General features: G+C 32.8%; 4 protein-coding genes and 1 long non-coding RNA gene across 10 annotated transcripts in view; 2 read left to right on the top strand and 3 right to left on the bottom strand.

Moving 5' to 3' along the window:
• Window positions 1–13,345: 13,345 nt before the first annotated feature.
• On the top strand, window positions 13,346–14,237 carry LOC145813692 (uncharacterized). The gene is made up of 2 exons (XM_082909494.1): window positions 13,346–13,477; window positions 13,565–14,237. Exons 1-2 carry the CDS (start codon window positions 13,376–13,378, stop codon window positions 14,153–14,155), a joined length of 693 nt encoding a protein of 230 aa, XP_082765620.1. The 5' UTR covers window positions 13,346–13,375; the 3' UTR covers window positions 14,156–14,237.
• Window positions 14,238–22,009: 7,772 nt separating this feature from the next.
• Window positions 22,010–23,324, bottom strand: LOC114291820 (uncharacterized). The gene is made up of 3 exons (XR_014356913.1): window positions 23,266–23,324; window positions 22,388–22,465; window positions 22,010–22,118 (listed from the first exon to the last, which is right to left on the bottom strand). It is a non-coding gene; the product is annotated as an uncharacterized LOC114291820 (long non-coding RNA).
• Window positions 23,325–33,597: 10,273 nt separating this feature from the next.
• On the top strand, window positions 33,598–50,277 carry LOC114320559 (transcription factor BIM2). 6 transcript variants are annotated; one of them, XM_082909493.1, is made up of 12 exons: window positions 33,598–33,836; window positions 34,133–34,591; window positions 34,722–34,787; window positions 38,040–38,444; window positions 46,570–46,702; window positions 46,774–46,892; window positions 46,995–47,112; window positions 47,968–48,037; window positions 48,141–48,236; window positions 48,846–49,306; window positions 49,604–49,733; window positions 49,845–50,277. In XM_082909493.1, the coding sequence occupies exons 2-12, from the start codon at window positions 34,555–34,557 to the stop codon at window positions 49,944–49,946; spliced, it is 1,737 nt and encodes a 578-aa protein (XP_082765619.1). In that variant the 5' UTR covers window positions 33,598–33,836; window positions 34,133–34,554; the 3' UTR covers window positions 49,947–50,277. The 6 variants fall into 6 exon arrangements, with proteins under 6 accessions (XP_082765619.1, XP_082765616.1, XP_028123434.2 ...); XM_082909490.1 differs by having other exon boundaries at window positions 48,843–49,306; XM_028267633.2 differs by having other exon boundaries at window positions 33,598–33,945.
• A 13,822-nt stretch (window positions 50,278–64,099) lies between these two features.
• Window positions 64,100–64,594, bottom strand: LOC114320589 (putative mitochondrial protein AtMg00300). The gene is made up of 2 exons (XM_028267667.2): window positions 64,503–64,594; window positions 64,100–64,439 (listed from the first exon to the last, which is right to left on the bottom strand). The coding sequence occupies exons 1-2, from the start codon at window positions 64,592–64,594 to the stop codon at window positions 64,100–64,102; spliced, it is 432 nt and encodes a 143-aa protein (XP_028123468.2).
• Window positions 64,595–68,137: 3,543 nt separating this feature from the next.
• Window positions 68,138–72,089, bottom strand: part of LOC114320560 (rhamnogalacturonan I rhamnosyltransferase 1) — a 6,543-nt gene continuing 2,591 nt past the window's right edge. The window contains exons 1-8 of the mRNA XM_028267634.2: window positions 71,929–72,089; window positions 71,158–71,225; window positions 70,947–71,035; window positions 70,682–70,847; window positions 70,304–70,593; window positions 70,014–70,218; window positions 69,761–69,918; window positions 68,138–68,821 (exon numbers count right to left, since the gene is read on the bottom strand). The exon at window positions 71,929–72,089 is cut by the window's right edge and continues 2,591 nt beyond it. Coding sequence (XP_028123435.2) covers window positions 68,575–68,821; window positions 69,761–69,918; window positions 70,014–70,218; window positions 70,304–70,593; window positions 70,682–70,847; window positions 70,947–71,035; window positions 71,158–71,225; window positions 71,929–72,089 — 1,384 coding nt within the window. The 3' untranslated portion in view covers window positions 68,138–68,574. The remainder of the gene's footprint in view (window positions 68,822–69,760; window positions 69,919–70,013; window positions 70,219–70,303; window positions 70,594–70,681; window positions 70,848–70,946; window positions 71,036–71,157; window positions 71,226–71,928) is intronic.

Here is a 72,089-nt window from a genome sequence, read left to right as displayed (position 1 = left end):
GGCTTAAGACCAAATTTTTGTAACCCCTCAAAATGCAGTTGAGGGGCTGGTTATATAAGCAAAGGAAGGGAGGGAAAATGGGGGAAAATGAATTCAAATTTCCCCCCAAAAGGGCACCCCCCCGGATATAGGATCTGGGGGGAAAAAGAGGTCACAGCTGGAAGGAACAAGGAGTGGGGGTCATGGCCGGCTAGGTTTTGGGGGTTCAGGTGGTCGGCCGACCACCTCCCATGGCCGGCCAACCAAGGGTCAAAGGAGTCAAGCAAAATTACTGGTCGGCCACCTCAAAAAGGTGGCCTCCCATGTGTGCACAACACAACTATGTGGTTGAAACCCAAAAAAAGTGAACCAGGAGAGAGAAAAGACCATTTTTTAGAGGGGGTCAAAAGGGTCAGGAACAATTACTAGTCGGCCACCAAATATTGGTGGCCTCCCAGGTGTGTACAACGCAAATATGGGGTTTAGGGTTCAAGAAAGTGGCTCCATGGTGGTTAACATTGGCTTTCAAGTGAGGAAAACGGGCGTCGGAGAGCGATGAAGAAGTAAAACTGGTTTTTTGGAACAATTTCTGGCCTCCCACTCTTCTACAAGCTTCCTAACTATGAAAATAATGTCTCCACCAAAAATGAAACAAAACGGATGCAAAACGGAGGTTCGGGGACCGAAACGCGCAGCCTGAGGCCCCGAAAATGGGCTGTTAAGCACCGGAGGTGGCGTTTGACCACGAAGTTGGTCTCTCGGACTCTAGTGTCCCTCAAAAGAGAGGAAATAAGGTGTATACCAAAAACTGGAGCAAACGGAGGTGGATAAGTGGTCCCGAACCGAGGCATACGGCCGACGGCTCCGAAAAATTAGAAACCGGGCTCCAAACGGAAAAAATGGCCTACGACCGCGAAACGTAGCCTAGGGCCACTGAGAGATGGTCTACGAGACCTCTCCCTCCCTTCGGGAAGAGAAAACAGAGAAAATAGAGCCTGGTTCGCAAACCGAGGCAAGGCACGAAAGAGTCCGGAAGTCCGGAGGCAAGGCTTGCAACCGGGACTCTGAAACTTCTGAACGAGCGCAATATGCAATATCACCGAGCGTTCAATCAGTGACGTCTGAGTCTTAAGGTCGGTCAAAAATAGGGTGTCTACAATGACAGTCGAAGAGCTCGTTGTTAGGCTCCGGATTAAAGAGGACAACAAGAAAAAAGGAAGGAGTACCTCCACTGTCAAAGCCAACATGGTTGAGCATGGCGAGTCCTCGGGGGCGAGAAAAAAACCACCGACAGGCAAAAGCTCAAAGTTGGGGGCTAGAGGAGGAATCTCCAAAAGGCCAGCCTACAAGCCAAAGGAGCCTACTTTTAGGTTCAATGGCAAATGCTTCAACTGTGGAAGTGACGGGTATCGGGCAGTTGATTGTCTGAAGAAGAAGCCCTACAGGAAAAACCCTCCACAACACAAAAACCGAGCACATATGGCTGAAATGGAGGAATTGTCACACGATGTGGACGATATGTATCTGTCTGCCGTCGTGTCAGAAGTAAACATGGTGGGGTCAACCCCGAGGGAGTGGTGGGTGGACACTAGGGCCACTCGCCATATTTGTGCAGAGAAGAGAATGTTCACAACTTTCGAACCGGTTTCAAACGGGGAGAAGTTGTTTATGGGAAACTCTGCAACCTCAGCTATTGAGGGTAAAGGCAAGGTGATCTTGAAGATGACTTCAGGAAAAGAACTGACTTTGAACGATGTCCTTTATGTGCCGGACATTCGTAGGAACCTTGTCTTGGGGTCTCTCCTAAGCAAGCATGGCTTCCGCATGGTGTTTGAATCAGACAAGGTCGTGTTAACCAAGGGCGGGGGCTATATGGGGAAGGGATATATGTCAGGTGGTATGCTTAAATTGAATGTAATGACACTTATCCTTAAGATTAATGAGAAAGCTTCTTCTTCTGCTTATATGCTTGAGTCCCCTAATTTATGGCATCGTAGATTGGGTCATGTAAATTTTGACTCTTTACGTAGATTAATCAAATTAGATCACATACCATCTTTCAAGATTAATCCACAACACAAGTGTGAAACTTGTGTAGAAGCAAAATTGACAAGGTCTTATTTTCATTCTATTGAAAGAAGTACCCAGCCTTTGGGTTTAGTGCATAGTGATGTGTGTGACTTGAAAGTTGTACAATCACGTGGTGGCAACAAGTACTTCATCACTTTTGTTGATGATTGCATTAAATACTGTTATGTGTATTTGCTTAAAAGCAAAGATGAGGCTATTAATAAATTTATTCTTTTTAAGAATGAAGTTGAGAATCAATTAAGCCAGAAAATCAAGGCATTGAGAAGTGATCGTGGTGGTGAGTATGAATCCCCGTCTGCCGAGACTTGTGCTCAATTTGGGATTATTCACCAAACCACAACGCCTTATTCGCCTCAGTCAAATGGTGTTGCTGAGCGGAAGAATAGGACGCTGAAAGAGATGATGAATGCAATGTTGATAAGTTCTAGGTTGCCACAGAACTTATGGGGGGAAGCAATTCTCTCCGCGAATTATATTCTTAATAGAATACCACGGAAGAAAGTGGATAAGACTCCATATGAGTTGTGGAAAGGTCACAAGCCTTCATATAAATACCTACGAATGTGGGGGTGTCTTGCAAAAGTGGCAGTACCTACACCAAAACGGGTTAGGATAGGTCCGAAAATCGTGGACTGTATATTCATTGGTTATGCACAAGATAGTAGTGCATATAGATTTCTTGTGCACAAGTTTGATATTTCAGATATACACAAGAATACTATCATGGAATCAAGAAGTACATCTTTCTTTGAAGATGTATTTCCGTATCGTCCCCAAGACAGGGTTCCGAGTTCCATGAAAGAAATAGTAGATGATCACGAAGACGATCACATAGATGATCACATGGATGATCAAACAGCTGATCAAATAACTGATCATGTAGATGATCAAGCTGATGAAGTAGATGAGCCAAGAAGGAGTAAAAGGGCTAGAACCACAAAGTCCTTTGGTCCAGACTTCTTGACTTATATGTTAGAGGGAGAACCTCGAACGTTCCATGAAGCTGTGACTTCACCTGAAAGTCTTTTATGAAAAGAAGCAATTAAGAGTGAGATTGACTCCATCTTACAGAACCATACTTGGGAGTTGGTTGATCTACCCCCAGGTAGTAAGGCCTTGGGAAGTAAGTGGATCTTTCGAAGAAAGATGAAAGCGGATGGGTCAATTGACAAATATAAAGCTCAGCTAGTTATCAAAGGATACAGACAGCGAGACGGCCTGAATTACTTTGATACGTATTCACCTGTGACAAGGATTACATCCATGCGCATGGTGATTGCAATAGCAGCTTTACCTGGTTTAGAAATACATCAAATGGATGTAAAGGCAACTTTCTTAAATGGAGATTTAGATGAAGAAATCTACATAGAGCAACCCGAGGGGTTTTCAGCTCCAGGACAAAGTAAGAAAGTCTGTAAGCTTGTCAAGTCATTGTATGGTTTGAAGCAAGCTCCCAAACAATGGCATGAGAAGTTTGACAATGCTATGTTGTCAAATGGGTTTCGAATCAATGAGTGTGATAAGTGCGTATATGTTAAAGACACTGACAAAGGTTATGTCATTTTGTGTCTATACGTTGATGACAAACTCATTGTAAAGCTACCAAAAGATTGTTAAACTCTAAGTTTGACATGAAGGATATGGGCCTTGCAGATGTCATTCTGGGTGTTAAGATCACCAGAACATCTGGAAGTATTGTACTTTCTCAAGCTCATTATGTTAATAAGATACTTGAGAAATTTGGAAAGTCAGATACAAGTATGTTTAGGACACCGGTAGACTTAAGTCTATATTTAACCAAGAATAATGGTGAGAGTGTCTCTCAACTAGAATATTCTCGGGTCATTGGGAGTTTGATGTATCTGATGAGTTGTACAAAGCCGGATATCGCCTACGCTGTTAGTAGGTTGAGTAGATACACGAGTAATCCTAATACTACTCATTGGAAGGGCATTATGCGGGTGTTGGGGTATATCCGTTACACCCTGGATTATGGGCTGCATTATACCAGATACCCAGCGGTACTAGAAGGGTATAGTGACGCAAATTGGATATCTGATATAAAAGATTCCATATCCACTAGTGGTTATGTGTTTACCTTCGGAGGGGTAGCCGTGTCTTGAAAATCTGCCAAGCAAACGTGTATCTCGAGATCAACGATGGAATCTGAGTTTATTGCTTCAGATAAAGCAACTGAAGAAGCTGAATGGCTTCGCCAATTTGTTGAGGATATTCTACGTTGGCCGAAACCTGTGCCAGTTATCAGTATTCATTACGATAGCCAATCAGCGATTGGTCGGGCACAGAGTAATATGTATAATGGAAAGTCTAGACATAATTCCATACGACAACTACTCTCAAATGGAGTTATCTCTCTAGACTATGTCAAGTCTAAGGACAATGTTACGGATCCGCTAACCAAAGGGTTAACTCGAGAGTTAGTAGAAAAGTCGTCAAGAGGAATGGGGTTAAGGTCTTTAGTAAAGGTTACCGGAACGGAAAACCCAACCTAGTTGACTGGAGATTCCAAGATCTAAGTTCAAAGGGACAACCTAACTTCGTGTAACGGGTGAGTCACTGAAGAGGTAAATCCTCTTGCCCATTCCTTTATACAGTGATGCCCTGTGAGGGTGGAAGGTTAAGCTAATACTTTTAATGACCTTAGTGATGTGGTATAATGAAATACCGTATCTAGGTCACATATGTGAGTGCGAAGTGGGGCCGCTTCTTTAAGAATTGCCAAGGTCGAATTCTTTAAAAACACTCACAGAACCAGGCTAGTGTTCCAGGGCCATACCGGACACACCAGTGAGAACAAGAACAATGGTTGGACTAACTCTTGTGTGAGGTTTATTGTCTCGGTTTACATAAACGGCAGAACAGTTCAAGACATCACGTTCATTGGTCAGCCAGTCAATCCGATAGGCTTTCACTACGAAAGGTTCAAGGCCAACAGCTACCTTTTCTGATGCAGGGTTACTCTGTGTGCTCTCTCTCTTTCCGAGTCTTTGTTGATAAATGTTGAGCGCTTGCTGTATTCGGTCAATTTTTATTCATGTAGGGGATTGTTGGAGAAAAATGTTTGAATGAGAAATTGCCTCATAAATGTGTATATAACTCACACATTTAAGGCTCATCAGTTTTACAAAATTGATTGGGCTGTTTTGCTAGCATTAGTTGCCAGCCTTGATGGCTAGAGGCTCCTCCCCTCTCCCCCATGGTGTATAAAAGGAGGCCCTATTCCTTGAAAAAAAAAAATAGATAGAATTTTTTCTTGGCATCCATACCCTGTCAGTCTACTTCTCTTATAATTTTCTTCCTGAGAGAGAGTGCTACCGTTGTCAGTTCGCTAAGCTAATCCGAAGGTGCTTCTGTTGTAGCTGGTAAAAACCGTTGTATCCTGGGAAGTAAACGCCGGCGTACCTCCAGCATCCAACGGTAAGGCGGCAAATCTATTTTAGGGAGACTGTGGTATCACACAGGCTTCGGTTTGCTTCCTTTAACCATTTTATATTTTATCTGTATTTTATTCAGCATGTTATATTTTCTGGGATTGAAGGTTTGTTTTGTTCATTTCATAATTTTGCGATATGCAATGTGAAATTATGTAATATGAGTAGTTTTTTCCAACAAACAATGGATGGAGAAATGGTAGTGAAGAACCATCAAAAAAGTGAAATTGTGAGTTTTTTTTTATTTGTTTTGCAAGTTTTCATTTTGTTTTTTTGAGAGAGTTCTTTGACTTTTGTTTGGTATGTCAAAATCGAACAAAATGAAATAGTCCAGAATCACATTGCCAAATAAAAAATATATGCCCGGTAACTCAATGTCAAATAAAAGATACATTTTCAGTAACCCAAAGTCAAACGTTTTTAATTTGTTCGACTGTACATTTCCAATTTTTTATTTTTTATTTTTATTTTGAAGGATTATGCTTCTACTTATTGCAGAAATGTAAGTTGACATGTCAAAGAGTATAGTGCGGCCAAAAGAGATATTGATTACATTGAAACGAATAGATGCCTTTAATGCAACAACAATGAAAATAATTTACAACGCACGTAAAGCGACAAGTGGCTGGACAAATTTATTTTAGTTTGGCAATATGACACTAGAGTAATCTATTTTGTATAGCATTATATCACCAAACAGACACTTCACAAATGGGCTCCAACTAATTTCTTTGTTAAAGTAAAGTAAAAATCATCCAATCGAATGAAAACAAATGGCTGAAAAAATTAGTTTGTCTAGTAACACGGCACTAGAGCAATTTAAATTCTTTAACATTGTATTACCAAAAACTATTGGTGTAAAGAGACAAAACTAAAAGGGCATTGAAGACTTTTTAGTTTATGGTTAGTTTTGGTACTATAATGGGTTTAATGAAAATCACATTTTTTTTAGTGGTGTAATAAGATGGAGGGTATAAAGAGATAAACTAATGATATAAGTAGAATCACTCATTTTGAAACAATTCCATGGGATGGTATTGGAGGTTTATATCCTCAGTTTACAAAAATAACAAAGTTACATTTTGTATATTAAGAAGTTTTATATTAATTCATTAATTTTATTCGAACAAACTAATACAACCATACTATTACACAAATAAATACAATTTATTTTATATTTCTAATATAATACTATTACACTAATAATTCCATTAAACTTAATCCAAACCTCAGTTGTTGTTTTGTTTTTATTTTTTTGTTTTTTTCAACTCTAGCTAATATCTAGGGCTGCAAACGAGCCGAACCGAGCCGAGCTTTAGTGTGTTTGAGCTTATTTATTAAGATTTTAACGAGTTCAAGCTGAATAAAAATTTAACGAACCAAGCTCGAGCCGAGTTGGCTTAGGCTCGACTCGAGCTCGAGCCTGTTCACGAACCTTAACGAGCCAAAAAATTTATAAATTCATACTTGCATGTAAGACTAAAGTTACAATTAAAACTTTGATTATACAATTATATATACAATATATATAAACATACTAAAAAAAAGTTCATATTTTACTAAAATAATAATATCTACTACCACTATTATATAAATATACTATCTATAGTTAAGTATTATTTGCATTTATATTTTTTAAATATATAAATAGCATATTTCTCTTATTTTTTATACATAATTTTATATTATTTAATATATAAATAATAAATATTAAATGAGCCAGCTAACGAGCCAAGTTTTAGACTGTTTGGGTTTGTTTATTAAAAATTTAATGAGCTCGAGCTCGAACGACAAAAAAAATTAACAAATCAAATTCGAACAAGCTCTTACCGAGCCGAGCTTAAGCTTGTTCATGAACGGTTTTGTTCATTTGCAACCCTACTAATATTTAAAAAAAAAAATCACTCCAATAACTTGCATGGGTCTCAACTCGCAACTTTTATTGTGAGAGTAGGTAAATATACTCACTAGTTGTGTAGTTTCTAATATGACCTTAACATGGCAAACAGAATAACTCCAATGGTCATGTGACAACATTTGTGAAATCAAATCTGGCTTAGGTTTCACAAAAATCACTTTTTAATGGCGAGCCAATACATTGTCAAAAACTGACAAAACAAAATCTTATGTTAGATTTACCTCAAAATTTGGTAAAAATATTTTTTACCACATCAAATTTTCTATCAAAAAAGTTCAACTATTTATTCTTACAAGAATTTAAAACTTACTTAAACCAAAATTCACAATAAAAAATTACAAATATCTATATAAAGTACAAAAGCTCAACAATACCAAAAATCTATTTTTTAAAATTGTATTTGTATTTTAAATTTGTAAAGTGATTTGTAAAGAGGAAAAAGTGAAAAAAATTATTTCTAATTCTTTTTGAATTCGAGATACATACAAATTTATCTATATTATTATATTAAGTGAAGTTAGACTTAAGATGGTGAAAGAGGCTCGAACCTAAGGCTATGGTTTTGTAAATAACACTTTTACTATTTGAGCAATAGACACTACGTGTATATATTATTATTAATATTATTATATTAAGTAAAGGCTGTATTTTGTGTTTAAATCTCTCCTTGCGAAATTAGAATGATGGAATAAGTGAGACTCGAATCTTAAATTACTTTGTGTTTATTGAAAAAGACTTTTATTATTTGAGTGACATATAATATATAATAAATATTTTATTTTATTTTTATTTATTTGCAAAAAAAGAGAGATAATATTGAAGGAAAATGTTATGGATCCCAAATGATTTATCAAATTTTCTACCAAACCTCTCACATAAGTGTGAGACCTATACAAATTCACATAAGTGTGAGACTCACACAAACTCACAAGCGTATGAGTCTCACACCTATATAAAAAAATTTGATAAAAATTTTAATAAATTATTTGACATCTCTAATATAAACCAACATTGAATTCCATTACAAAAAAATGGGTCGTTTGGTGCATTGGTTAGTTGAACCGTCCAAACAAACTAAGGAGGACTGGGGTCTATGTATGCATGCATGTATATATATGCATGCATGTATGGAAGCTGTAGGTGTCGTTTTTCTTTTTTCTTTTTTGGTTGTTGTTGTTGTTTTGCACGTGAGTTGCGGGGTCAAAAACTGCCCACCGTTTTAATCTGTTGTGTTGTGACCATACCCAACCACCACTAAAAACCATGTACCTGACCGACCTGACCGACCACTTGTCCTCTCTTCACTAGCCTCACCCTTTCTTTTTTTTTTTTTTTTGTTTAAGAACAAAAAATCAATTTATAAAAAAATTAATATTTAGAAAAGAAGAAGAAGTTTATTTTTGGCATTTAGCCTAATTTGATGCAGCCTAATAAATTTGCCAAATGAGTTTTGATTTTTTTTTTAATAGAATAAAATTTTTAACTAATAAATTGACTTGTAAATCACAAACAAACAAAACCAAATTATATATGAGTATATAAATACATTAATACAATGTACTATAAAAAATTAAAATGGGTAAATCAAATTTATTTTAAAGTGATTTATATTATATTAAATTTAAATTTACATTATATATTCAAATTTTTTCAAAACATATAGCATTTCTAATTAGTTGTAAATGACTAACTCAAGGGCGACTCATTTAAATTTTTTTTAAAGTCAACTCATTTGTTAAATAGTTAAACTTGAACCAAATTTTAAAACTTGATTAATATATATATATATATACATATTACAAGATTTTGTATATTTTTTGTATACTCTTATTTAAAATACATACTTGTATGAAATTAACTCAATGTATTTTATTTTTTTTATTGTTAATTTGAAGTTTTTCCTCAATATAAGATTATTTAAGTTACTGGGGGACTTTTTTAACGGGACATTTGGTTGTGTACCATCATTTTATGGTGTAAATTCACAAATTCAACACTTATTGACAGTTTAATATTTGTCTTTATTTCTCCTCATTATAAGAGTTATATGTGCTAGCTGTTTATTTCTTCCTTAGTTTGGACTTAGTGATTATTAACCTAACCTTCTAATTATGTAATACTTTTTATATTTATAATTACTCTTTTACGATTTTTTTTTTTTAAAAAAAAAGAGTAAGTCCTACCAAATATATGAAGGGTCTACTAGTACTAATGACGACATTTTTTGTTTTCAAATATGAAGGGTGAGATTGGATTGGTAGTGTGGTGAGACCTACAAAAATTATGTTAAACTATCATGGGATTAAGAGCAACTCCAAGGGAAGAGGCATATTAATCCTGTTAGCTATTTTAGCTAATATTACCCTAAATTCTCACTCCAATCGGCTGGCTAAACGGCTTCCTATTTTCCCTCATCCTTTCCCCGCTGGCTTCAATTGGAGAGTGATTGAAGGCTCTCCAAACTCGTCTCTCCCGCGAAAGTATTCTGCTCCTTCTTCAAACACGTCTCTCCCGCGAAATCGATCTACTCCTTCAGCGCGAAGTCAATCTGCTCCTTCAGCGCGAAATCGACCTTCCCCTTCAGCGTTGTCTGCAACTCCCTCTATCTGACCTCTTCCTCAAGGTATGGATCCTTCTGTCTCTCTGTCTTCCCCTTCTATGCAACTGATAAACCTTCTCTCTCTGAGAAAAGCAATCTGCAACCCTAGAGGCATCCAATCTTATTTAAAATTCCATATTTAATCTCATATTTATGTCGTATGGAGTATAGACAACTTGAATGCAATGCACATCTTCCTGTATATAATGTAAAACATCAAAGTCTAGACCAAAATTATGCATCCGAATTTAAAATTGTGTCAATATACTGTTTACACTTGTCTGAAAGACCAACTTATCAAAGGCATCTGATTTAATGAAAGTAAAAAAACTCCTCACAATGGGGACTGAATGCCTTTCCTTGAATATAGATGATGTTTAGTTTATGAATTTTAGTTTATCAATTTTACTTTCAATGATCAGCAATCAGGACATAGGGATAAAATTAGTTTATGAATTAGGACCTGCAAATCATTGGTTGGTTTGGACCTTTGGAAAGTCTTGATGAAAGAAGATATCTTTACAGCTACTGATTTGAAAGCAAAATGGAATGCCCTCAACAAATACAAATTGATTGATTGATTAATTGATATAAGGAAGGAAGGAGGGGAGGGAGAGTGAGTGAGAAAACGAAAACAGTTATTATTGTTATAAGGGAAGGGTGTTTGGTGATAAACAAACATGGAAAGGTATGAGATTCTGAGAGACATATGATCAGGTAACTTTCTTCACACAGGGCACCCTGTCAAGACCACTACACAACCATATTCATTAGTTTATTTAAAGAAGGGAGAAACTACTGACAGTAAGACTCGATCCGAGTATCACACTCGATAAGACATCACAAACTCATTGGTCTTTATTCGATAGTCAAATTAACTAGCACAGATTAAGCAAATTGCTTTGACTAATTTTTTAGTTAATTTGTTTGACTTTTAGGAATGTTGAGGGTATATGTACATAATACTAGTTGCAGAAAAATAAATATAAAAAGTTCTACATGACATGAGAGACATAGAGAGTGGTGTTGGGTCCACACCCTTATCTGTGTTCAGTGCAACTAGCAAAGTTGTGAGGGTAATTAGAGAGCAACCCTTACCTTTGAAAAGAGACTGGAACAATTCCAGCTCTGTATTGAGCAATTTGCAAGAAAGTAGGCTCTGCCAGATCAAAGTGTTGGAGGGGAGGGTTGCACCACCCACCATTGTCATTAGATTGGGAAGGGTTAGGTGGACAGAAGTTTGTAGCAGTCACAATGATGGTCCCAGGGAGGCACAATTGTGGGTCACTATTGCATTTGATCTAATAGCATGCCCCATAGCTCAAGCCATTGTTGAACAGAGCAGTGCTTAGGTCTGGGTCTTAGTCTTTCCTCAGATTGGTGGTTCTTTGTTTCCCTATCTATCTGTGCTGATTCTGATAATTCTGTGCTGATTCTGATAATTCTCTGCTTCTGAGGTGGGGATCTATTAGTCTGCTAAGCTCTGCTACTGTGACAAGCTTGGCCTTAGTCTCAAGTTGGATTCATGTGTGGCTGGAGTTATGATATTAAATGGAGTTGGTTACTAAAGTTATGTAGCAGCTACTCGAGTGACTGTAGTGAAAGTGGAAGTGATTTTGCTTGCTTTGCTAATGTCATCAGGAAGTGTGATATTTGATTTGGTTATTCAACCTGCAAACCATAAGCTCAGGTGGAATAATTAAATTTTATATCATATTTATGCGAGTTAATTGTACAATGTCAGCAGAAAAGACAATTTAAATTCTTTTGGTTTAATTCTAGTGATAGTTATTGAATGGAATTTTTTTTAGTAGTCATTTTTCAGGAAAAAAATGTTAAAATTGGTCAAGTGATAGTGAATGATATATATTTGGTTTTGCTAAGGTGACCCAGAAATACAAATACGGAATGATGGTTGAAGGAATTACATTTTTACAATGTGAGATAACTACTCTAACCTTGTTAAACTATCTCCTTAGAAATAAAAGCTCAAAACTCTTAAGGCAACCATCTCCATTTGAGAATAGACAGTATCTTTTTTATGACTAGTTGGTCTCAGTAAAATAGATAAAAATAAATAATAAAAAATTAAAATTTCCAGTTTTTCCGCCTCACACAGGCATTGTGCATGTCATGTAACTTGTACAGATGCATGAGTTTCATTTTTGTTTCGTATTTGAATGGCTTTGCCAAAGATGGATGATTTTAATCTCATTATCTGTCATATTAATACATCTGTTATGCTTTTCATCTTCGATTCAGTAAACATAATAGTGCTCTAGTGGCTGCTCTAGATGGAACAATTTATTTAATGGAGACCAATTCAAGAAAAATCCTGTGGTCATTCACATCAGGCCCATCAATTTATTCTTCATATCAGGCTCTTCCTCCAACCCATGACAGTGATAATTGTAATGACTCTGAACTCCAAGACTTTTTTTATAGATTGTGGAGATGATTGGGAACTCTATGTGCATGGTCCTGGCTATAAAAAATCAGTATGTGAGAATGTGTTTAGTTTAGTTGTAGCTATTCTGATGTCCTTGTTGGAACCTGGACATTTCCTCCTCTTCAAACTTTTAAAGATTTGTCTATAAAATCTGTTCTCACTGTTCATATAATCTGAATTGTTACGAGAATAATGTGGATATACACTGATGTGATGTTCTCATTGATAAGGACGAGTCCTTCCTAGAGACTTGCTTATGTGCATATACTGTTGTTGCAGAAAGTGTGTCCATTTGAAAATGCAATCCTCCCAAGAAAAGATGTAGAAGGATGGGTAGAGTCCGAAGTTGAACAGCCCCTTTATGTTATTGAATATCCAAACACATGCAAGCACAGCTGCATGAATGACATATATTAGCTTCATATGAAGTATAAATGGCCTGTACTTGCATGTCAACACAGACACAAGCATGCATGATCTCCATTTATTAATTAATTTGCTTCCAATTGCGAATCTTAGTCATTTCTCCAACCCAATATATGTTGCCATAATTTTATTTACCTTGTGTATAGATGAGTCAGCAACAAAATGATGCATATTTCACCAACTTGATGAATGATGGGACTGATTATGAATTTATGGATGAACCTCTTGACCAAGGGGATCAGTCTTCCCCAATCTCTCCTCAAATAGAAACCACCAAGAAACCACAACGAGGTGCCAACTTCACTACAGAAGAAGACAGTATGCTCATATCGGCGTGGCTTAACATTAGCTTAGATCCAGTGCAAGGGAATGAACAAAAATCAAAGGCTTATTGGCTAAGAGTATGGGAGTATTTCCACCAGTACAAAACTTTTTCATCTAATCGTAGTCAAACGTCTTTAATGAACCGTTGGTCAGCAATTCAACTTGCCACGAATAAGTTCAGTGGGTGCTTCGCCCAAATCCAAAGGTTGAATCAAAGTGGAAAGACTGACAAAGATAAGGTATTAATGCCATTGAGTTTTTTATACTTATTATCATTGGAATTGTCTAGTCTCATGATAATTAGTGTTGTTTTATCTATTATTCAGATTCTTGATGCGAAGAAATTATACAAAGAGTTGTACAAATCGTCATTTCCATTTGAACATTGTTGGCATGAGTTAAGAGATCAACCAAAATGGCGAGAGGAATATAGCATGAAGAAACAAAAACCAAAAAAAGTGGCAACTCCCGGCGTTTGTTCTCCTAGTGCACCGGATTCAATCAATTTAGAGGACAATGATGTTTCACATAATGACAATGTAGACTTGGAAAGACCACCGGGTAGGAAAGCTGAAAAGGAACGTTTGAATAAAAGAAAGAATAAAGACCGTGGAAATGAAGGAGGGTCACATATTTTAATATTATTAGAGGATTTAAAGGAAGATAGAAAGAAAATGAATGACAAGAAAATAGAGATGTATGAAAGGTCGTATCTTCAAGAGCAAGAAAAGATTGATAATGAGAAAAAGAGGACGCAAACGGAACAAGAAAAGGTTGATAATGAGAAAGAGAAGATACGAATGGAACAATTGAAGGAGGAAGAGCGAATAATGTCAATAGATACAAGTGGTCTGCCTTCATTGCAAGCAGAATACCTTCATCGCCGCCAAATGGAAATTCTCCAAAAAAAGATTTAGTTGTTGGAACTACCCAAAAAAAATTTAGTTGTTGGAACTATGTTTTTCACTTTATTTATTGTTGGATTTGATTCTCCATTGTAGGCAGAACTATGTTTTTATGCAGTTTATGTTGGAATTATTTATTATATGTTAAAAGTTTTTTGAAACTACCTATTGTTGAATGGTTAAACTAGTAGTAATTTAATTACTGAGTGGAATTCTCGTTGAATGCTTGCTGAAGTACTCCATGGCTAAATATAATTCTTATTGTATGTTGGATTGGAGTAATTTTTATTTACAGGACATTTCTATTTGTTGATCAATTAAATACAGATTATGTAAGTTGCTGGTGTTTTGATTTTGGAAGTTGTTTGATATGTTTTATAAATTTGACTTTGCAGAAAATTGAAGTTGTTAGGCAGAAACTTGCAAAGCTTAAGAAGCAAAACACAACCTAATATTTATTTTCAGTTGCTTATTACTCAGCTTCATTCTTCTTTTAATTTCCATGGCTCGCAATAGTGTAATGAAGATGATTATTGATGACTCTGATTCTGATAATGAATTGGAGATATTTGCAATAGCTGCTTTAGAAGAAGAGCGGCTAAATAATGAGAGGCAATTGGGATTACGTCGTGGTTCTATTCAAGGTCATTCAGTTATTTATCGTAATCGAATTCAAGGCCACAAGAGACTTTATCAAGATTACTTCTCTGAAACGCCTATATATCCGCCCAATTTATTTAGGAGGAGGTTTCGGATGAGTCGATATCTCTTTCTTCGTATTTTATCTATGGTGGAAGCATATGATCCTTATTTTGTCCAGAAGAAAGATGCTATTGGAGTTCTTGGTCTGTCTTCCCTTCAAAAAATGACAGCGGCTATAAGGATGCTCGCTTATGGAGTAGCGGCCGATTCTGTAGATGATTATGTGAGGATTGGAGAAAGCACTGCAATAGAAAGTCTACAAAGGTTTGTTCAGGCAGTGGTTGCAATTTTTTCAGATGTGTACTTGAGGGCACCAAACAAAGATGACATTGCTAAATTACTAGAGGTGGGAAAAAATCGTGGGTTTCCTGGAATGTTGGGGAGCATTGATTGTATGCATTGGAAGTGGAAGAATTGTCCTACTGCATGGAAAGGTATGTATTGTGGTCATATCCATGAACCAACTATTATTTTAGAAGCGGTGGCTTCCTATGATCTATGGATATGGCATGCATTTTTTGGATTACCGGGATCTCATAACGACATCAATGTGTTAGAACGTTCTTCTGTATTTTCTCTCCTTACTGAAGGGCGTGCTCCCCAAGTTGATTACTCAATCAATGGAAATGACTATACAATGGGATATTATCTCGCTGATGGTATATATCCTCAATGGTCAACATTCGTTAAAACAATTCCATCTCCACGAGGCAATAAGCAAATACATTTTGCTAAGGCTCAAGAGTCAGCAAGGAAGGATGTCGAACGAGCATTTGGAGTGCTCCAAGCACGTTTCTCAATTGTGCGAGGACCTGCACGTTTTTGGAAAGTTGAAACCCTTAAAGTTATTATGAAGGCATGTATAATATTGCATAACATGATTGTTGAGGATGAGCGAAATGAACAAAATATAGACTGTAATTATGATGCAATCGATGAAACTCTCCCTCCAGCAGTGTCACACGAGCGTACACCCGAACTTTATGACTTCATTCAAAATCATCATCGCATAAGAGATAGACAAACTCATTCTAAACTCCAAGCAGACCTAGTTGAGCATTTGTGGCATCTACATGGAGATTTGTAACAATTAGTGTTAGAAATAGTTTATTTATTTTGAATTTTATTCCTAACTTTGCTATTTATGATTTTTTTTCTTATTTATTCATTGACCTTTGTAAGGTTTTTAATTAGTTAATTTGTGTTCTTTCGGTTCTTAATTTTATAAATTATAATTATTGAAGAACTTCTTTTCTATTGTTATTTAAAAAAAAAAATTCTTTATTGTTTTTTTTTAATCTTCTCCTTCATTCCTTTCAAGATGGTTCCACCAAATTCATATGTTGAAATGTATTCACATACTATAAATTTTATAATAAAAAAATAAATATTACTTAAAATTATTTTTTATAATATTTTTAAAACTAATATTAAAAAATATTATTTTTAAAAATATTATTGCAAATGTCACATTGGCAACCATATTAGAGAGTAGGTGCATATGTAGCATTCTATGAAAAAGAGTAATATATATATATATATATATATATATATATATATATATATATATATATATATGTGGCATTTTTTGTTTTGAAAATTGGTTAAATTAGTTTGAATGACTAGCTAAAATAAAGAGTATGGTTGAAACACACAATAGCTAAACTAATTAGGTAAAATAAAGAGTGTCATTTTTTTATACTTTAGCTAGTGAAAAATAAAGAGTGTGGTTGGAGATGCTCTAAGAGTCTCATGAGACTATGAAACCCTTCCAAAGAAAAGACTAGCAAGTGCACAAACAAATATAATTTATCTTATATTTTCAATCTAATACCGGCGAACTAGTAATCCTCTTACTCAATCTCACCGTATAAATAATTTTATCTAATCTAGTGGAGAAAACAAATGGGACCTAAAAGTTGTCCTTAAGAAATACAAAATGTCAAAATATTTATAATTTTAATAAACTTTCCATATATTGCAAAACACTTCTATATATATATATATATAAATATTTTTCAACATTAACAACCATCCTAATAACTATTTTTATGAAACACACTTTGTATAGGAAATTGACAAACGCTAACAAGTGTTCCGTGAGTATTTTTTAATATTGGGAAGTGTGTACAAATTCTTTTGAAAATATATAAAAAAAATGTTTAATTTCAGTAAAAGTACATTAAAATTAATGAAAAATATATTATATTTTACAATATTTTATATTTTACTTGTATCTTAAGAACACTTGTTAGCATGACCCTAAGAAAATGTTAACAAGTGCCCCATGGGTATTTTTTAATGTTGAAAAGTGTGTAAAAATTATTTTGAAAATATGTTAAAATGTTAAAAAATGTTTAATTTGAGTAGAAGTACATTAAAGTTAATAAAAAATATATTATGTTCTACAAATATTTTATTTTTTACTTGTGTCATAAGAACACTTATTAGCAAGACCCTAAGGCTCTGTTTGTTTCACTGGATATAAAATGGAGGATATAATATGATGTGTGATTTAGTCAGGATATATAATGAATGAGATATAGGAATTGGATAATATATTTCCCAATTCATGTTTGTTGACTTGATATATAAGATTGGATATATATTATCCATGTTTGTTTTACAAAATATATTGTGGGATATAGGGGGTGTTTGTTTCAGCTTTTCAGAGCCAACTTATGACTTTTAGCTTTAAAAAAGTTATTTTGGACTGTTTGGTTAAACTTATTTCAAACAGCTTCTGATTCTAACAGCTTATTTTAACTCAAAAAGCTGATTTTGAGAAGCTGCTCACCCCTTGCTTCTGATTATCAGCTTCTGCTGTGGATATGTTAATTTATGGTTATACTCTTAAATTTTTTTATTTTTTATTTTTTTAAAAATAGAAAACGACTCAAATGGACTATAGATTATTATTATTATTATTATTTTTTATGAGAAATGTAGACAAACAAAAAATAAAAATTAATTGAAAAAGCTATTTCACAGTTTATTTAACAAACACTACTCAGCAACTTAAATCTATAATCCAACAGCTATACCAAACAGATTAACAACTTCTGATTAAAGTTATAATCTATAATCTGTTAAGCTATAATGTATAAGCTGTTTTAACAGCTACACCAAACGGGGCCATAAACAAGTAATTTCTAAGATAGCCCTCATAATATTATATTATATTAAATAAAATAAAATTATATTATATTATATTATATTAAATTAAATTCAATAATATTATATTATATTAAATTCAATTCAATAATATTATATTATATTGAATTCAAAATTTGTAGTAAATTATATTATATTAAATTATATTAAATTAAATAATATTAAATTAAATTAAATTAAATTCAAAAATATTTATATTATATTAAATTTAATAATTATATTATATTAAATTCAAAAAATATATTAAATTATATTATGTTAGATAGACAAAAGGGTAAATTGGACTTTTAAATCATATCCCAACCAAGGATATGATATAATGGGGGGTGGTATTGTATATCTTCCACTTTTGGGGGATATACAATCCCATGGGATATTATATCCTCTTTGAAAAAAAATTACAAACATGAGATATGTGGACCACACAAGATATAATATTCAATCCCATCCTTTATATCCTGGAATCAAACAGGGCCTAAGAAAATTATGCCTTATTCGAATTGCCTTTGGTAAAATATTTTATCTGGTAGAATAAAGAAAGCACAACATTTAACATTGTTTCGGAAATTATCTATTTTAGTATTTTTTTAACTTTTTACGAAAAGACATGTTAAAGAGTAGAGAAAAAAATTAATTTTTTTGATAGTGATTTCTTTCTTCTTCTTTTAGTTTTTATTTTTGTTTTGTTTTGTTTTGTTTTTTTTTTTTTTTTTTGTTTTTTTTTTTTTATAGTGGCTAAAATAATCTATTACCAAACTTACCCGACTTGGAGAAAATTCGTTTGTGGGGTTGACTACTAGAACTCAGATATTAGAGCTTCTTCGAAAATTTGGTTTCTTTAATATTTTTTATTTTTTATGAGATGAAAAAAAAGGTCAGTATTTGGGATTTTTTTTTTAATTGAATAGATGATTATGAGAAGAAAAAAAAAATTAATCGATGTATAAGATGTGACATTCTGAATTTTTAACCTTTTAGTTTTTTTGTTTTTCTGTTTAACTTTTTAATTTTTTGAATCAAAAAATTCACTCCAAATGAGGCCTTGTGTTTGGATGACATTAATGATAGTATTTCTAACAATATGATTACTATTATTGTAATTTTTTGAAATCCGAACCATGTTTAGACTGGATCATTTAAGCCAACTCTAAGAACATAAATTTGAGATTTTACTTACCACTCCCTAATCTCCATACAAACGGTAAAAATCTCAACATGAGTTGAGCATATAATTACTTGATAAAATATAATTGAGTTGTTTAGATAATTTATGAGTTTTGTTTAGAATATAACAAAAATAAATCAAACTCAATGCCATTTTTATTCGTGAATTAAGCAAAAAGCTAAAATTATTATGGAAGAGTGAAAATATCAGATTATTTCAATTGAATTAAGAAATCAAGAATCATATTTTCAAATTTCTATCACCAAACCTATCCTTACGGTTCACGACAAGTTATGTTCATCCCGTTTATAGTAATTTTTATTACCTGCTTTTCCAGTTGTACTTGTATCATGTGAATCAAAATATTATTATTTTTCATATCTAAAATATTAAAACCATTGCTTTGCTTTAAATTTTGAATAAGGCTTCGGACCCGCAGTGGGGGTGCTGGGTCCCTTCCCATTGGTCCAAAAAAACTGTTTTTCTTTTTTTTTTATTTTTTTTTATTTTCAACCAATAATAGGCCGACACGTACCACTAGGGGGTCACTGGGAGATGTAGCATTGCTGTTAAATTTTTTTAGACGAAACAATAGAGAGTTGACTCTTTCTCTGAAAATGTGCACACCTGTAAACTATTGCAATGGTTGAATTCTAAACATTATCCACAATAAATATATATATATAAAATAAGGTATAAAATTCTCCACAAACACTTAACGTAATCGTAATTAAATTATCATATATTTTTTTTGGTTTTAAATTATTTGATATAAGATATGAAATATAGAACATATTTTTTGAGCTGGTTTGGCATAGACTATATAATCCATCTTTTTATCTTTTTATCTTTTTTTCATCATATCACCTCTCTACTTTTCTGCACATCTTTTCTTAAAAAGATAAAAAGTGCACTTTTTTAGGACACCCTAAACCAAAGTATATTAGTGTCACATTAGATAATATCTAGAATTTAGTGTTCAAATTAATCGTTGTAACATTATTTAAACAAAAATGACATTTGACATCTGATAAATTTATCACATTCCATCTTCTACATACATTTACACAACAAATGTTATGTGTATATATAACTATTGGTTACATATTTTGTATAAGCCAGTTACAATTCAACACGTGGCAAGTTGAGGGTAATACGGGAAGACAACTCAAACTTTCGATCGTGATCGTACACGTGGCAGTTAATATTGGTTTTCATAAAATCTGCGGAGTACTGGATCAGTAAGGAGATGCAAAGTAATGTGGTTTCAACGGTTACTCACATTTAAATTCAAAAATTAGGAGGGAAGCCTAACTACAGGTATTGGCATAGTGGAGCTAACTATAAGGCAACATGATCAGCGATCATGGAGGAGCAGTTCGACGGTTAGAAGTGCAGCTCGATGGTTATCTTGAGAAGTATACATAGCAGAGAAAGCCCCAGAAAAACGCCCAGACTCAGATCTAGAAAACCAGTTTTATTATACTTCATTTCTTTTCTAATTTTTACATTTCTTGTTCTTTAAATTTCTGTACTTCAAATTACTGCACTGCATTTCGTTCATAGGAGTAGTTTTCAAGTAGCTCGTTGCTGTAAACCTCTACGAGGCTGATTTAGATCTTTGTAAGTCTTTCATTTTGCTTAATGAAATGCTACAACTGCTCTTCATTTAATCATTGTTTGCTTAATTCTCTTAAATAAAGCCACCAGTAAAAGTCATCTTAATTCTCTTAAATAAAGCCACCGGTAAAAGTCATCTTCATTGAGGCTGAAAGAACTAAAACACAGTCGTCTGATAATTGGTTGGCAATTAATATTCTGTAAGAACTGATTGATCCTTACTGACACGTTCACAATTATAAAAATAACATTCAAAAGCCAAAAAGCCAACAATAACACTCACCATATCTAAAAAAATAATAGGATCCATTCTTATTGTCTTACTAGAGTAGGTATATTTCCCCCAAATATTCAATAAAACTCTTTACATTCTATCATTTCTCTTGTGTTATTGTGGGTCTTATTATTTTGTAAATATATCAAATCTTACATATACGCATGGAGTTTATTGTGTAAATATACATTGGGGATTAATAAAACTATGTAATATATTCAGCCACAAATATCATTTTGCTTGTCTAAATTTAGTAACACTACTAAAAAAAATACTTTTTGCGACCGTCACATGCCGTCGCAAATAATAAAAATATAGTCGCAAAAGACTTTTTGCGACAGTCTATGCAACCGCAAATGGGGGATGCAAATGTGGGGGTGGCAAATACTTTTTGCGACGGCAAAACAACGGTCGCAAATTATTTGCGACCGCCTAAACTACTTTTTGCGACAGCTATTTTGCCGTCGCAAAAAAAATAAAAAAATAAAAAACACTTTTAGCGACCATTGTTTTACTGTCGCAAATAATTATTTATTAAAAAAAAATCATATATGAGTTTGCTACAACAAAAAAAAATCAATTATAAGCACCAAACAATTTTTTGTAAATGAAAAATAACAAAATTAACAAATTAATTAAATTTATAATAGACATTATCCATTAACCATCCTTAAATACACTGTACTAAAAAATTCAAATCTTCAAAAAAAAAAAAAAAAAAAAAACAACATAATCTTTGGCTCCCAACATCAACGGCTCGATCATATCAACTATTCCCTCAACAAAATCTGCAAAAACATATATCAAACTTGATCTGAAAATTTAATGCACTTCAATGTGTTAGTTTAGCTTGAAATAAGCAAAATAAAACTATGTCATAGTGACCTCTCTCTATAGCATATCAGTGATTTGCAACAAGAGTTTCAATTACCTTAAGAGTAACTTCAGGCTCCACCAGTGATCCCAGTTTACCATATCAGTTGATGATGCATGTTCTGCTAGAGCAAGACCAGCTCTCAAGATAGGAACAATCTGCAAAGCTAAATAAATAGTGCATCAGATGATGGCTACCGAAAAGCTATACTCTTCCAAGATTAAATAATTTCTAAAGCAGGTCACATTCATAATTTGTAACATTGTTATCATCAAATCTTAAAAAAGGGAACCCCAACTAGCTTGCAACAAATGTATTGTGGGGAACTTCCTATACTAAATACACAACAAGAAGATAAGAAATAAATTCAGATTATCCATTACATAGAAAGGAGAGACAAGAATAAAATTTTAAAAACGAGATTGATATACTAACCGCAACCGGTTCCCTTGGATCAATAAATTCTTCAGAGGCAACACCCATTGGTGACTGAATCTCCCCTGTTATAGTAGGCTGCTAGCAATAAAACCATAACAACATAAGTAAAAAATATTCATAAGCACATAAAAATGACATATTCATAAGCACATAAAAATGACATAAAAATGACATAGTCTCTTAAACTAACATAATTGCTTTAATTTCAATATGAGCAATTATGGGGCTTGGGTGGGAATGGGTTGATTGTTTGGATTTTCGATTCACTGTGTTTGAGTGTGTGTATGTAATTACACGATATATATATATATATATATATATATATATGTATAGATAGCCTAGGTGAGGCGGTGGCGGCATGGTAGTGGACATGAGGAGGTGCGTCTTGGATGTCTCAGTTGGCGCTGGTGGCTGTGAGTTAAGGCTTGAGTCTCTTGGTTGTATGGGTGCTCTAAATCTGCTTGTTAGATGTTTATGTGGGTGCTTTGATTATGCTGTGAAATAGTGTTGGGTTACACATAGTACTTTGATTTTTGATTTTTTGAAAACATCAGCAAAATTTGTTACTTCACTTATTGAATGACTGATGGAGTGGGGAATCGTAATGTGACTCAAACTTAGAAAAGGAAATGTAATTTCTAGAACTTCAAAGGTACTTATGTAATGAAAACAAACCTCAAGAGATGTCAGTGTAATTTACCTTATTTAGAACTTCAAAGAAAGAGTTTTTCACATAATGTTATTATCCCCTATAAATCAATGATTGTCCAATTTTCTAAGTTCTGTATTAGACTCGCATAATATACTATTTTTTAAAGTATCCATAGCATGAATATTGTTTGAAAATAAACAACAGGCATCAAATATTGGCTCACCAGCCAATCCCTTGATGATTCATACATAAGCAGCCTCCCTAACTCAGCCATGGCATTTTCTATAATGATTATAATCATACATTACATTAATGTATCAATAGAGAAAAAAAAAATTAAAATTTTGAAGTAATGGGAAAACAAATACAACATTTTTGAGCAACAAAAACCATAACGAACACATGAACATGAAAAATTTTGGAAACTGAATCTAAAGAAGGACATAAGGTTGTACTTCTTCAAATGGTTTGTCTAAATCCTCTACTCAACTCAACTAGCTTTCGTCCCAATTACTTGAGATCGGTTACATGGATCTATTTACTCCAATTTGGTTCTTTTTTGGTCATATCATTACTTAAATTTAAGATATTCATGTCCTTTCTTATCACATCAACTCAAGTTCTTCTTAGCATTCCTCTATTTCTTACATGCATGTTAACTAGTCACGTGGATCAAATCACTTCTCCTTACATGCACGTTATCTAGTCTATGATGCTCATGACCAAAGTAGGATCAAATCAATCATCCTTACAGTTGTGTTAATTAGTCTATGATGCACGTGACCAAACAATCTCAAACAATTGTTCATCATCTTATCTTCAATTGGTGCCACTTTTCATCGGACTTCCAATTCAATGACATTTTCTGTTGCAAGACTATTGATGCAACTACATGTGGTCATTATTGTAACAAAGTATTAAAACCTTTTTTAAAGGTAAGGTACTGCACTAAAAAGAACTAAAGAATATCAGAGATGCATTACAAACTTAAGATTTCAAGTTGAACTCAACTTCGAGGAGCAAAAACAGTTAGAAGAAACATACATCATTTCGAACAAGAGTTGTTGGCTTGAATTCTCCTGTGCCCTTGTTAACACCCTCTTTACATTTGATAGAAAGCTGACCAGTGCCTTTATCTTTCCATGCATCATTATATACTGGATCACTTGACTGATATAATAACCACAGAAGTTGTCCCATGTCCAACTTCTCGGTCTTGAACGTTCCTAATAGATTCATTTATAACTAATGCCAAAAGATAAGGACTTAGTATTGATTTTTTTTTTATGTAAACCTATTACCATTAGAAATTCACATGTTTCTCCTCTGTTTAAACAATAGTTACAACTCAGATATACATATATATCTTTAATTACATCAAAATATCTAACTAATGCTCCTTTATTTTCCAAAACTATCCACATTATATCTATCTAAGCAGCTCATAATGCTATCTAGGAAACCTATCATATATCTTATCTAAACCAATAATCATTATATAAGGTCCTGCAAATTCAAAAACTTTTGTATCTCATCAGAATTTGTCAACAACTTTGCTGCATATTTTTTTTTTCGGGCATTTTCTCAGCAACAAAACAGAGGCAAAAACTATAAATATTATCAGAAAAATGTACAGCATAAAATTCTCATCTTAATTTTCATTCTAAGGGACTAAAAACAGAGCTAAAGAAAAAAACTCAATTTCTTCAATTTTAGTTTCTGACAATTTCCAAGCAGATAAATAGAGGCAAAATGGAGAAACATGATCAGACAAAATAAAAACATGCTGAATTTTCAGGCTTGAGAAGTAACAAAAAAAAAATTGGAAATGAAAAAATAAAATTGAATTGCATTGCATTCATCAAATAATAGAAATCATCAAATTTGAATATTGCAACGGTCATCCGTCGATCCAAACCCTAGGAGCACTTTCAAATCGCAAAATGAGAAGAAATGAAGGAAAATAGAAACAAAGAGAAGAACTTCCGAGAGAGAGTACCTTGAACTCGATCAAAACCCTAGGTATCCAAAAACAAGAACAAACGGAGAAAGAAACTAGAGAGAGAGAGAGAGAGAGAGAGAGAGAGCGCGTACCTTCAATGATCGAGTTCAAAAGAATCAGGGAAAAGCTTACTGTGTCTTTAGAATATAAGAAACAGAAAGCACAAGATTGAGAAGAATATCAAGACAGTGAGATCGAAAGAAGAGAGAGAGTGAGAGATTCATACCAGTGTGAGACTGAGAGAGAGACAGCGAGAACGCGTGCGAGAAAGAGAACGATCATTGTGAGGGGCTAGGGCAAATATAAGGGAAAAGGGGAAAATAAATTGAAGAAAATAAGGAAGTTATTTGCGACTGGTAACCAAAGGGTCGCAAATTATATGGTAGCAAAAGGCTACTTTTCTAGTAGTGTAAGTGATATATATACATATATTTTTTGTGTGTGTGACTCCACACAGGAGAAAAAAGAAAAAGAAAACGAAAAGGGAAAGCCTTACATTTCAGCCTTATAAAAACAATAATACTATGATGATTCAAGTTATTTACCATATTTAATTAGTAACAGACATAAGTCATAAGATTCATTAAATGAGTATAATAGTGAAACATGCTATGGTACATGAATGTGGGCGTCATATTATTACTCACATACAGAAAAAGATTCATGCAAATGACATAGTTAAAACCTAATGCACTTTCCACATATTTACAATTACTTTTATATAGTTTTATAAAAATAAAGCTTCTATTAGACCGTCATTAGCATTAATTTTCTATAAAAAAATAATAAATGTTCTCAAAATATTGTTACTCTCACAATGAGTGGCAATAGAATACACAAAATCTCCATTCACATTTAGAAGCCATCACATGCAGCCCCATATCGCATACAAATAATAACATAAAGCCAACAATATTCAATAGGGTTTCACATGCATCTCCAAACCACATAAGCAGCGAGTTTTCAAGTGTAGGTCACATGATTCGACACATGACATAGTTTTCTCACATTATTATTGATAAAAAGGTCTCCAAATAATTCTTACAAGAATAATTCTAAATGTTTAAATTTGATCATAGAATAATATATAATCTTTTTACATGAGATGGGATTCATTAAAAGAATTGTATTCAGTTCTGTGATCGAATTTTGCACACATAGAATAATTGTTGTCATTGTTGGTGATAGAATGGATTAGGGTTAGCAAGAAGTAGCATAACCATGCTTAGTTTTTATGGGCAATATTAAATTTCAAATACATGTACTAATGCATGAGAATATTGAGAAAGAACCATATTGCATACAAATAATAACATAAAGCCAACAATATTCAATAGGGTTTCACATGCATCTCCAAACCACATAAGCAACAAGTTTTCAAGTGTAGGTCACATAGTTTTCTCACATTATTATTGATAAAAAGGTCTCCAAATAATTCTTACGAGAATAATTCTAAATGTTTAAATTTGATCATAGAATAATATATAATCTTTTTACATGAGGCGAGATTCATTAAAAGAATTATATTCAGTTCTGTGATCGAATTTTGCACACATAGAATAACTGTTGTCATTGTTGGTGATAGAATGGATTAGGGTTAGCAAGAAGTAGCATAAGCATGCTTAGTTTTTATGGGCAATATTAAATTTCAAGTACATGTACTAATGCATGAGAATATTGAGAAAGAACCATGTTTCGGACTTTGAGGTGTGTAGAAAAGTACTCTATAGTTTAATGAGATATTGTCATGCCAAGCTGTTCACTTGTAGCTTGTGAATGCTTGCCGTGATTGTTGGAAATAAACAAATCATTAATTATCACTATTTCTCATTGCTTAGTTATTAAGATTAATTAAATATCATTGTTCACATTTTTGTTGTCATAGAGCCATTGACACCTCAATGCTAACCTACCTTGTCAACCCACCTAGTTGTGATTATAAAAAAAACAATTATTAAATACTTTCAAAATTTATACGATATATATATATTAATAATGTAGGATATCATGGGCTAATTTGCATGCACCAGACTAATTTTTTACAACCCGATCAAGTCATTCGAAATAAATTGTCTCAGACTATGTGGTGCTCTAGAGAAAGTGAGGAATCACAAAATATATTAGTTGGATTAATTTTGTCTCAAAATCACCTAACAAAAGTGTATTAACTTTGTTCCACTTGTAAATTTTTCTACTGTCATTGATCGAAAGTACTACATAAATAATGTTGCATATTACTATGAGATTATTGAATAATTATCAATGATTAATAAATCTACATTAAATTAGATATTCAACTATGGAAATAAATGCAGCAACACAATAAAACAAGGATGACACAACCACAAAATCATTTACTTTGAGAGATGTCGACTTCTAGGTCTCAACAATCAAAGGTAGTAATTTTTAATTGGATGACCTTGAGCCACATTGTGTCTATAATAAATAGGAAAATGATTTACAAATAGAATTCATGTGTGCAAAAGTTAATGATGAGTATTCTGCTTTCAAATGAAATGGTCACATGAAGTCACATTATTTTGTATAAAATTTATATATAAAAATTTTATTCGTATGTTGCATTAATTAATTGTAGGGATGTCCTAAAAAATGGGACCTGTAGTAGTTTAGGTTACATAGTATTTTCAATAATACATGAAATTCCATTGACTTTGATTTTTTGGTAATTTCACAACTTTTCTATTCAAGAATTATGTGAAATTTGTGTGTTTAAGAAACTTTAAAATTTTACAATTTCTACATTTCTATAACAGAACTAAGAATTTTATGAAATTTAACAAAATTGTCAGTTTTTTTTCTAACTATAAAAATTTATAACTTCTCTGTAATAGGCAAATTATGAAATTTAAAAATATTACGATTATCAGATAGGCCTAATTTTTCATGAATGATATATACATAGGCCGTACAAAATTAATGGTTTAGATCATCAAAACAGGCCCATGGTTAGCCTTATGAGCCTGAATATGATAATCAAGTTCAAATTTAAATTTAAGAGAAATCCAACATAGGAGTTAATGAGTGTTCTATTAGGTCTCGTTTGGGAACATGTTATTTTGGTAATTTTTTGAATTTTTATTAAAAATGTACAGAAAAGTAGAAAGAGTGATGTTACAACTTATAATATTTTTTTGACTTTTTGATTAAAATGTATAATTGACAAACAAGGCTTTAGGTAAGACTTGGTTTATTATAAATTGGTCTCTCAACAATTTACAGGGTTGCAGTTTTTATTTTATGAGCAAGTATAAGAGTATTTAGTGCAGCTACTACTTATCGTCTGTAAGACAAAAACAATTTAAAAAAATTTATAACCTATGAATTTTTAATTTTGACTTTTTAATTATTAACTTTTAATTAACAAAAAAAATGTTAAAAAAAGTATCAAAAATTCCGCACAATAGCCAGTAATTTTTTTTTTTTTTTTTTTGATAGAGTGTTTAGCATTGTTCCCAAACAAATTCATTGAAGAGTCAGATTGCTTTGAAAAGTAGGTTAAAGGGTGATTTTTTGATATTTTTAACTTTTTTTTGAAAAAAAAATGTGTAAAAAAATAAAACGATAATATCATCCAAAAAAGTTAAAAACCCAACAAAATTATTTTTAATCAAGTTACCAAAACAAGCCATAATTTATTTAACTAGTCAATATATATATATATATATATATTTCTTTAGTAGTTTTTGTAATACTGAATTCCATTATTAACTGAGTAAAGTAAACTAAATCCAGTAACTCCATTAACAAATAATTTTCATCTTCACTTTACCCACTTTATTCCTAGTTAATATAAAATTGCAAATATGTTCATTCATTTCTACAGTATTTATGTATCTGTATATATTTATAGAGAGAGAAAGTAGGGGAGAGGGAATCAGGAGAGCACATGGGGAGCTTGGTGTTAGGAAGGCCCCGCGTTTCCCGGTACAGCCGAAAACCCTTTTTAACAAAAAAAACTACACCCAAACACGACACTGTTGTGCCCCAGCACGTGACTTTTCTTCCTATACCACTTACATCTTCTCTTCGCTCTTAAAAATATTAGAGATGATTATTTAGTACTCCCGGAATATAGATACGTAATGTTTTATAAGATTTTGAATGGTGAAGAGATATAAGGACTCACGATTTATGTTAGAGATGAGAGATAACATGAGACTAACTAATTAGTGATTGATTTGGAGTATGGACACGTAGTGTTTTGTATTGAATAATTTTTCAAATATTAGAGATCTTAAAAATTCTATTAAAAATTTTATCAAATATCTCGCCTGAATATGGGACTCACATGAGAATTACATTATGTAAGTCTCAAACTCATAAAATATTTAATAAAATTTTTAGCGTTTAACATGGGTAATGTTAGGGACACCAAATTTTCTACCAAATAAATGACCAAATGTCTCACATAGATGTGAGATCCGTAATTTTGTGAACCCTACACGCATGTGAGACATTACCAAATTTTCTACTAAACAAATGACCAAATATCTCACATAGATGTGGGGTCCGTAATTTTATAAACCCTACATACATGTGAAACATTTAATCATTTATTTAGTAAAAAATTTAATTCCTCCAACATTTTCCGTTTAACATTACTCCTGCTATCTCTCTCTCTCCTCTTTTTTTAATCTCTCTCTTGTGTTCTGTGCTGAGCCAAAGGACTTTAAAACAGTTAAACATAGGAGATAATTTAGTGGGATCTGTGCACTAATCATCATTTTCATTTTTATTTATCCTCTATTTCTTTGTTTAATTTTTTGTTTTTGTAATTGTGGGAGAGAGAGAGAGGGGTTCAACAAGCAAAACATTGAAAAGTCAACTCTTGGATTAAATTACCCTCACGTGATAGTTTCTCTAACCAATTTTGTGATTTTTTTTTTTTTAACCCCATGTAACTTGGATTTTTCTAGGATGAGATTCTGTTTGGCTACTGTTTTTTAAGTTCTTTTTTAATCATCTAAGTCAAAAAAATATTTTATCTATTGTTTCTAACAATTGATTTTTTTTTTCTTAGAGAAGATTCATTTTTGTTTGACAATTGTCAAAAAGTTATATTTTAAAAAAAAAAAAAAAATGGTTCTTTAGTGGAATACTTAAAATTTCTATTTGAAAAAATCAATTTACTAAACTTTTTGAATAATGAAAAAGCTAGCTTTTTTTTTAGTATTTTTCAAATGTTAAAGACTGCTTTTGTAATTTATTTAGTTTAAAAAATTACTGAAAAGTAATTGCCAAACCTAATTGTATCAATTTTGATGTCTTGTGATCATTTGATCGAACAGTGAAGAAAGAAGATTCGACCGTTGATTGATATAAAATAAAATAAAATAAATAAGTTGAATACTTGAAATCAAAAAAAGTTTATTTGATTTTGAGTTTTTAATTTATTTTTTTTTTGGTTCCAACAACTAAAACGCTATATGTCACTCTTATTTGGCTCGATTTGGCTCTTTATTATTCGGCCAAAATCTAATAGTGCACTCGTGTGTGGAATAAGTGGGCAATGTTGAATTCTTTTGTTGGTGTGTGTAGAGTCACGGATGAAGTTTTGTTTTTGTATAATGTGATCATGACATAGGACATTGTTGAATTTTTTTTTTTTTGATGATTTGTTTAGTTCCTAAATTTATATATATGTGTGTGTGTTATTCTAAATTTGATATTTAAATTTTGATGATATTTGAATATATACATAGGAATAATAATTTTTTGTGAGTAAGCATTCTTATTGTTATTTTTTGGCTTAAAATTACTTCCTTCGAGCTAAAATTTTAGTCATCACTAATACTACACATTACTTCAATGTTATTTGTGATTGATTTTCTAAAAGGTACTAAAATGGATATAAATCAAATTTCATTTCACTTTTAATATGAATCCATTTCAATCACAAAACCATTTCAAACTCTTCATTTTATACTAAACCACACCCCGGTGACCCCGCTTGTCTCTATCTCTTTCTCAAAATTCTTCATTCTCTCTATGTATATCTCTTTCAACTTAATTTTCTCGTGCTGTGGTGGTGGGGTAAGGCGAGATGAGGAAGATAAAAAAAGGTGGCAATGGTGGTGACATTGGAATGAGTAGGCTAAGAAAGATGAATGGATGCGATGACGGTAATTGTGGAGTGGGCTAAGGGAGGTGAAAGGAGAGACAATGGTTGTAGGATGGGCGAATAGGATGAGATGGGTAAAAAAAAAAAAAAAAGTATAGTAGAGTCAGTGGCGAAGATAGAAAACTAAAACAGAAGGGGCATTTATTAATTAAAACTTTAATTTTTTTTCCATAACCAATAATAAGAAGATAATAATATTTTTGAATTAATATTAAGTACAAAAACTTATATAAATTATTACAAAAGTATTTCACATAAAATTTTACAATTAATTTCGAGTAAAGTCGAAAAGAAAGTATTATGTATAACTGGTATATCACGGAAATGTAAAAAAGTCATATATTTAAGTCTTAAAATAAATTATATAATGGTAAGATAAATTAAATTTTTACAACATTTGAGTAAAAATTTCATATAATAGTGATATTACATCATCATTGATATATGATATAGTAAAGTAATATATGAACGGTGAGCTCCACATGTAAATATAACTAATACTCTAGTAACTTTTACATATATATAATTAGATTAATTATATTTACATATCAATAATGATTTATATTACTTTTATATTGAGATTTTTTTATAAAATTTTCATATATAAAAATATAATTTGTTGTAGTCTTTCATTTTCAATAAAACAATCACTATTGTTCTCATAAATTTAAAAATGACATTGTCATTTTATTCTAAATATTATTTTTATTTAAGATTTTATTTATATACATACGTTAAAAAAAATGTAAATCCAAAATCCAAGGAGCACATAACCCCCTCTGCCCCATGTAGCTCCGCCAGTATGTAGAGTAAAAAAAGTGAAGAGATGGCAGTGATGTCCAAGATCATGTGATAGTTGTGGTGGCAAAACAATAAGTGATGTGTTTGATAGTTGTAGTAGTAATGAGTTGTTAAATTGGTTGGTAACTATGGATATTTTAGGTTTTTACATTAACTTATAAGAGAATGAGAAGAGGTAATTGTAAATTGCGATTTTGGTAATTGGAGATAATGTTGGCTATGGAAAGTAAAGAAAATGGTTAGTTTTGGGTAGTAAGAGGAAGCAAAAGATGAAGAGAGGAATCAAAAGGAAAAAATAAGACTAATCAATTAAATTTAAATTTCATGTTGTAAAATCATAATTTTAAGAGTGAGAATATTAGATAAATTTTAAATTTCTATTAGACTTCTTGTTATGCAAGCTCTATTATGGGAAGTCAATATATGCCTCGTTTAACAATATGTTATTTTAATAATTTTTTAATTTTTTATAAAAAATATAAAAAAATAAAGAAAATAATGTGATAATTTATAATGCCTTTTTAACTAGGGTTTGTAGTGTCTTAAATAAGTGTATTTTTTATCTTTTTAGACTAAAAAATTGAGAAAAAAAACATAGATGTTTGGGTTAACTTTTTAACTTTTTATGGAAAAATGTGTATTAAAAAATTGTATAAATTAGTGTGTAAGAAAAAATTAAGATTGGGAGTTATGCAGCCGCAATTTTTAACTTTTGGTAAATAGTGATAACTTTTTAACTTTTTAAATAATTTTTTGACTTTTTAATTTTTTTTTATGTTGTCAAACTTGGCCTAAAATATATAATTCCCAAACAAAGCCATAATTTCATTAAACTAAAAGAGGTGCTGTAATAAATCAATTACTTTCAAAAGAAGCCCAAATAATTTATCCTGCTTTTTTATTTAGTAAAAAAACAAAATACAAAAATAAAGGGAAGAATAAAATAATAATGGTCCAGACAAGCTCAAGCTCCCAAAAGATACTAACGTGATTAAACAAAGATTATTAATCGGGATCGTCAAAAGACATTAAAATATTTTTTACGTATTAAAATAATGTGGCGGACATTGGGCAATATATATAACCCCGGGAACACAAACTGTTAAATGGCAGAACGTTAACGCCGTTAACTCCGCCGCATTGACGTCATCCAAACGCCGTTTCTTCATAACGGGAAAACCCAACGCTAAAAAAAGAAACAATAATATGAAATCCAAACTCACTATTTAAATTTAAGAATATGGAAGTGATATAATTGATTAATAATTAAAAAAAATTATAATATTATTTTTAATATTTTAATTGATTATTACATCGTTAAATTTAAAAATTAAATTAAATTTTTTACTTTAAATAGCAATACCCAGGCCTCGTTTGGCAAGAGGTTATTTTAGCCAATTAGCCAAAAAGTTATTAAATTAGCCAAAAAGCCAACAACTCATACCAAAAAGTCAAAGATTCTCTTTTCTCTCTACTTTTTGCACATCTTTTCGTAATTAGTCAAAAAGTCATCCCAAACATACAAGTTTTTTTTACCTACCTTTTTAGCCAAATAGCCAAAAAGTTACTAAATTAGCATGTTCCCAAACGAGGCCTCAGAAAGAAAATTCGAATAAACGAAACCGAAAGTCTGTATAAAAAGATCTCTCGGCCGGCACACCCACAGAGCGATAGAGAGAGAGAGAGTCACAGAGAGTCCAATCTCATCGTTCGCTGCGGTGTTCGTTTTCATATATATATATATATATGCGCAAATATCTAGAGAGAGAGAAACTGTGAGAAATTGGAGGAAATTGTGCAACATTTGGTTCTGTGAGAAGCAGTAGATCCCACTGGACCTACCTACCGTGTATGTGGATCGCTTCCTTTTGTTTTGTTTTTTTTAACTTTGGAATTCAAGTTTTCTGAGGTGTTTGAGAGCTGAATTGTGAAAAAGTTGGTCGAAATTCAGATCAAAGGTATTAAGCTTTTAGATCGCTCTCTCTTTTTTTTAATTATATGCATCTTAGAATTTTTGTTTCTGAGATTTTTATGTGAAGCTTGAGTTGAATTATGGATTTGAATTTTATACCTATGTATAATTTGATATGTTCAATATTTTTTGAAAATTTTGCTGAAATCTGAGTTTACGAAGTTGTATTGTAGGTGATAATTCTGCAAGCAGAGAAGATTTTCTAGCTGAATTGCTCGTGTTCGGATTTTCTCGGAAATCACGGGGATTAAATTTTAATTTTCTCGGGAACATTGATAAACACCTGCATGAATCCACAATTCGGCTCCGTAACTGAAGAATCTGAAGTGAATTGGGAAAAGAATTTCGGTTTTTGGATAGAGAGAGAGTGAATGCGCCTCCGATCTTCAGTCGGAGGCTGAAACTTCTCTCAGAAGCTTCCTCTTTCCTTCTTCATATCGCGGATCTGAGCAACATCGGAGTAATTTGATTCTAGAAACCTGATAATTTTCGTTTTTGAATTCTGAAATTCAAAGCTTGGATTGGAGGTGCCGATTCTCTGGAGTCCTGTTTTCCGAGAATTCAAACGGCTTTGTAGGAAAATTTCCATCTGCGGATGGAGCTTCCTCAACCCCGTCCCTTTGGAGCCGAAGGTAATTCACAGACACATAACGATATATACAGTTCAGATTAGAAAAGATACAAAGGAAAATTTGTCACATGTCTGTTTGAGCTGGTTGCCTTTTTTTCTTTTCTTTTCTTTTCTTTTCTTTTCTTTTGCAGGAAGAAAATCAACACACGACTTTCTTTCACTGTATTCACCTGTCCAAGATCCAAAACCTTCTCAAGGTAAACACGATTTTTATTTATTCATTTTAGATTTGCCAAGAAAAAAAAGTAGAAAGCAATTTGTTGATTTTTGTGTTCGGAAATGATTTGCAAATAGATAGTTTTTTTTTTTTTTTTTGTGTCAATCATATTTTGGAAATTATGAGAATAATTATGAGTGTTTTAATTAAAAATAAAAAAATTACAAAAGAAATCACACAAATCTATATGAAAATTGTGGGCAAAATTTTTGCTTGTATATTATTCTTTACTTGTGTTCGTTTGCGTGTGTGCATGTGCTTTGTTTTTTTAGAAAAATATTATGCAATTTAAAAAGCATTTTAAAATGAAACATGTAAATCAAATCAATTTTAAATGTGACTCACATCATATTAAATTTAAATTTAAATTGTATATTTCATTTTTTTAATATACTTTTTGTGGGTGTGTAGTTTTTTTTGGGGGGGGATAAATTATCATTATATCCTATTTTTGAAATTTATTTTCCATTAAGTCATATTAATAAATTTATGATAAATTTATCAGTCTTTCTTATTTTTATAAATAAATAATGATAAATTTATCAATTAAGGCCTATTGATAAATAAGTGTAATTAATAAAATTGATTAGTAAGTTCTCTTTTTTTGGGGATAGATCTGAGTTGTGAGCTATGAGAAATGAGGATTTTGTATAAGAAAATTTAGATTAAAAAAATGCTACAAGTATACAACAATATTATTTTTGTAAATAAAATTAATTTTCTATACTACTTTTATTTTAAAGTAAAAAATTCACATTAACTCATTATTATGTATGAAAATGTGATATAAATTTTTTTTATTCTTTTATCATTACTATTTTGTATATAACAAGACTTATCATAGAAAGAATTCAAACTTCCAATTGGTTGTATGCATGTGCTGTTTTAATGGTCTTTTGAGTTTGAGTTCGATTTTAATTTTGTGATGTATATTTGGAAGGTGTGGAAAATATCTACACCAACGAGATGAGTTTTTTGGGTTTGTGTTGCCAAATGTAAATGTTGGTATTGGAATTGGTATATGAAAACGTAGGCTTATACCCGTGACCCCATTTGAATCATATGGATCTGGGCCATGTGTTTGGGTGGGCCATGACTTGGATAGGCTGACATCGCCAAATCCAAAAAGGGTGGGGGTTGGGGTTTAGGCATCAGGGGAGTGGAGTGGAGTGGGACTCAGTCATTAAGATATTATTTAAATTTTTTATTAAATTTAAATTTGATGGAAATATATATATTTTTTATTTTAACAGTTACATTAAATAAGTATCAAATTGAAATTTTTATTTTTCTTTTATCAAATTAAAGATTAATATTTCTTTCAACAAATCATTATTTATTGTTGTTATCGGATTGTCTCCCAAATGACCGTAAGACAAAAATTTATAAAAAATTTATACTGGCTTGTTGACTGGCCGATTATTCGTTCAATCGACAAGTGATTTGATAAAAATTCAAAACTCTCCGTTGCAATACTTGATATCAAATTTTTTTTTACTCACATTTAGTAAAAAAATTAATGTATAGTTGGAGATCCTCTAAAACACAGCAGTGACATAATTAATAACAATAATGCTAGAGGGTGACAATTTTTGTGGTCACAATAGCTCAAAACTATCAAAACGACGTCGTTTTGGGTGCAAAACATACCAAAACGACGTCATTTTGACAATTTTAAACCATTATAACCACAAAAATTATGATCCTCAAATATTTTCCAATTAATAAACGTCGTAATCATTATCATGATCACCATCAGCAGAAGGCCCTATGCAGGGGCATGGTATTCAGACTTATCAAAAAGCAATAGTTCATGTTACTGTAGAGGCACGCGATGCATGAGATAATTTAGTGCAGAGTACCTGTTGTTCCTCTGCTGTGATCTGCTTTGGAAAGAGAGAGAAAGAGGTTAGGGTTCCTCTGCTGTGATCTGCTTTGGAAAGAGAGAGAAAGAGGTTAGGGTTGGGTTGGGTTGGGTTGGGGGGGGGGGGGGGGAGGAGAGAGAGAGTTCTCCGTTGTCGCTTTCTTCCTGCATAAACATTTTCCTTCCACGGGTGGATCCACTGTTCCTGTCAGTCCAAATTTAGCAATTTTTTAGCAATTTTGTAAGTAATAAAAATATACTTTTTTTTTTATTTTTTTAAGGAAAATTTGTTTACTTCTGTTTTCAAAGGGACCTAGCTTCTGTTAAAAAGTTTTAAAGACTTTTATGACAAAATAAATTTTTAATTTTATTAATTTAAATTTTGAACATTTGATTTATTTTTAATTTGAATTACTTGTCTATTTTCATTAACAAAAAAAGAGAATGGGTATTTTCATTAAACTTAATGAAAATGAATATTTTAGACATTTTATAATACTATTGTTTCGTTGGTTGAAGTTAACAAAAATAAGCAAATGATTTTGATTAAAAAAAACAAAAAAAAACATGATTCAAATTGATAAAAGTAAGAACTTAAGATATTTTGTTAGAATAGTCTATAGTGGTCTTTTTTTTTTTTTAATCACATTGTCCTGGAAGAAAGATTTTGTTGGTTATTGATTTATCTGAAAATCCTCTTCAAATGATTTTTCTTAAATTATTGGAATTTTTTTTTTCCAAAATATTGAGATTCACTTTTAAGTCATTTTTTTTGAGCTAATTCTTATTAGGTTTGAAAACGGATAAACTTTACAAAAAAAATGTTTTGATATGATCGGAACAGTATGTGTGGTTGATAATAATTACAGTAACGTTATGTTTGATTAGGAAATTTAAGAAGGGATTTAAAATATATATATATATATATGTGTGAAATTATATAAAATGTATATATATTTTATTTACATTTCACTTATTTTTTCATTTTTTCTTTTCCCTTTCTAAATCATTTTCCAAATCACTTAATCAAATACAAGTAGTTTTGGTGTACTAACATATTGTCTGTATGGTACTATATACAGAATTGAAGAATAGAAAAAAATATAAAATTACGTTTAGATCATATATTGTTTGTGGTAGTCTTAAATTTTGTTTACATGTCTCTCACATTTGTAATTTTTAATTTTTATTTAAATTTATACTTTAAACACAATCTACGTAAGACCTTTATTATATCTCACTTGCGTAACAAAGATGTGTCAAAGCATTGTCTCGCTCAATATTTTTTAGTGCACCATGTGAACCACGTAGTGGTCTGATCGTCTAATTTTCCATTTTTTCCCCTTCCACCTTCATCTATATAAGCAGGGGGTTACCTTAAAACTCATGACTTCCTGCAACCACTGGAAAGGTTAGGGAAAAACATTGCCAAGGAAGAAAATACAGTTGAGATCACTAAATTGGAGAAGCCTCTGCTGCCAGCTCCTCCTCCTCCTTCTTCAGGAGGCGAACACCTCCTCCCTGGTGGGATCGGGACTTACAGCATCAGTCACATTTCTTATTTTAATCAAAGGTTTCTCAAGCCAGAAGCTCCTACCATACTTACAGTGGCTGAGGCAAGTAGTACAGATCGAAACAACGATGAGAACTCCAACTGCAGTTCTTACACGGGAAGTGGGTTCACACTGTGGGAAGAATCTGTGGCTGCAGCTGTGACGAAGAAGGGAAAGACAGGGAAGGAGAATATTACTGGAGACAGACATGTTCCCAGAGGTAAAGTTTTAATATTAGTCTTCTTGTAATTGGCTTCTTCTTGAATCTTGATCATTTTATAACCCTGAAAGTCAAAATGATTCACCAACGCAAGAGCATGATTAATAACAACTGAATTCTCGAGAGGGAGAGTTTAAAATGTCTCATGGAAAATGGAGTAAGCGGTTGCGGTCGCCGTAACGGTGACGGAGGCACGGTTGCGGTTGCGGTTGCGGGGTGTAAAGGCCGTAGCATAACAGTTACGGTAATCAGAACCGTGAATTTTTTTATTTTTTGCACAATTTAAAAAAAACTTACCGATACGCATATTTTTTTTCCATGATCATATTTATTGGGTTTTAAATAAATATTGATCAATTTTTGTAAATTTTTAAGTATGATCCAATATATTTCATATTTTTAAATCACTATAAACTGAGTTTTTTACATTTTATTTTAATAATTAATGTCTTTATATTATATAAAAAATCAAGCACTAACTATTATATATAAGATAAATAATGACAAAAGTAAGAGAATAAATAAGAATCTAAATATATATATACATATTTTAACCAAGTCAAATAAATAATGACCACACTTAATATTATTATCAAACAATATATAGATAGACACATACAAACAAAATAGTTGAGTGATAGTAGCTAAATAGAATAGTATAGGTATTACAGTTTCAACAAATCAATAATATGTTCTTCATCTTCCCTCTTTCTCTCTATCTCTTGCTCCTCCATCTTCTCTCTTTATCTTCCCTCTTCTCCCATTTTCAGTTTTTTTTTTTGTGTTTTTTCAAAAGAAGTAATTTGGAACCGTTACGTAATGGTGCGTAACAGGCCATTACAGCTGTTAAGACACCATTATAACCGCTACGACAGTCGCTACGATCGCCACATTTGTGAATCTCAGTCACACTGCAAAAGTGGCCATAACGTATAGCGGTAACTACCACAACCGTTACGCAACAGCGTTACGTAACAGTTGCGACCGCTTTTTAATATCGTGCCTTTAATATTTTTCGTTCTTGTGGGCATCTTTTTACGTGCATGTAGGTTATTTACCTCAATGAATTTCAATATATATATATAGTTGTTTTTCTAGGCGATCTCAAAATAACGAGTCAAAGTTCAAATAGTCACATTCTTTATAAAGCATATAAGCTTATGGAACTATGTAATAGTTTGTTTAAGTTTAGCTCCAAAAATTTATGAGTGTGTTTAGTTTCAATTTTTTGAAAATTGAGTATTTTGTTTTTTTTTTTAATGAATAGTTTTAAAATTTAAAGTAATTTTTTTTTAGATGCACTTTACTTAAATATATTTAAAAAGTAAAATATTTATATATTTAAAAAAATCAATAAATATACAAGAATACGAAAAATATATTAAATTTTTGTATTTTTTTAATATATTTTTTGTATTTAATGAATTTTCTAAAGATTTTTTCGCAAATATGATATTTTTAAGTATATTTATGTTAGGTGTATCTAAAAATTAAAAAACATTACTTAGAATATTAAAAAATTTCAATAAAAATAAAAAAAATCAAAAAACAAAAAATTTCAATTTTCTGAAATGTGAATTCTAAAATCCAAACCAAACAAGCTGAGTACGTTGTAACTGCACTCAAGTTTGACCTAACGAGTTATCTTGATTGAATTTTAAACAACTTGATTAAGGCCTATTTTGGGAACTTAGATATAAACTGCTTTTTGACTTATATCCAAGTTTTTGTTTGACTTATTTACAAAATCACTTGGCAAGATGAAAAAAAAAAGTTATTTTTTTGGCTTTTTTTAATATTATTAGTTTATGGTGTTACATTATTAGGCGAATAGATAAATTGATCATATTATCCCATGCAATTTTGTGAAATTATAATTTTACCATTACAATATGGTATTTTGATGTCACATTAAAGGAGGGTATTTTGGTAATTTTAAAAGTGGACTTATTTTCAACTTCCAAATAATTTTTTGCTCAAAAAACTTGCTTTTTGCTTTTTAGAAAAAGGCCAAAAAATATCTTATATCCTTATTCTCAAAATAGGCCTAAGATTTGATCTAGAATAGTTTGATTTATTTTTCCGTCCTACTTTGACTTTTTATGAAAAATATAAAATATAAGTTAAGTTTAAAGTGATAATATAAATAAATGATATCATCCAAATGAAATGATTGTGACTTAAATACGATAATATACTGAAATAGTATGTATTATTTTAGCACATGCCAAACAGTGTTTCATTTGGGAACAGACTATTTTAATAATTTTCAATTAACTTAGACCTCGTTTGGGAATAAACTATTTTAATAATTTTTTAGTTTTTTGCAAAACAATGTACAGAAAAATAGAGAATGATATGACAATTTATAGTAATTTTTTTTATTTTTTAACTAAAATGTATAATTGACAAACGAGAATTTATTTATTTAAAAGAAATGTTAAGTGAACACAAGCAGATTTCCTGAGCATACGGGCCACATTTAAAGTATATTTCAATATGAATTTTTCTTGTTTTTAATTCTGTGCATTTAATATTAGTGTTATATTATTTAAAAAAAAATTAATATTGGTTCTTTAAAATTTTTAATTTGTTTCGACTAAAATTGGGAAATTTTAATTTTAATTTTAATTTTTTTAATATTTGGCTCTACTAAACAAAAACCTTCTTGACTCCACGTTTGAGCGTAAAAATTCAATTTATTAGTGATTTGACCTTATTATTGATACTTAATAAGGTAATTGACCAATAAATCTTGTTTTGTAAACTTGTAATTCATAAGATTCTAAATATTTTTTTGGTGACTGAATAGTCCCTTAAATTATTTATTGATTTTTTTGCCATTAAGATTCTAAATATTTTTTTGGTGACTGAATAGTCCCTTAAATTATTTATTGATTTTTTTGCCATTATTAGTACGCATAATGCTTTGTAGCTCGAAATCGAGCGGCTCCAATGGCCCGAAAAATCTGAGTTATATTCTCTCTCCAAACCAAACCATTCCGCTGAAATCCTCTCATCCCTCTCATAAATCTCCCTCTCTGAGCTCTGTTAAGCCTCTCTCTCTACTCATATAGTAACAAAGCCGAACGACAAGCGACGACGAACAGATGAACAAGAAGTTTAATTTTCTGAACAACAGATGAACAACAAGTTTAATTTTCTAAACAACAGATGAACAATAAGTCCAATTTTTTGGACAACAGTTGAACAAGTTCAGCATTTTTTGTTCTTTGAAATTAGTTTATCTTCTTTGATTGATATTATGGAAATTTCAAACACGAAGAATGAAATTAGTTCATCTTGTTGATTGCAACAAAGCATGAATTTCAGAACATGAACTTAGTATATAAATTTTCCAAAACAATCCAATCTGAAACCAAATTTCAATCACATGAAATTAGTATATAAATTTTCCAAAACACCCAATCTGCAACCAATTTTCAATCACGTAAAATTAGTATATAAATTTTCCAAGACACCTCTGAAACCAAATTTCAATCACATGAAATTAGTATCTAAATTTTCAAAACACCCAATCTGAAACCAAATTTCTATCACCCAATCTGAAACCCTAAATAAAAAATAAAACCAACTAAAAATCAATCCAATAGTTGCAATCACACCCACCAGCAGCAACACCGGCAGCAGCCTCGCGCCAGACATAGCAGCAGCGGTAGCGGACGCCTCCTGGTCATCGTTACCCAGTCGATGCTCTTCTCCTCTCACTGTTTAGAGGTTAGTCAGTCTCCTCTCACTCAGTTAGGTTTTATTTCTTGGCAATCCCGTTTGACAAAACTCTTTTGAGTTGTAATTTTATTTGCATTTTTATTTCAGTGAGGCTATGAGTTGTTTAGATGCGAATTCAACCTGAATTGTGCCTTTCAGAGAAGTTTGTGATGCTAATGTTTTAAAGATTGCCACTTCGCTGATTATGAAGGGGATCGAGCTGCCCGGTCAGCTCGCGGGGTCTAGGGGGCAGCGCCCCTTGGCGGGTCCGGGGCAGCGCCCAGGCAAGGTCGAGGGGCAGCGCCCCCGAAGCAAAATGCAAAAATACATTCCAAGTTGCCTGTCCGCTCGAGCAGACATTACCCCGCTTGAGCGGAGAATCCTTAGTTCCAGCAGTTTTGGTCGCCTAAAAAAGTACTAAGATGTGTGATTTCGCGCTCGAGCGGGTTCTCTAGCGCTCAAGCGGACCTCTGTTATATCATGCGCATATTTTGCTGAAGCCGCTCGAGCGGGTTGTTGGGCGCTCGAACGGACCGCACGAACACAGTTTTCCGGATTTCAATAAGGATTGGGTTTTCCTTCAAATCTAGGATTACTTTTGGTTTTCTGTAAGTAGTTGGTTTTCTCCCAAAACTAGACTACTCCTCAAGTCCTCCAGATCTTTTTTTTGGATTCTAAGGTTTATATCTGGGGATATTTTGCTAGTTTTCTTTGATGTTTTGATTGAGTATTCAACTCATGATTTAAAGAGTATACATCAAAGGATTATTTGTTTGTTCTACATAAAAGAGAGAGTTGTTCTTCGGTGGATTCTGAAGAATTCGAGCATGAAGCTTTGGTGGATTCCGGAGTGGCTCATCGTCAAGACAATTCTGAGATGAAGACGGGGTTGGAAGAGACACATAGAGGTTGGTTCAATTTGGGCGTGGATTTGCTAGGTGATTGAGAATATACATGTATAATTCCTTTATATATTCTTAGTGGATTGTTTTGTGGCTGTTGCCCGTGGTTTTTTATCACAATTGGAGGTGTCCAATTGTGATTTTTTCACGTAAAATCATTGTGTCGATTTGTCTTGATTGTTTGATTGGGATTGTTGTTTACTGCTTAAAATTGATACATAATCACAAATCAACATCTAGGAGATTTCTAGATTTTTCACACTCTTTAGAGGTTAGTCATCGTCTCCGTCTCCTTTCTCTCTACGCTCTGCTCTCTCTTTTTTTTCCTCTCCAAATGAAAGGTGTGGCTGAGCTGGGTATTACAGCATTATACGAGATGTGGGTGCACAAAGAATTAGAGGTGTACAAAAAATTGGGCCATTCGAGCCGTTGAAGTTTCGAGCTACAAAGCGGTACTGTACTAGTACAGTTGGGGGACATGTGACGTGGTTATGTGTGAGGAATGTGGTGGGATATATTTGTGTCATGTTGTTCGAAAAGCGCACTAGTAGCTTTTTAAAGTTTGGTTGTTTTTAGCACGCGCAAGACGTGAATTCCTTAGTAATTATTTTTTGGCGCGTGACGTGAAGACATGCAGTAATTCAATCAAATTGGCTCCGCCACGTTGAAGCGTCACATGTCACATTTAAAAAAAGTACACCAAGGAATTTTTAATTTTTTTAGAGTGTCACAACATACTCGTCACGTTATCACATTTGAAAAAAAGTATAGTTTTTATTTTTTTTTGAAGTGTCACATCATACCTACCATGTTGTCACATTTGGAAAAAAAGTATACTAAGGATAAGTAAAAATTTTAGAATGTCACATCATGTCTGTCACGTTGTCACCTTTAGAAAAAGTACACTAAAGAATTGTTAATTTTTTTAGAGTGTCACATTAATACTTGTCACATTTGGAATATCACACCATATTTGTCACACATTCCAAAAAAAAAAAAAAACTTTCCCAATTAACTAGTGAGGATATATCTGCTTAACTAAGAGCATCCACAATGGAGCTGTTAAGGAACGTGTTAGTGTCAGTTACTAATATTTTAACTATTGAATGCTCAAATGATGCTCCAATGGAGCTGTTAAGGGATGTGTTAGTGTCAGTTAATAGTGTCAGTTGTTAGTTTGTTTGTTAATTGCAACAAGACTTCTAGCCAGCGAAGGAGAGAGCTGCTAATTTATTTTTTGGTCTTACAGGTTGACCGGTCAACGGCAATTTTTTTTTTTTTTAACTTGTTGGGATTTTTTTTTTTGACTTAAAATTTAATTTTGGGCTTGAAATTTTTGATTAAACTAAATTATTTATTTATTTTATTTATTATATACACACACACACACACATATATATATATATATATATATTTAACACACTCTTTAACGCTTCCATTGCACCACCACTCACTCTCTAAAATTAACAAACTCTTAACACATCTTAACAAACATTTTTGGGCCCTACTTTTATTACTTTTTGTCATATAACACACCTTAATACACTTTTTCAGCCATCCCATTGTGGATGCCCTAATACCTATTCACGTTTGAAAAATGACTTGTTGGTCACACACTATACCTAAGGGAAATGTTTGGGACCCCCTTTGGGGATGACTCTCATACCCCCAAAGTGATCCTAACTCTCTATGTATGTGTGGGGTCCACATCATGAGTGAGGTCAACATTATGAGTGGTTCAGATTTGTAAGAGTCTTGTGGAGGTGGAGGTGGAGGTGGGGGTGAGGGTGGGGGTGGGGGTCTCAATCACCACTCCTACACCTAATAAGGACTCCTCAATCACCTATTTAAAACGTGGGACCAAATGGTACAGAAGTTTCTAAAATAGGATTTTCCAATAAATTTACTATTTAAATGTAACTATCATCATCTAATAATAAAATATCATATAAAATTAATAAAATTTACTGTTTAAATGTAACCATCATTGTTAACTTGATCATTAGATTGAAAATTTTCTTCCATCTGAGGGGTTTGGAGGTTTTCTTTGTTTAAAGATCAGTCGGAAATTCTAGGATATATACACACCTTTTGAAAAAAAAAGGTATTATATGCACTTTTATTTGTTATTTTTTTTTAATTATGATTAATTTTTTGCTTTAGTTATGATAATTTTTTTTTATTAATTATGACTCAATAAATATAAAATTAGGTCATTTTTTTCTTTAGCTATAAATTATATATGGTACACGTGTAACATTTTCCTTTGATTTAATGGAGAATGACATAACTTGATAGGTTTATAACCTAGTATATCATTCTTCTCATGTTACATATTGAGTAGGTTTATAACCTACTCAATAAATGAATGACATAACATTCATTTTCTCAGTCCAGGCAAAACAAAAGAAACAATTTGACTTATTTAAAAAATATATATTTTCCTTCAACCCAGATTAAAGGGAAAGAGACAAGACTCTCGTTTGGAAGATGTACCCCACAGAAATAATTACTTATAAGCAAAAGAAAAAATTTGACTTATTTAAAAAAATATATATTTCCTTCAGCCCGGATTAAAGGGGAAGAGACAAAAGACTCTCATTTGGAAGATGTACCCTACAGAAATAATTACTTATAGTATATAAAAAAAAAAATTATGATTTTAATAATTAAAATTTATAAACTTTCATCATTATTTTGAAAAAAAAAATTGATAGATTAGCCTATTTTGATAAATATATATATATATATATATATATATATAAATTTACTAAAACATGAGGTAGAATTGCATTTGATTACCTACTTTTGAAAAATGCAGGGAAATTTTACAGTACACCCTTTTGAAAAGATAATATCATATGTATTTTTAATTATGTTATTTTTTTAATTATGATTATTTTTTTAATTACGATTCATAAAATTTTTTATTATACGTCTTGTGGTGTTTGGTTATGATTTTTTTTTTAAATTATGACTAAAAAAATATAAAATTATATTATTATTTTTTTAATTATAACATGCAGTGTACATCTTTTAAGGAGTGTGGAAGTATTTGCTAGAAATTGTGAAAGTAGGTTATACCTTTTATATATATATATATATATATATATGAATAATGTTATATATACTAAATAGTGTATTAACTAGTACACCAATTAATGATGTGGCGTAATTTAAGAAATTTTTGAGATTTGTAATGTAATTAATGAGTAGGGTCAATAATAGTGTCATAACTAGTGTTGGTATATTAGTTAATATATTAATTGGTGCATGTTACACCACCGTGTATATATATATACATATATGAGAGTTTGTGTTATACTGTTTAGTGTAATTTTTATTTATAACTTATTAAATAAAAATAATTTAAAAAAATTAATTTTTCAAAAACTGAGTAAAGAATATTTTAAAACTTAAACACCCGCAGTCTTTCCCTGGAAATACCTTGGATAGCCTACTGACATTTTTTCCCGGTGATATGAATATTGCAGAAACAGGGGTTAAGATGGGCGGACGACAAGGAGGCCAATGGACGACGTCGTCAGAGCGGCCATCACAGTCATCTTCCAACAACACCACCACCACCACCAACCACCGCAACCCCACCACCATCTTCAGTTCACAGTCAGTCACTTTTTCTTTCCTTGTCTAACCCTTTTATTTCAATTTTCACAATTGCAAACTGATTTTTACAGGCCACAGAAGAATCGGAGTTTCATGGATATGTTAAAATCTGCTAAGGGTGCCCACGATGAGGACGATGACGATGACGATGAGTTTGTTCTCAAGAAAGAACCCTCTCCCCACCTCAAAAGTATCTCTCTCTCTCTCTCTCTCTCTCTGATATATACAATTATTGTTTCTTTTCTCCCCTGTTTTGATATTGCAGGAACTAAAGACTTAATATTTTTAACAGATGATTTGACAGTAACAGTGGCAGCTGAGGGTGGGAAGAGCACTGATCACAAGCCTAACACCCCACGATCAAAGCACTCTGCAACCGAGCAGCGTCGGAGGAGCAAAATCAATGACAGGCATGTTCAACCAAATCCCATTTCAATATCACGTATTGTATTTATAAAATTGTTTAGACTTAACGAGACACGGGTTGTATTAATTAGTGTGTTTGTTTAAGATGGGTTTAATATTTTCTTGTAAGAGGTTGGGTAATATTTTTGCGTGAAGAAGAATGATTCATGTAGTCGACCCATTTGATGGGACTTAAGGTTTGGTTTGGTTTGATTTATATGATACATAGGACTGTCCAATTTGGGCATGGAAGGGCTGCCTCTGCTACAAGATTGAATAATTGGTTTGTTATGAGATCTAGTGTCGGTGGGACTTTCCATCTCATATTTTCTTTTTTTGTAAATGAAAATAATTGCATGTGTATTATATGAGATTTTGGACTACTATCTGTATTTACATTGTAATGTACGTAAATTTAATTGACAAAATGTGGCATCAGTTGGCTGCAATTAGAATAGTTCTCCTTAATAAATTATTGTTGATCGAAAAAAAGAATGTAGAAATATTAGAAAGTTATCATTGTTGTTAAATTCTAGAATGTCGGTCATTTGAATGAATTATTGGAGCTTGTCCCTTAACTTCAACTCCTTAATGAATGTTCCAATGGGCAAAGCAAATAAAGAAACACATAATTTAGTATCTTTAGTTGCTAGTGGATCTGTTTTAGTTACTTGTCATGTGTTGTAATGCAGTTATGCCTTCAACATGCTGCAAACTCAAAACTCTTTATTTCTTTCTTTCTTTCAAAGAGAATGAAGATAAATATTTGAATGAGTAAACAAATTATAAAATTTTTCTGTGATGGGAGATTGGTAGTTGCCATTGTCTCAAGATATTGAAATTTGAAAGTTGTGATGCAGATTTCAGATGTTGAGAGAGCTCATCCCTCACAGTGACCAAAAGAGAGATAAAGCATCATTCTTACTAGAGGTACACAGATACCTTAAGATGTTATTTCTCCAGTTCTTCTCTTATAATGAAATAATCTTTAAACATAAAAATTTATTGAAGGAGAATTCGAATCCATATGCAGGTTATCGAGTACATTCAGTATTTGCAAGAGAAAGTGCATAAATATGAGGGGTCATACCAGGGATGGAACCAAGAACCACCAAAGTTGATGCCATGGGTAAATACTCTACTAGCGTTTTTTGCATTTTTGCAAATTTCCTTTGGCCTCAGTCTTCGGGAAAGGCAACATAAGCTTGTGTTATCAATTATGTAGCTGAAAGCGAGCAAAAGCCAGCAAAAGCCTTCCTTCTACCAACATGCATCAAATTATTGATATAATGTGCAGGCACGCACATGGCCTGTGATAGTAGATGTTTGGGGCTATGAATTAGACTGAGGAAATGTGGGCTTTATTGCATACATAGTGTGTAAATGTAATGCATAGCTAGTGGAGAACAATCTAGTACGTGTAGGCCATGTTTGTTTAGACAGATTGGATTGTAAGAAGGGATTGTCAAACCTATTAATTTTGTAATTTAAATAATTATTACGAACCTCGTCTTAGTCCTCCATTTTGTATCCTACCCCTCTCTAAGATTCAATAGTACTATGTCCAAATGGACTATTAGTCTAAATCCCAATTTTCCTAGCCAAACATCATATTGTGCATTTTGTTGGATTATTAATCCAATCCTAAGGCCATGTTTGTTCAAACCAACATGGCCGTAGTATCATATGCAAAATGCATATTTTCTGATTAATGACTCTTTGTCGTTTGTTTTAGCAGAGGAACAGTCACCAGCCTGCAGAAGTTTTCATGGATCAATCTCAAGCCACAAATAGTGGCTCTTGCCCAGCATTAATGTTTGCGGCAAAGTTTGATGAGGATAACATCATTGGCTCACCAACCAATCCCAGGAATGGACAGAATGCTGTAGAATCTGACATGAGCACTGTCACTACTGTGAAAGCAATTGATCACCACTCTGGATTAACAAATAAGGCAGTGCCCCTTCCTGTGCCTGTGCAGCCAAATATTTTCACTCCTAGTGGAAGTGGCACCGCAATGGCTCCAATTCCAGCTAGAGTGAAGTCTGATATCGAAAACTTGACATCTCAACCTCAATCCCAATTCTGGCAGGGCAGATCGTGCCCAACCGATTGTGCTGTTGCAAGCAATAAGCTAAAGGAACAGGAACTGACTATTGAAAGTGGTAGAATTAGCATCTCAAGTGTATATTCTCAAGGGTAAGTGTTCGGTTCATTTTTATTTGTTTAATTTGTGCACATTCTTGGGCCAACAATAAAAGAAGGGTATGAAGAAATTATGAGTTCGGTTCGGTTAACTATGACTGTTGTATATGTATTTAGGGTCCAATATGTTTCGTGATCTAAGTAGTGGCTTGAGCAATTAAAAGCGTGCCCTCTTTGTTCTTTTAATTCTTTGGTTCTGAAATCAGTTGTGCTGTGATTGTAGCACTATTGAAATCCTTTTCCCAGGATTGGATCCGAAATTTTGAACTGATAAGTTGGAAATTTGAACAGGTTGCTAAATACTTTGACACAAGCACTGCAGAGTTGTGGAGTAGATTTGTCACAAGCCAGCATCTCGGTTCAAATTGATCTTGGGAAGCGAGCAACTAGTAGATTGCCTGCCTCGACATCCACAGTTAAGGTACTTGGATTTGCTTTTTGAGATCGATTTTTATGTTTGTTGAACTTTAATTGCTAGGCTAATTGTCATCACATAGAACTATGTTAATTTAGAGCAATTTTCTTGTATCAGGATAATGACATTCACTCTAGCAATCCAGCGATGGCACGTTCTAGAGGTGCAACCAGTGGTGAGGAGTCCGATCAAGCCCTAAAGAGGCTCAAGAAAAGCTAGTACGACATTTTAATAATCTTCTTTTTTTCTTTCCTAATCTGATTTATTCATTTTTTTGGGATTCCCTTGTTCTTATTGGGTATATTATTGATGTATTTTCCTGGGTATACAAACTATTGAGATAAGAGAGACCAAGAAAGATCCATTGTACATGTAGTGTTTTTCCAGATTGTTAGGATGATGCACAGATTTTCCTGACAACCAAACATGTATTATTTATATTTCATTTGTTTGTCATTTTACTGGTGTAGACGCTTCCATTATGACGTTGAGAAGCTGCTTTTTTCATTCAAGGCTTCCATTAATGTGAAGTTTCCAAGTTCTTCCCAAACATTCTTCTCCTTGTTTGTTGGTTTTGTATTTTTATTTTATTTTTTATTTTTAATCTAGTAAAGGGTTGGTGTTACATTCATTATACATAGGATTATTTAATTGTCCGTCTCCTTCAACACTCACATTCCAAAAATTACACGATGGTATGTATGCGTTGTTGATGAGCCAAGAAACAAACTTGTTTAATGTAGTAAGAAATACATACCATGGCAGGATGGTTTTATTTTTGTATTGGTGCTTCATCTTTCACAGCTCACTCAGAAACCAACCAGTTAGCCCAGCTTAGTACAAGCTAAAGCCCAGTTTGATTTTTTATTTTTGGGTTTGTTATGGTGTTCAGACTTTTCATGCCGTAAAAGCCTATAGATCTGATCTTTGTCTTCAACATGATCCACCTATTGTTTGGGCCAGGCCTGGTCTCTAGATCTGCAAGCCAGATTCGGCCTGGCTTACAATTTTTAGGGTGGGTAATAGGAGAAGGGAAAGTTAAATCACACAGTAGTAAGACTCAAACATAGATATTTGACGATCAGTAAAAGGAAAATAGAAAAAGAAAAAGTCGTATCATGCAATATTAAGACTCGAACTTAAGCATCATACTTGGTACGGGAGCACCTTACTCATTGGGCGAATCCTTAGTCTTTGGATTACATGCTTGATCAGTGTGGAGTTGTGAATGATGTTTGGGAAAATAAAATAAATAATAATTGGCAAAGTAAGGGTTACTGTCTGCTCCTAAGTCCTCGAGCAATTGGACCAGCCCTAGGTCTCCCCTACCTCCTAGCAAAAGACATCATGGACAACTTATAGATTATAACTTAACAGATTATAAATTATGATTTTAATCAGAAGTTGTTAATCTGTTTGGTGTAACTGTTGTATTATAGATTTAAGTTGCTGAGTAGTGTTTGTTAAATAAACTGTAAAACATCTTTTTCAATTAATTTTTATTTTTTTGTTATTTACTATTTGTCTATATTTCTCATAAAAAATAATAATAATAATAATAATCTATAGTCCATTTGGATCTTTTTCTATTTTTAAAAAAATAAAAAATAAAAAAATTTAAGAGTATAACCATATATTAATATGTCCACTGCAGAAGCTGATAATCAGAAGCAAGGGGTAAGCAGCTTCTCAGAATCAGCTTTTTTGAGTTACAATAAGCTGTTAGAATCAGAAACTGTTTAAAATAAGTTTAACCAAACAGTTCAAAATAACTTTTTTAAAGCTAAAAGTTATAAGTTAGTTTTGAAAAACTGAAACAAACACCCCCAATGCTTAGCTTTTACATGAGAATTCACTCAAAAAGATGTTTGGTCCTTTGTCCAACCATTCTCAATGATATAGTTTAATATAATTTTTTTTAAATTAAAATTAAAATTAAATTATATGATTATGATATAATAAAAATTCATATGAGAAATGAAACAAAACATCCTTTTTTCCAAACAGACAATCATGTGTCGAGATCAATCAAGAATAATTAATCTCTCAACCTTCCTAATGGTAAAATGTAATAACAAAATTAGCAAAATGCTAAGATTTACAGATTAGTTGACTGTTCTTTGTGCTATTATAGACTGTAGTCATGAGGTTATAATAACAATTAATTTAAGCACATAAAAACTATATACTATATAAAATTAATAAAAGTAGGCATGGGATTATTGGGTGAAGGATTGATGTCATTCAACCATATTTAAATGGGATGTTCCCTGATTTCATCAAGGGATTGATGATAACTGAGCACCAAGTCAATTACATTTCTAAGATAAATATAAATAGTAACAACTACAATTTTACTTTACAAGCTAAGCTACATATATGATTTACCCTCTCACCAAAACATCAGTATCATCATATTCATTTCTTTGAACTAGCCGCCCTTGATAACTACACTGTAAAATAAATATATTACGGGTTAGTTATGTTATTTTATTTTATTTTTTTAATAAAAGTTACGAATGAGCAAAAATAAAAATCATTACGACATATTATAGTGTTATCAAATATTATAATTATGTTACATATATTATATTTAGGGTATATATAGTAATGATGTTTTTAAAATGGTTGAATTTCTTTTAAATTTAAATTTGAATATGACTATCATATTCAGTTCGTGCGACTCATCATGGGGTTCATTTTGATGATCTCAACCATTTATTTTGTAAGTTCTTTTGTACATATTATCTATGAAAAAAATTAAGCCAATCAAATAATCGTAACATTTTCGTTTTATTTCATTTATCTAAGAAAAATAAATGAACTATTTTAAAAAATGCATGTCGTTCAACTTTTTAGAAACAAATATAATAAAATGAAAATGTTACAATTATTGAATTGATCAAATTTTTTTTTTTTTTATAAATGATATATAAATTAAACTCTACAAAATAAACAATCTGAATCATTAAAATGGGATTCATAATAAACTCCAAAAATCCAAACATAACAATCATATTCAAATTTAAATATGAGAAAACTTAACCTTTTTTTAAAAAGAGAGTGGCTTCTCTCTGGTCCATATCGGCCTAGATAGTGTCGTGGATCTATTGCAGAATTCACATCAATGATATTATTAACACAAATATGATTTGATTAAGTGACTTTCGATATTCGATTAACATAAATTTATTTTTAAAATAACATATTCAACAAGACTTATACATCAAATAATTCAAATTATCGATATAGATTCAGTGATGAAGCCATCGAAATTCAACAATACCTTTCAATTAATTTCCCACCTAGAAAGAAGCCACTCCATTCAAAAAAGCAACTCCTAACAATTCCCAACATAGAATAATAGGTCATATGGGGATTGATTAACTATTAATCACTTGGTATTCGAGCGGTGACGTTAGTTTCAACATTTCACCATTATTTTTACTTTAAATGGTGCACCTTTTTAGCAAATGTCTACGCAATATTCCATTTTTTGGGGGGTGTCAGGTGATGGGGATGGTTCTTAGGAATCGTTTAACCCTAATTGGTGAGTATAATTTAATTGAAAAATAACCTAAGCCTTGTTGTGCACTTAATTGGTGAGTATAATTTAATTGAAAAATAACCTAAGCCTTGTTGTGCACTTGGTAAGGTCTAGGGGTTAAAATCTCATATCTCAAGTTTGAAACTTCTTGAATGAATTTTTAGAGCGTAGTGCAGTTGGTTAGGAAGCTAGCATCAAGTTGTTATTATCACAGCACTTGGTGTGAGTTCAATACTCCTCTACTGCGCGAGTCCTGACTTAAGCAAAACTAATCTTAGGAGATCGGAACAAGTTCTCAAATTATAATTTCTGACTCAAAATGTTAACTTGTCTTGGGAGGTCGGGATAAGTTTTCAGGTTATAGTCTCTGACTCATAATGGACAATAGGATATATTAGCGATCTCTGCAAAGAACGTTGCCTTGAACCTATAGGAGAGGAGGAAGATTTTTCTGTAATCAAAAATAAATAAATAAATAAATAAAATGAAAGATTTGTAAATTGGGTTTAGTTAAGGTTAGCTACATTTCTTTATGTTATTTATATCAATAATCAATTTATGAATGAGTGCTCTCAAACTAGTCGGTTTAGTTTTAAAGTTACATGCCTATGACTTTGTTTCTCAAGAAATTCATGCAATCAAAAATCTTGAATCTTTCAATGAGATAGCCTTTTCACCCGCTCAAAATGGGATCTATTTTAAACATATATGCCATGATTCCTCACTTCATTAGTTAATAAAATTAAAATTTATTTAACATTATTTATTAGATGTACTTTCATACATTATATTTAAATATTTTTAAGTTGATTAACAAATACCTTAAAAGTACTCATCAAGAAAATTTGAAAAAATTATAAATACACTCCTGAGATTTGTTTAAAATACAACTTCTCTCATATAATTTTAAAAATTATATCTCGCCTCTTAAAGTTTTAATTTCATAACAAATAGCTATTTTTGTTAATAAATCATCAAGTCAATTAACAATATATAATGATACATAAATTTATTTCGATTAATAATTTAGCTAATTTTATCATTGTATAGAATAGTAGCTAGAAATTGTATTTTTTTAGTTAATTTCTTAAAGAAAAAAAAAATTGGCAAAAGAGTATTTATAATTTTCAAAAATATAGGGATAATTTGTATTTTAAACAAACTTTAAGGGTTTTATTTTTGTAATTTACCCATAAGGTTTTTGTAAATTTATGCTATAAATTGACTGTGATTATCAATGAAAGTGGTGTTAATTATAATTTGAAATGATGATAAAATTGAAGTGGAGTCGCACTACAAGAATTTTCACAGCTAAGTTTTAGTTGCCGAAAGATTTCAGCGTCTAAATTATTCGGTCGTAGAAGTAGTCGTCGAAGAATTGTCGGTAAAGGTAATTAGCGACTAAAATTATTTTAGTTGCCAAATGTACTCAATTTCTGACTAAAATTTTGGTCGCCAAAAGGTTGGACATAAAATTAAATTAGTACATTTTCGGTGACCAAAACTTTGGTCGTCTAAAGTCCCACGTTTTTTGCTACTAAAATTTTAGTCGACAAAGAGTTTTTGTTTTGGCTACTAAATATTTAGTCACCTAAAGTCTCACATTTTTTGCTACTAAAATTTTAGTCGGCAAAGAGTTTTTGTTTTGGCTACTAAACATTTGGTCGCCTAAAGTCCCACATTTTTTGCTACTAAAATTTTAGTCGGCAAAGAGTTCTTATTTTGGCTACTAGCATCTCCAAGGGAATGATTAAAAAAGGCTTGTTAGGCATTTTAACCAATGTAATTTTAATTTTGAGCTCCAATGGGCTGGCTATTGGGCTAGTTCCTTTACCATCCTACTTTTTTGGTGGCTACAATTGAAGAGCCCTGGAGGCTCTCCAAACAAATATAAATATATATATCTTGGATTTTTATATATTTATGTCTTGGATTTGAGATTTTATATATGTATATGTGCATGTAGCAATTTTATATGTTCTTTCAATTATATTTGATGAATTACGGAATAACTTATTTTGTATTTTGTATTTTTTTTCTCATTCTACAGGTTTTGTATGTTTGTATGGGCAAATTTATTATTATTGCAAATTTATATTAGTAAAATATCAGCAATTAGTATTTTTTGTTTTAAAAATTAATTAAGTTAGTTTGAATTATTAGCTAAAATAAAGAGTGTGGTTGGAGAACACAATAACTAAAATAATTAAGTAAAATAAGTAGTGTATTTTTTTCGTATTTTAGCTAGTGAAAAGTAGAGAGTGTGGTTGGAGTTGCTTAAATATTTGGTCGCCTAAAGTTTCACATTTTTTGCTATTAAATTTTTAGTCGGCAAAAGTGTTTTTGCTCTTTAACTTTTGTTTTTAGCTACAGAATATTTTAGTCGCCAAATGTTTGATTTTCTTTTGGGTACAAAACTTTTAGTCGCCAAATATCTTTTTTTTTTTTTTGCTACAAAACTTTTCGCCGCCCAAACTATTTTCCCAATTTCTTTTTACTTACTAATTGTTTAATCGCTAAAAACATGATATTATGTTTTATCGCAAAATTATAATTTCTCCACAACCTGTCTATATTCCATACAACCTGTAATACGTATATAAACAAAATGATACATATACTATCAATCATTCCACAATCTGCATCCATATACAAAAAATAAATAACTTTAAATGTCAAAGTCCATACAAACCAATTATTATCCAAACTAAAATAATAATTCCATACAAAATATAGAATCATGCAAAAATCAAAGCTCTCCGTATATAAAAAAATGCATTTACTACCAAGCGAAATTACCATTTGGCATAGTACAAATTATCTTCATAATCTGTACCATGACAAAAGGTAATATATGTACCACGACAAAAGTTTTTCTATAGACCATGACAAAAGATCATATATATACGCCAACAAATGATCATATATGTAACCACGACAAAAATAATTTTGGCCGGTAAAAGAAGCGCAAAGTACAATGAGGGGGAGATGAACTAGTTACTATTTGGAATTTTTAAAAATAATTTTTTGAGTTTTCAATTTATATTTTTATATTTTTAGTAATTTTTAAAAATATTTTAATCAATTTTTTAAACTTTTTAAATCCGTTTAATCTTGATATATTAAAAAGTATAAAATTTATACAAAAATCTTTAAAAATTTATTGAATACAATAAAATACGAAAGTGTATTAAAATTTATTTTTTTTAATATTCTTTTTATTTGTTGAATTTTTTTAAAAAAAATTCACAGATATTATATTTTTTAAGCATATTTAGATAAAGTGTATCTAAAAAATAAATATTTATAAAATTCACTAAAAATATATATATATATATATATATATAATCAATTTGTAGTACAGGCAACAAAAACAAAATTCAACCAAATGGCCAACGATTAAAAAAAGAGGACATCAAGATGATGAAGAGTTTTTTTTGTTTTTTTGCTGAGTAGGATAAGAGTTGTTAAAAAAATAAAATTAAATAAATAAATAAATTATTTATAAGATAAGGAAAAATATCTATATATACAATAATGCTATATGTAAACTATAAAAGTATACAAATAAATTCCTTAATTATAAAAATGTATCAATTGAACCCCCTAATAGAAAGGGTCAAAATGAAACATATCAATAGTTTAGGGGATTTATTTATATATTTGTATAGTTTAGGGGCAAAGTAATACTTTTCAATAATTTAAGAGGTCTATTTATATGTTTGTATATTTTAAGGAATCAAAATAATAATTTTTTTATAGTTTAAGAGATCTGTTTGTAAATACTTACTTAAAAAAAAATGAGTCAAAGATTATTGCGCGCGCGCGCGCGCACACATATATATATATATAAAACTTACCCTAAACAAATCTGTATAAATATGACCCACCATTCTCTAATATTCAACCACGCTTGGAAGTGTTGATTTCAGTGGAAAAGTTAGAAAAAATATTAGAAAGTTTAAAAAATTTATGTGTTTGGTTCTGTATTTGGTTCTTTGTGTGCGTATCATTACTGTTATTTTTTTGTACCTCACATTTTAGTCAAAAAGTTACTAAAAAAATCATTTCCCAAATGGGTCTTATATAAGCATGACTCTTCTAAAGGTTTAATCCTAAGGAGAGATCATAAGTTCAATTCTCCCCAAAGAGAGTTGAATTAAGAGAAAAACACAAGAATGGGGAGATGAACTCTTATAAATGTCAATCAACCTAATAAAATTATCTTACGATAGAAACTCCTATATAAAAGAAAACAAGTGAAACAAAATAAAAAATAAATTATATTGACCTTTTTGAGATTAAAATAATAATAAAAAATCTACAAATTTAACATAATTATATTGAGGGCTTTTTTTCAATAAGTTAAACCAAATGAAATTAATGCAAAAATTAGAGTGAATAAGAAGGAATCTTTAACTTCTTCTTTTTCATATGAGTTGAAATTCTTTTAAGTTTTTGACTTTTTGAATGATTTTGACAATTGTTTTTACTAAAATAGTCCGTTGTCAAGCGGATTCTAACTTCCAAGTTTATTTTTTTAAAAAGTGGATTCTAACTTCTAAGTATATTTTTTAAAACAAATTATTTATTTTTAAATAAATAAATATAATAAGAATAAAATCAACTATTTAAACCACTAGAATAAGATTTGTGATGAGCTCTGTGGGCTTAATTGCACATTCAATCCACATGAAAATGGATTCCACATAAGCTTGTTTCATGTGAATATAATTGATTTTTTTAATAGGAAATATAAAAAATAAAAATAAAAAGTTTGTTTAACCTTTATCCCATAAATTATTATTATTATTATTTTCACCCTTAAGTTATCACTTTCATTTATTTATTTATTAAAATTTTTTATGTCAACTTATGTGGTACAATTGATGACAACTATCTAAGGTGTTGTTTGGCCAGTTGGTTTGTGGCTAAAATAGTCACAAAAGACAAAATAGACTATTTTAGTCACAACAAACAAAACATTACATCCAACCCATAATCATTATACTTTTCTCTCCAAAAAAAAACAAAAAAAGTCAAAAAGCCCTTCCCAAACCAAGCTTTTTAGCCCAGATTAAAACAGCTAAAAAAAGACAAAAAACCAACCCACTTCCCAAACGAAGGCTAAATTAATAACTTTTAAAGCTTAATTTTATGAACAAAAAAGTCCTTGTAAAATTTGAACAATACTTAAATGATAGTAGGGAAAGGAGGAGGATTATAGGACTTGGTAAAATTCAAATCTAAGGATTCATACTTCCTAGTTAATGAGGATGAGGATGAGGATGAGGATGAGGATGAGGTAAATTACATTTATCTTTAATTTTCGTAATTTCAATTAAAACTATATAAACCTCATACTTTCAATTTTAGTGCAATGTAATCAGTTCATTATGTGTTAACATTTTTGAAAGGGAAAATATCACATAAGGGTGCAACTTGGGCAGGCTCAACCCAACCAACCTGAACCCAACCCGAATTTTTTTAGGGCTTTGACAAGATATTTTCAAATTCGGTACGGGTTTGGGCAAAAATTCAAAAGCCTGAATTAAATTTGGGTGAGCTTGGGTAAAGACATCAAACAACCCGAGCAACCCGAAACTCGAATTATACATATATAGATATATAAAAATATAAAAAAATAAATAAATTATTAGTCATTACATGATATTAAAGTAATTTAGATTATTAAATCATATTGAATATATATTTTATATACAAATAATATAAAATTTTACTTTTATTTGTTTTCACTCATAAATTGTCAGGACTACTATAGCTGCATCTCTCTTACATTATATAAATTATTTGTTTTGATGGTATTAATGATTTTCTATAAATAAATAAAAATGTAAATAGAGTTGCTGGTTTGTTACGGTTTGGGTTGGAAACAAAATACATATATAATTAATAACAATTCGCGTTTAGTCGCTAATTACTTTTTTAATCCCTCCAAAATTTGAAATCTCCCTCCAAATATTTTAGTTTTTTGGCAACTAAAATATTTTTTTGTCGCTGAAAATATTCTTTTGGCGACCAAACTTTTGGTCGCCAAAGATAAAAAAATAATTTTTTTTATCTTTTCATTTGGCTACTAAACAATTTTAGTAGCTAAAACTAACTATACGACTACTAAAATATTCTTTTGTCGCTGAAAATATACTTTTGGCGACCAAACTTTTGGATGCCGAGGATAAAAAAATATTTTTTTTCTTTTCATTCAGCTACTAAACAATTTTAGTAGCTAAAACTAACTATAAGGTTACTAAAATATTCTTTTGTCGCTGAAAATATACTTTTGGCGACCAAAATTTTGGTTGCCAAAGATAAAAAATAACTTTTTTCTTTTCATTTGGCTACTAAACAATTTTAGTAGCCAAAACTAGCTATATGGCTATTAAATTTTTTTTTATTCGCCAATTATAATATTTTTAGCTACTAAATTTTTTTTTAGTCGCCAATAATCAATATTCCCCGACTAAAAAAAATTAGTAACTAAATATTTGACTTTTGCTGACTGATATTATTTTTAGTCGCCAAAAGTACATTTTGTTCTAGTGTCGGTCTTAGTTGTACAATATTAAAATGGTGCTCATTATGAAGTGTTGTGTTTCTAATATGACCCGAAGTAATTTTACACATGGCGAATTATATTTTTTCATCTCTGACCAAATTCGCTCACGTTAGGATGCTGATATCTGTTGCGATCATCATTTGAGTTAAAGAATCTTCACTTCAGACCATATATAAGATTTTCATCTCTTATACTAGCTCTTTCGCAAAGAGGGGGGATGTCGAAGGCAGAGCTAGTGATCGGAGTGAAGTAGTCGTAACAAGGTAGCTATACTAGAAGGTGCCACAAGATCACGATAGAATCATCTCATTTTCAAGAAGAGCTAATGATTGTTGGAGAACCAACTAACTCTTCGTTCGAATGACATTTCACCCCTAACCACAACTCATCTGCTAATTCTTCAACATCAGCTTGTTTCAAATTGATAATTTGACCTTTGTTGTTTCCAATTGAACATTTAGATCCTAATATTTTTAATTTAGTATCAATTTGGGCCCTTCGTTCAAGTTAAATGTTAAAATTAAAGATTTTGAGACGTTTACCAATCTCCTAAGGTTTTGGACGGGATGATTAAGATAAAACTAGACTTAAATTACAATAGCCAAAATATTTAATTTGAAATAATAAGAAACAAAATAAAATTAAGTCCAATTATAAATATGAGAAAGTGTAATTTACTCTTTTATATATGAGACACACACGATCAACTGCTCAAATTCCTTCTTCTTCTTCTTTTTTTTAACTACTGATATGAATAGAGAGATACATATGGGTGTCCACTACTTTGGAAGTGTGTGATGTAATCTTTCATGCAATAAAAAAGTCTTTAACATCGACTCACCACATTTTGGCCGACTGTGATGTGGTTCGAAAGCAACTGTTGAATATTTTATTTTATTTTTTTCCCATAAAATAGTTTATTTATTTATTTATTTATTTTTTTATATTCTAGAAGTGCATATATGATCTAATTCGAGTACTTATCTAATTAATTATATGTAGAGCCAAATACTCTAGACTTCTTCTTTGCATCATCCAAATTAATTAAAGAATGAAACAATCTAAACGGATAAGTTCTCTAGGCTGATGCATGAAATCCCTAGAATCTGTCAAAGTTCACTTAAATAAAGTTATTAGAAGATAACTACAAAATAAAAGAAACGGGTTTTGTCTATAAAGGTCATGCATGGTTACTATGCCCAAGCAAAAACAAAGAAATTTCTCTCAGGAAAATGTAGTCCAAGGGTTAACCCAAGGGGAGTAACCATTGAATGAATGCCATGTTTTAAGTAGTGGTGCCAAACTTAATTTGAAATTGTGAATCCATCTAAAAATTTATTTGAAATTTGTTTATGTTGTGCCTAGGAGGCAGAAAACAATCACACACAAGCACACAAGCAAGAACACACAAAGAATTACGTGGTTTGGCAAGTCGCCTACGTCCACGGGCAGCGGATTTCACTATATGTAGAACAGATAATTACACACTCTATAATTCTCTCTCTCTGCTCTGTATTCTCTCTTCAACTCACCACACTGAATTCCTCCAATTCACTACCTATTTATAGATGCAATGGGAGAACCAAGCTCTTCAATCAGCAGCATTTGTTGACAAAGCAAACAAAGCAGCCATTGTTGACAACAACCATTGTTGACAGCAAATTTGAGCGAATCTTCAACAAATCTCCACCTTGGGGAGGATTCTCTATCCAACATAGTGATTGATCAACACTGCCATTCACCCGAAGGTGCTCAATTCCGAGAGATGTTGACCAAGTCCAAACAGTGTTGGAACTTGATCCCCAAAACCACTTTTGTGAGCATATCGGCCGGATTATCTGCAGTGCTAATCTTTTGAAGCAGAATATCCCCTTCATTCACAATTTCTCGAACGAAATGGAAACGGACATCAATTAACCATGTAGCCAAACAAATGGCACTCTGACTATCGCAGTACACCTCAACGTGCTTCTGAATAATACCCAAGTCCTCAATTAACCCATGTAGCCAAATAGCTTCCTTAAAGGCTTCTGTCACTGCCATATACTCTGCCTCTGTAGTAGACAAAGCCATCGTTGACTAAAGCGTTGACCTCCAACTCACCGGCCCTTTAGCAAGCGTAAATAAATACCCTGTTGTTGACCGGCGTTTGTCCAAGTCACTAGCATAATCTGAGTCCACATATCCAACCAGATTCTGTCCGAGTCTATGATCTCTCTCAAACTTCAAACCCATTTTAACTGTGCCATGTAAGTACCTTAAGATTCATTTCACTGCCTGCCAGTGACCTTTCCTTGGATCATGCATATACCTGCTTACCATACTCACAACATGTGAGATATCAGGCCTTGTACAAACCATAGCATATATTAATGCACCAACTGCATTTGCATATGGAACCTGTGCCATATGCTTTCGTTCTTTTTCTGTGCGTGGAGACATTGAAGCACTAAGCTTGAAATGAGAGGCCAATGGTGTACTCACAGCTTTTGTTTTCCCATTTATGCCAAATCTGTCTAACACATTTTTCAGGTACTGGGTTTGTGTCAGACAAACCGTGCCCTTCTTCCTGTCACTTTTGATCTCCATGCCAAGAATTTTCTTTGCTTCACCAAGATCCTTCATTTCAAACTCTCCTGCCAACTGTGCCTTGAGTTTATCAATCTCCACCTTACTCTTAGATGCAATCAGCATATCATTTACATATAAGAGCAAATAGATGAAGGAACGGTCGGAAAGCTTACAGAAATATACACAATGACCATACTAGCTTCTTGTGTATTTCTTTTCCATCATGAACCGATCAAATCGCTTGTACCACTGTCTTGGGGATTGCTTCAACCCGTACAACGATTTCTTTAATTTGCAAGCCCAATCCTCTTTTCCAGCAACTTTGAAACCATCTGGCTGGGACATGTATATCTCTTCTTCAAGATCTCCATGTAAGAAGGCAGTTTTGACATCGAGTTGGGTGAGCTCGAGATCACACTGTGCAACCAAAGCTAACCAGATACGAATAGACGTGTGCTTCACAACAGGTGAGAATACCTCCTTGTATTCTATTCCTTCCTTCTGAGCATAGCCTTTAGCTACTACTCTAGCTTTGAATCTGATGTTGTCTCTGCCTGGGATGCCTTCCTTCTTAGTATAAACCCACTTACACCCAATTGTTTTATTACCTTTTGGAAGTTGCACCAACTCCCAAGTCTGGTTCTTGTGAAGTGACCCGATCTCTTCATCCATAGCCTCCTTCCATTTGACACTTTCTGGATTCTGCACAGCTTCTTTGAAAGTGCAAGGAATATTATCTTCAATGATTGGAAGTGCATAGGCCATCATATCGGTCATCCAACTGGGTTTCTTAGTAACTCTTTTTCCTTTTCTGATTGCAATGGGTTCTGACTGTTGTGGGGCCTCTGGATCTTCATTTTCATCTGAACTCTCTTCAGAGTCTTCTTCAGAGCTATCAATTGAACTTCTTCAGGATTGTTGTCTGTCTGAACAGTCTTCGCTAGAGTCTCAAACTCCACATGCACTGATTTCTTCAATGCTTCCTCATTCTGTTAAGGATTTAGCTGTGTCAACATTGTAGACTCCTCAAAGGTAACGTCTCTTCTAGTAACAACTTTATTTGACTTAGGGCACCAGAGTCTATATCCCTTGACATCGTCACTGAAGCCCAAGAAGATAGGCTCTAGGATCCAACCTGGATTCTATAACATGAAAATAAGCTGGACATCTAAAAATACGTAGCTGATCATAATCAGTAGCCGGCGCTCCTAATCATACCTCCATGGGAGGCTTTCCATCAAGTGTTGTAGTAGGTAGTCGGTTAACAAGATGACAAGCATAGTTCAATGCCTGGCCCCAAAATGCCTTGCTCAATCCAAAATGTGACAGCGTACACCGGACTTTCTCCACCAAAGTGCGGTTCATGCGTTCTGCAACTCCATTTTGCTGTGGCGTTCCACTAACTGTGAAATGTCTCACTATCTCTTCATTTTGGCAAACCTCAAAGAAGGGATCTGATGTGTATTCGCCGCCATTGTCAGATCTGAGCTTCTTAATCTTTCTGTCTGTCTGGGTCTCAATCATTTTCTTCTATATAAGAAAGATGTCTAATACCTCATCTTTATGCTTCATTGTGTAAACCCAAACTCTCCTTGAGAAATCATCAATGAATGACACAAAGTAATATTTACCTCCCAAAGAAGCATTCTTGGAAGGACCCCATACATCGGTGTGAACTTAGTCTAGAATCCTTTTGGTGCGATGAATAGCAGTACCAAACTTGATTCTTGTTTGCTTGCCCAATACACAATGCTCGCAGAACTCAAGTTTCCCTGTTTTGGGGCCTTTTAACAGGCCTTGCTTTACCAACCCTTGTAAAGCCTTTTCTCCAGTATGCCTTAAGCGCATGTGCCAACGTCTGGAAGTGTCTGATGCATCATCCTCTGAGCTGGTGGAGACATCCATTCTCCCTGTGATTGTAGAGCCGTCTAGGAAATATAAATTTCCCTTTCGAATACCCTTCATTGCAACAAATGCTCCTCGAACAACTTTGAGGACTCTACCTTCCACAGTTACTCTGTAACCTTTAGAATCCAAAACTCCCACTCAGATGAGATTCTTCGTCAAATTTGGTACGTACCGAACATCTTCGAGAATTCTAATTGTTCTATCATGCATCTTCAGTCGAATTGTTCCAATCCCCTTTGTTCTACAAGCTTGGTCGTTGCCCATCAACACAACTCCTCCGTCGAACTCGCGTAAGCTTGAGAACCACTACTTGTTAGGACACATGTGGTAGGAACATCCGGAATCTAGAATCCATTCATCAGACTGGCCATATGATGAAACTGTGAAGGCTGATCCTTCACCATTATCTCCATCTCGTGCAACGTTCACATTTTCTTCTTTCTTGTCTTTATTGGAACAATCTTTGCCCAATGCCCCTTCTGGTGACAAGCAGCACACTTGTCTTTTGCAAGACGTCTTCTATCTGATGATTTCCCTCTGGATTTTGAGCGAGACTTTCCTCGCCCTGTATATCTTTTGTTATTTGCCCTGCCTCTGACTGTCAATGCCTCGGATATTGAGTCCCTGTTTGCAGATTTATCTTTCCTTCTGAACTCATTATTTACCAAGGCGTTTGCAACATCAACATACTTAATCTTTTCTTTACCATACAGTAAAATGGTGGTGAGATGATCATATGTGTCAGGCAAGGAATTCAACAGTAACAGTGCTTTATCTTCATCATCAATGTGATCATCCAAGTTTTTCAAATCAATAAGAATTTTGTTGAAATTGTTTAGGTGTTCGTTCATCGAAATACCTTGCTTATAGTCGAAACGAAACAACCTCTTCTTCAAGTAGAGCCGGTTCTCAATGCTCTTTGTCATGAACTTGTCTTCCAGCGCTTTCCAAAGGTCTTTCGCAATATCATATTCTGTGAAGGCATACTTTTCCTCTTTTACAAGGCAAAGTCGGATGGAACTGCAGGCCAGGAGATTCACTTTCTCCCATTCTATCCCGTCCAGGTCATCTTGTTTGTCTCCCAGAGTGAAGTGCAGGTTTATCTGGACAAGCATATCTTTAACTTCGCATCTCCACATGCCAAAGTTGCTGCTTCCATCAAACTTTTCTACCTCGAACTTAGCATAGGACACCGGGATCCAATGCCTAGAGTTGCTTGTAGTTGCTGGGTTACTTATGGACTCAGTTGATCTCATCTCCGTAGATTCTGCCTCTGAGACTATTTAATAATCTCCACCACAAACAATAACGGACGCTTGAAATGCCCGAAACAAATTTGGGTCCGAATCTTAAAAAACGGAATCCGCAGTTGTGTCCGGAATGGTTGATTTAGTTAGGAAAGCACTTTCTCCACCTTTCCAGGGACCTTAATAAAATTTCTCCAAATCCACGGGCCAAATTGTAATTTCCCAAAACTCTGGGGACCTTACTACAATTAATAGAAGTTATAGGGGCTAAATTGAAATTTCAGCAAGATTAGGGACTGAAATGCAATTTACCAAACTTTCAGGGGCCTCCTTGTAATATCAGAAATTTCGGCTGACTGGTCTGATGACGTGGCAGATGTGCTAACGTAGCCATTGGGCTGGCGCTGACGTGTTAGTGCTGGGTGGGACGCTGATGTGTCAAGTGCGCTGATGTGTCAATAACGTGGCAGTTGAGCTAGCAGTGACATGACAACGACGTGGCAGCTTCTAAAAATAAATTGGAAATTTGTTTGGAGAGAGTTTTGAACCCTTAACCTCAATGCTTCATACCAAAGGCTCTAACCACTCTACCGTATGAACTTGTGCTATTTTAGTGCACAAGTGAATACTTAAAGCCTTTAGGACAGGTTGCCTCCTTCAACCTTTGCTTCTTCCGGCAAGTCTCCGGCAGAACTTTGGCAAGTGCATAAGGGCTCGTGAAGTGTCCTCGTGGGTTGGTCTTTCTGGGTCTGAACTCCTCTCATCAAGGCGATCGTCGTGGTATGCTGAAAACTCGATTTCGAGAATTTCGAAATTTTTAATTTATAGAAAAACACTCTGTTTTTTGCACAACAATGTTCTGATACCAATTTGTTGTGCCTATGAGGCAGAAACAATCACACACAAACACACAAGCAAGAACACATAAAGAATTACTTGGTTCAGCAAGTCGTCTACGTCCACAGGCAGCGAATTTCACTAAATGCAGAACAAAGAATTACACACTCTATAATTCTCTCTCTCTGCTCTGTATTCTCTCTTCAACTCACCACACTGAATTCCTCCAATTTACTACCTATTTATAGATGCAAAATCAGCAGCCTTTGTTGACAAAGCAAACAAAGCAGTCATTGTTGACAACAAATCTGAGCCAAACTTCAACAGTTTAAATCTATAAATAGGTTATACATGGATTGCATCTTTTGAACCGTGAGGTCGAGAATGCAGTAGGGAAGAGGGGGCTAAGGTGGAGGAGAATTGGGTGTTGCGATTGGTGACCAAGGAAAGTAGGTTGAGATAAGGGTGGGCTGGGGGTGGCATTAATCACAACAGGGAAGGGAGTTGGAAGTTGGTAGACGAATCCAATCTGTAGCTGGTAGGAATAAGATTGGCAGCAGTAGGGCTAGGGAGAGAGAGGGCGGCTAATGACTAGGTGTGGCAATGGTAATAGCGGGGGATAAGCGGTGGCAGGGTGGGTGAAGGAAGGTGGCCAACGATTGGAGCAGTAGCGAGGAGCTAGAGACCGATTGGGGCAGTAGCGAGGAGCTAGAGACCGGTAGGGAAAGAAAGAGAATGAGAGAGGAGAGAGGTTGGCAGGTAAAAAGAAAAACCAAATTTTACAAAACTTGTCAACTTTTCACCCCTAATGTAATTAAAATTAATTTCTAAAGAATTAAATCGACAACCATTATATCCGATATTCACAATCCATGCTACACCGCATATTCCACATTGACCAAGATTTTAAATATTAATTATTCCATATCAAAATTTTACTTTTACGATATTAATATTTACTATTATATATGACCATATGATTAATATTTAAAACATGATACTGACCGTCTGACTCTGCGCGTGCAAGGCCCATCCACAAGCCTGGCTAGCACAAGCCACCCTTTATTGAATACAACTTGTCAAATGCTAAAAACAAAAATATAATAGGAAGATATGATGTGACAACAAATAATACTCAAATATTTCCATTTTATGCAACCCATTTAGGCATATTCATCAAGTGGACCTCTTCCACTTTATTGTTAAAGATTAACTTTGAAGAATCAACACAATCATTGGAATTTTGATAGTTACCATATTCAACACACAAATGAATAAATAAATAAGCTTTAATAAACATGTCATGTCCATAACTTAACTTATCACACAACCAACTGATTGAAGCCCCTAGTATTTGATTTGGTGGAACATGGAATATATCTCCCAATGCCAATAGGTACATAAACATGCTTTTACTTTGCTTCTTTGGTAGGTAGGCCAACCAAACTTATAATAATAATAATAATACTCATTTGCTGTACAAAACATTCTCTGGCAAAGCCAACATATGAAGAAAAAGTCCTCAGATCAAGTGATGGAAAACACACCAAACCAATTCCATTGGACCCCCTCTTTTTTCCTTTTTCTATTTTTCCATGTTTGCATTTCACAATAACTCTCATAAAATACCTTAAATAAACAAGAAGAAAGTCAATACTTTTCATGGCTCGGAACAGTCCGAATTCCGGCCCAAATAAAGTCAACTATGAAACAAGACAGGCAATAGCTGGAAAATAGAAATTTATGCAATATATGCTAATAGGAATCCTTGAGATGGTGGATGATCTGAAATAGCAAAAACATGAAATGGAAGGGGAATGGATTAAGCATTCCACGATTCCACTTTCCCAGTAAACCAAACCTATATTTGCAACCCTCTTGTGTACACTGCAGTCGAGTCTATATCAATCACCCTGCAATGGCAGGGTAGCTTCTATACATGAATCAAATTATTGGAATATATAAAGATATAAAGTAATGTACTCTCTCACCTGCACTCTCTCTCTCATTCTCAATTTCTGTCTAAACAAACCACGCACCAACACCTTCAAGCTTGATGCCTCAAAACAAAATCCTTTGGTGCCATATATCTCTGTGTTTAGGACTACTATGCCTAAAATCAGGAGGATATTGATAAAATGCAACCAACCTCGAAAAAGTTCATGTAGTATTCAACAGTTCAGATGATTGTTGCAAACACTCCTCGGGGTTGGCATAGAAATAATCCTCCTCTTTAGGTCTGTCAGGAATCACTACCCTTCTAGTAGGGTTTCCCATGCGATCTGCATGAGCTTCCTTAACAGCAGATGAGAATTCATCCCAACTCAGTGATCCACCATTATATCGGTCTATCAGATCAACTAGAAGTCCTCTTTCCAATAGAATTGTCTTCTTGAACCCAAGGTATCTGAAAAGCATCGCAACACAAAGCTAACTCTCAATTCAGATCAAATTCTCTTATGTAAATGAACAGAAACAGAATACTAGAAGAAACCAACAGAAACAGAACCCAAAAAATGGAGGAAATGTTTGGTTTGAGTTTGGGAGATGAGTTTTAGAGATAAAAAGTACGAAAAGTTGTTTGGTTTGGTTTTTTTCAAAAGATATTTTGAAAAATTATTTTGAGAGAGTTTTGGAAAAAGTGATTGATTTGATGTGTATAAGAGAGAGATTTGTTTGGAAAACTTGTAAACCAAATAAGTTTTGAAAAAAATTTTTGGAAAAATTTGTTTGGTTTGATTACTTTTGAAAACTTATTTGTAGAGAATTTTTCCCAAAATTTTTTGGGAAACACAAACCAAACAAGGCCGGAATTTACGCTCTTTAACCAACACAACAAACCTTCCCAAGTTTATCAGACAATCTACCTACCAAATGAACTAAACTTAGCCTAAATTGAAGTTCACCAGTAAGAGTTTGACAATGACATGACTTAGAAATTCTACTTGGCTTGAGAGTGATATAAATTGACCTACAACCCAAAAAAAGCTCAATAGCAAAACGTTTCAGAGTGATATAAAGAGATACTACTTGGTTTGAGGTTGGCGTTACATACTTTATCAACTTTTGAAAAAGTCTATGGGAATAAGGAGACTAGAAGTCTAATGTTCAATTCCAAAATGCCTTTTTACTACTTGGTTTGAGGTTGGCGTTACATACTTTATTAACTTCTGAAAAAGTCTACGGGAATAAGGAGACAAAAAATAAGTTTTAATTCCAAATTCCTTTTTACCAAAAAAAGCTAAGTAGGCTATTTCATTTTACTAAACTTAGCTAGTAGGATAATCAACAGACTTTATATCATTTGATATGGGTAATTAAGAAAATAATTGACAAGCAACAGTACCTGCGGTGGCCTTCAACAACTTTGGCCATGTTTCCGTCATATGTAGGAACAAAAATATCACTTTCCAGAGCAACAAGATAATCCAATGCTGCCATCTGGGACGAGTGATTCTGGAAAAACCTAAGGTCTGATGGCCCCAACAGTGTCTCCTTCCTCACCTGTCACAACAGATCCAAAAGCAATTGCTAAAGACACAAAAATGGAAAATCAAGTGACAAAGCTTGAGGAGTCGTCTTCAGCTTCATTTACTGACCAATTTTGGATAAGCTGTTGCAAGACTAGCCATTCTCCTTTCTCCGCCATAGATTTCTCCGGCTGCAATGTAAATCTGCATATTCTGATCAATATCTAGCGCCTTTAGAGTAAGCATAGTTTCCTCAGGTGTCAAAGGGCATAAACCATCTTTCCTCTTCAAGTCAGAGTTTATAATTTTCTCTTTCCACCACGGGTAAGCATATCTGCCAAGATAAACAAGTTAGCGTGATAGAGCAAGAAAACTAATTTTTGAACAACCAAATAGTGCACAAAGAAATATATACTGACCTCATTCTTGTCAACTCCTCTACCTCCTCCCTGTTACAGCCCTGAGTACAGCCAGAAAACGCTAACATGTCCATTTCATACCTGAGATGAAGTACCAGGAAAGGACCCTTTTGCCTTAGAAGCCTGATAACCCTTCTACCCAATTCCTCTATCTGAGAAGTGAATCTGAGAGCACTATAATTAACTCGGCAGCGCAGCTTCTGAATCTCCAGCGGCTGACCATTATTGGCAAGCCGAGCATCAGTTCTATTCAAATGCACAACTTTGTACTTCTGTATCAGAGGAAGAATCTGCATGCAACAAATGAAATAAAACTCACTTAGAAAGGAGTCTCAGTGAAGGAAAATAAATTAACGCCATGAATAATAAAATACCAACCTGATTATGATAGTAAGAAATGTCGGACCAGCTAATGGGTGGCATGTTATAGATCATTCCTAGCTCAACTCTCCTCTTGAGTCTGGGAGGTAGCTCTTTCAATATCCGAACTTCATCTCTCAAGGATGTAATGAAATGATCAACATCAAATATGTCTTGAAACTCACTGTCATATCAAGTAAAAAGCATTTATTGGCTAAAGAGTTTCAGAAATTATGACGCTCTGTGATTTCATGTGTATTAAGGGAATTGTCAATTTACACACCTGGGATCAGCCCAGAAAGAAGTTTTATCCAGCTCGGGAACTATAAGTGTGACGTTTAAATATCTTGCAATTGCAACCATGTCACAAATCTATAAAATGAATGAAGAAATGAAGTTAATCAACCATTACATCTACTAAAAGTAATTAAGTGCTCAGATAAAACAGAAGTGATGACAAATCCTATGCTTGGTCCCCCAAACAAACCACTTACCGCTGCCCTCATTTGATTAAGCCCGCCATTGCATGAAACCATCAAGTAGCCATTGTTCTTATAAACCCCTAACAGGAAAACAACAAATTCAGACCAAATCATATATGATTAGCAGTTGGATTGGAATGTTGTTTGGACGCGCGCACACAAAAAACCAAGAATGTAGAAGCGTTAACTATTATAGAATAACAAACCAGTGAATATTTGCAAATTACAGAAGAGTCTTACGCTGTAATTACAAAACAAAGTAACTAGGTACAAATTCTCGAAACCCAAAAAACTGATGAAATTTCAAATTTTAGAATAACAAAATTCTCATTAACCCTTATGGTGTGTTTGGTTGAGGGATTTGGGGAGAGATTTGGAAAGAGAAAGGAAAAAGGTGTGTGAAACTATGTGAAATATAGGCATGATTTATTCACATTTCATATACCTTTTCTATTTCCCTTTCCAAATCCTTCTCCAAATCCCCCAACCAAACACAACATTAGTGTTCCTCAAAATTTATTAAACATCAATTAACACTACCTCTGTTATGTAATTTCCAGAACACGAAGGCTCTTCTACCGAGCATTCTCACAACTATGAAAGTTACATATAATGATTAATTTGTAATTACAAAGCAAAATAATTAGAATTTTGAGCAAAATGTAGTCTTTATTAATTTCTGAACAAGATAATTATTGTTTTCAAAAAAACAAAAATCCATAAAATGTTTCTCCAATCTGAAGAAATAACAAGAAAATATATATGACAAATATAGAAACTCACTCTTCGGAGGAAGAACTCTTGCCGGAGCTTCACGAGAAAACTTGAGGTCCAAAGAAACCGAATCATGAGAGAAACAAGAAGGCCAACCCTTCAAAACCCTAGGTCCCCACATCTCCCCCAATGCTGTCAACTGCACAAAACAAGTCCACAACAACACCGAA

Source organism: Camellia sinensis, chromosome 15 (assembly GCF_055761805.1).
Source record: "Camellia sinensis isolate YWXY chromosome 15, ASM5576180v1, whole genome shotgun sequence".
In the NCBI taxonomy this organism is placed as follows: domain Eukaryota; kingdom Viridiplantae; phylum Streptophyta; class Magnoliopsida; order Ericales; family Theaceae; genus Camellia; species Camellia sinensis.
Note: the sequence above shows the minus strand (reverse complement) of the source record. Positions and strands in the feature narration are given on the sequence as shown.

What these genes read in the sequence shown, in the direction of transcription:
- LOC145813692 (XM_082909494.1), top strand. Translation starts at nt 13,376, where the DNA reads ATGAACCGTTGGTCAGCAATTCAACTTGCCACGAATAAGTTCAGTGGG. An exon ending in GAAAGACTGACAAAGATAAG is followed by an intron (nt 13,478 to 13,564) that starts GTATTAATGCCA and finishes TCTATTATTCAG; the next exon opens with ATTCTTGATGCGAAGAAATT.
- LOC114320559 (XM_082909490.1), top strand. Translation starts at nt 34,555, where the DNA reads ATGGAGCTTCCTCAACCCCGTCCCTTTGGAGCCGAAG. An exon ending in AGATCCAAAACCTTCTCAAG is followed by an intron (nt 34,788 to 38,039) that starts GTAAACACGATT and finishes CTATATAAGCAG; the next exon opens with GGGGTTACCTTAAAACTCAT. An exon ending in ACCACCATCTTCAGTTCACA is followed by an intron (nt 46,703 to 46,773) that starts GTCAGTCACTTT and finishes TGATTTTTACAG; the next exon opens with GCCACAGAAGAATCGGAGTT.
- LOC114320589 (XM_028267667.2), bottom strand. Translation starts at nt 64,594, where the DNA reads ATGGGCAACGACCAAGCTTGTAGAACAAAGGGGATTGGAACAATTCGA. An exon ending in AGAATTCTCGAAGATGTTCG is followed by an intron (nt 64,440 to 64,502) that starts GTACGTACCAAA and finishes TAAAGGTTACAG; the next exon opens with AGTAACTGTGGAAGGTAGAG.